The sequence below is a fragment of the Psittacula echo genome (assembly GCF_963264785.1).
Source record: "Psittacula echo genome assembly, chromosome: 4".
NCBI lineage: Eukaryota > Metazoa > Chordata > Aves > Psittaciformes > Psittacidae > Psittacula > Psittacula echo.
The window spans coordinates 32099395-32160342 of NC_137738.1; the positions used below are offsets into that span (position 1 = coordinate 32099395).

The following is a 60948-nucleotide window of genomic DNA, read 5'->3' on the forward strand; positions in this document are numbered from 1 at the left end:
TGTCATGACCTGTGCATGTGCCTCAGTGGGAATTTGGACTATAAGCTGCAAGATTGTTACCCTCAACTTTAGTGATCCCAAATGTGTAGGCACCATATGAACTAGTTTCTCCAAATCCATGCAATTTTTGCACTCTCAGTGTACAAGCAGCTCTTAGTCACATGCAGAAAGCTGCACACATGACAAGTGAGCTTCCACTAGAACACAGGGAGCAGAGGAAGGTGACAGAGACACAGATGCAGCCCCTAGCCCTCTGGCCACGTTTCCTGAGTGTGGGCATGGGCCCACTGCCCACCTTTCCCTCTGCAGAAGGTTGTGCCTTCTGGCCTTTTCTCTGCACTTGTGTGGAAGGAAAAAACCCATTGCCTTGCTTCCTACAGGCCATTCACATAAGGGAAATTCAGGAGCTTTGCATTAGTCGGGACTTGCCAGCATTTGAGTCAATAGCAAACCTGATCTATTTTTTCTCCCAGTAGGTAAGAATGTGCTTCTGTGTAGAGCAACAGAAGACATCCTCCACCACCCCCTCCTTGCTGCCTATTTTTTTTCTCCCAGTTAAGTCTGTGAGGAAATCCTCTTGGTAAAGCCAGTTAATAAGATTAGATAAATGTCTTTGAAAGCAAAATGCTGATATAAAAATCCCAACAACAGAGCACCAGCTGGCTTTTCTTTTGCTCATTCAAATGCAGCTGGAACACCACAGCCAGTAATGTGCAAACTGGGAGTGATAATCAATAAGCAGTGAAACAAGAGCAAGATGCCTCTGGAGGAATTTTCCCTTGGTGAGAAAGATGGATTAACTCTAATTCTCAAGGCAACAGAACAAAAAGCATTTGCTTAAATTCAGACATAATTTAAATACTGTTCCAGAGAAATGTGACAGCCTGAAATAGCAGTGAAACAAGATCCTCCAGTCACAGCCAATGATGTTATTTAATGTTGGCAATAGCCTTTTACTTTTAATGTTGGTACTAGACTTTTTTTAAGGGTAGCACCTACAAGCTACAAGGCAGTGGCTGTGTACAATAAGGAACACATATTAACGATGTATAATGATTAAAGGCTGTTTAGTTAAGGGCACCAGGTGAGAGGATGATATTGCTGACTATTATAGCTCTGTGCATACAGAGGCACACAGTTCTGGGCAGCTTATCCAGCAGGGTGTTGTGTACACAGCAAGCTGAAGACAGAAACATTAACTAAATCACAAGATTTCGGACCATTTATCTTATCATCACACAGGGGAAGAGTTTAACTTTCAAGCAGGCACACCTGCTCTCCCTGTAAAACTTCAGTCACACCATTACAGAGCATGTTCTTGTTTCTTGTTCAAACATGCCGCTGCAGGAGCAGCATGGAGCCAAAGGTGGGTGCCCATTCCTCTTTGAGTTATCACCCAGCCTTGCATCTGCACATCCTCACTCACATGGGAACACCTGCCTTGGCTTGGGGCACCAGCACATGGCAGCAGCAGCAAACAAGCTCCATTACCTATTCACATTTACATTACATTCTCACAAGAAGGGTACTGGGCTAAAACTGAAGATGCTTTAGAGGCTTTTAAAGAAGCAACACAAATTTGTTTGTACTTCTGTCCAATGGGATAAAGTGATGAGAATTAAATTTGGGAATTTAAACAAATTTGAGAATGTAGTGGGATGTGCTTGTGTAGTGAACTGAGTTGAAAATCTCATTGACCTGAATTTCCAAAGAAACCTGAACTGTCTTCAAGACAAAATTTATACGAAATGTCAAACCTCTGACCAAAGGGATCACTCTGTGCAGCGTCAAACCCATGTGGATGAATGCTCACCTTGAGAAGAGTACCAAGTTAAGCAAAAATCACATAAATGCCGGAAATTCGGATTAGGCTCTGAAGAAGACACATGAGAGATGAAAGTGTGCCATCAAAGTTGAAATTATTCCAGTTTATCTCATCTCAACCTTACCCAACAAAGCAAAGTAAAAAATAAAGATTAAAAATCAGGCAATAAATATCATGAAAACCACAGACAATGAGGCTCTTCGGAAGTTAGAGACATCACAGATATTCTAGCATGATCTTAAATCTAGATGAAGGCTTCACCATCAGGCATTGTGGGGAAGGGCAATGTAAAAGGTGGAAGCAAAGGTAGGATGGATAATGGGAAGGAAGCTGTGGAGACAGAAGCCACTGCATCCTAAAAACCTGCAAACTAAGAAAGGGACTGAGTAGGAGCCTAAAAAAAGAAAAAAGCATCATGGGAAGCTGTAAGATCAGTGGCAACATTTTAAACAAGTATTTCAAATGAGGAAGAAGCAAGGAAGATCTTAATAAGTGCATGGCATTTTTTCCAGAACAAAAAAACAAACCCTGCATGCTTATTTAAGGAAAACAAAGAGGAAAAAGACCTTTATTTGTTAGATTATCATAGAACAACCAGGACACATCAACAAGAGATGCTGCAAAGGCAGATGTGGTCCTAGTATGTAGCACATGAAGTAAAGCCATTGCGGACAGGCAGGAGGGTATTTCTCCTGTTATGTTAGATGGCAGTGCAATCACCTCTGCAAGACTGGTCCCATGGATGAGGAACTGAAACCAGAACAGGTGCAGGGAAAGGCTACTGGGTATATCCAGGAAATAACAAACCTACTTTATGAGTGGACACTAAAAAATCTGAACTTGTTCAGCCTAAAAGTATAAAGACTGAGAAACTATATGGTTCCTTATTATAAATACATCGAAGTGATGTGTAAACAACAGATAGAAAGAAGAGCTACCCAAATAGGGGACAATGCTGGCATAAGAACAAATGAACATAAATAGGCCGTGAAAAAACCTGGATACTAGAAGAGGGTTTCTAAGCAACCTGAACAAGGTTCTGATGTAGCATTACAGTAAATAGGAGAGTAGGAGACAAATTATTTCTGGTATTTGATATGGCTGAAAAGATAGTGTGCAATCTGGTTGCCTGTAACAAGAGCATACAGCACCTAGGAGGCCCCTTCTAGTCCCATCCTTGACATTTCTAAACGCTTTTCACTAATTGGAGGGGAAACTACATATACAAAGGTCAAACTCAGGATCTTCAGAAAATTTGTATAAAAACACCTGAATAAATAGAACTTACATTAGGCCAGTTTGTAAAAGTCAAAAGGAAACGACAGCTTCCTCTTGATTGCTAACAGCTGCAATCCTTGCCATCCAGCAAGGGTGTTAGCAAGTGAATCCCCACCGTCACAGACCCACCAACCTACACGGCCAATGCACTCATGCTCACACCGTGTTTGCTATGAGTTTGCAGAAGCCACAGCTATAGATCATCCTGTTGCAGATGCAGGGATGCAGGGCTCCCTCCATCCTGTCTTTCCCACAGACAGGACTGCACCTTGCTTGAATGTTAAAAAAATATGTTAATCAAAACATCCATGGCATAGATTTGACACAATCCATAATAAATTAATCTCAGTGAATCAAGTAGATGTATTTGCAGAGATGGTTGTTCACTCCTGATCTGTACACAGCATCACACACTGATGAAATCACACATCACACAAACTGAGAGATCTAGTTCAGTTCAGATGATTTATAACCTCACTTAGGACATCTAATCACAGCCACAGTGCAAATAATAAACAAAATGTAGTTGTAATGCAGAGGAAAGGTCCCTTTCCTGAGATCAGTAGTCTCTCTTGCTCCAGTACTTTATCCTGGTTTAAAGTAAAGGATGCTAAGAATTTCTATTGGGCATTATTTCATATTACCTGGTACAGATAGTCAACCAAAAAAACACCAACTCAGCAATAAGCCCCCCTGGATTTATACACATGCAAATCACATGGGAGACTTCATCCAAAAAAAAAAAAAAGGACAAAAAAGGGAAAAAAAATAAAATAAGAAGGACGATTACAGATCAGGTTAAATTGGCCAGTATTTATAGCATGAATAATAGGCTGTAAATAAATAACCAACAATGGTGCGTGGTAAAGCTTTAAAGCTCACAATGTGATTCCTCATGTCAAGCAACTGCTGATTAATTTGAATAGAAATTAACAGCAAACTGGAAGATAATTGTGTAGCAGCTCTGTCTACCCTGGATCCAGAGCGCAGGTGCTGGGCCACATCTGCCCCCGAGGGTAGCACAGAGACCATTATTCTTACCCAGAAAACACCCTGTCCCATTTTACAGCAGAAGACTCAGGAGGACATAGAAATGTTATCAATTTGATGGCCATCAGTTCAGTAATCATCCCGTAGCTATCTCCCCAGAGATGTATTTAGCATCAGATGCATTTTTCAACCAAATAAATATTCCAGACTTCAGTGTTAATACACCATTAAAATGACACCGTCGTGCTACATGGAATACGATAAATTAGACCTCGAATATAACAGGCGAGACAGAAATAGCTATTACCCTCTCCCCTGCCCTACTTTCTCCATCCTCATCTACCCTCCCAAAGAAAAATATTTGTAAATGAAGCCGAAAAAATGCCTCCTTGTAACAAAGCCTGTGTTTTCGAGGTAGATACTCTTTCTCTGCTGATGCAGGTCACGAAATATCAAGAAATGAGTGCTGAGAGGACATTTTCAGTTCAGTGTGGTGTCGAAGAGGTGAGCTGGGTTTGCTTTATCTTCCTCCTGCCTCTTTTTCCCCTCCCTCTTTGCTTACCTCATTTCTCCCTACCCCTTCCCTTTGGTGCTATATAAACCAGAGGGCAGGGCATTCAGCTGCTTCCACTGCAGAACAATGTTTGGGCAGAGTCCATGTTGACACAAGTGCATTATATCCTGAAGGGTCAACTGCAGCTTTTCATTTATTTATCTATCTATTTTTGAGGTTACTTTTTCTTTACCAATTGTGTAGAATTAACCTTCCACTCTTGCACTGATGCCATTGGTCCAAAATTCATGAGCTCATTATTGTCACAATGATTGCTCCTATCATTGTACTGTCCTGCTGGTTAAAGAGTATTATTTTTTCCCATTAAAACAATTAAAACCCCTTCCCTTTCTTAACATTTAATAGAAGTTACACCTAGAAGGTGTACCTAGGACTCGTTAGACAGCCAAGACCCCCCTTCTCCCATCTTGGGCTTTTTTGAGCAAGGATTATCTAAGCTAAAGGCCGAACACAAAACCACAGTATACCAGCCTGTGGTCCAAATGCTGGCTAGCTCAACACCACGGTATCTACACCTTCGTGAGGTGAGAGCTGTCCAAGGGCATGGTATGCTGTTCATGACCCCTCTCCACAGCACATGATGCTACTCAGTCCTGTGGTCCTTAGGAATGGTAAACTTCACATGTGAAAGCCTATAGAGTACAGCCTGTTTGAGAAGTACCTTGGTAAACGCACCATCTGACAGCTCTGAAGGGGTTTCAGTCACCCAGAGGCAACAGCCCATCCAAGACATTCTGCTTGACTGCTATTTCTGGGAAGTAAAAACATTCCTTGCCTTTATCAGAAAACACCTCCCTCCAGAAAGGGCGCTTAAGGTAGAGTTTAGCTAGTGGAATTGCTTGCAGAGAGATGTATCAGACACAATTCCACCTATTAGACAAGGAAGTAGCATTACCAGTAAAGGTCTTCCCAAATTAGAGACTGACATTTTCAGGACAAGAGGCCCATGATTCTTCTAGTGATTCTAGGCACATTTTCCCCACACCTTACATTTTTCTCCTCATGACAATATACTCCACAGTCTATTAAAAAATGGACTATGTGATGGTGCTTGAATTTTCCAGCTTTAATGGGTTCTCTACTAAAATCAGCAAAAGGAACTTTAGAAACATACCCCTAGCCCCCCCACTTCCAAATATTGACTGCATGTCAATAGGTCAGTGTGCAGATATTTCAGAGACAGAAAAAAATCAAACCAATTAAAGGAAAGATTTTTGGCTTTAAAAGAAACTTCCAGCATTCATTTTTCCAGGCAGTGTCTTTGTGTGTTCACTCTTCCAAAACACAATGCTGTGGTATCTCAGAGTTTCTGAAGTGGCAGTGTAGGCACTGTACTCTTATGTCTCATTGAGTGCTCGTTCAAAACAGCTGTATGTTCTATATAAAACATGTTTACATAGTAAATGTACTTCCTGTAGACACAAAGAAATGTTAATGAATAACCGTTCCTGCATTTCAAATTTTGCAGGGCTGTGGGAAGGATCAGTGCATGACAAAATAGTTAATGTTCACCCACTTTCTGGCACATGAAATCTGTTACTACAACTAATCCCTTACACAGAAAAGAAAACATGGAAAACAAACTGGCACTGGCTGGTTCTGCTATGCTTTTCTTTTTTCTTTTTTTTTACAGAAACTGTGAGATGCATATACATGGGAGAGAAACAGAGGAGGTATTCAGTGGAGAATGCCAGAAGGCATGGACTCCTTTTGGTAGGCTTTAATTGTATATATTGTCTTGGATTCTCACCTTCAGAAAAAATGCCAGCTTGATCTCACGCAGTATTCACTACCCATATTTACATCCTATTGCCTGGGGCCCAGGGAAGGCAAACAACGGGCATTTTCATTTCAGTCAATTTCTACCTGAAAACCTATATGACTTAAAAGGCTTCTTAAATAACAGATCTTTATCCTTAAAGATTTTTAAAAAGCAAAAATCAGGTGACTTAACCTACAGTATTGCCCCTGAAAAAGCCTCAAAAAGAAAACTGATTTCTACTCTAGGTGAAGTTCTTTCTGAAACACAGAAATATTTAAGCATCAAGTATTTGGTATAGACCTGTTAAGTCCCACACATGATCCTCAGTTCCCTGTGAAGTAAGCCAGTAAATTAATTAGGCTTTGCTATACAGCAATTTTATCTGAAATACGTAGCTCTTTCTTCCAGTTCCCTGAAAATACGCAAGCCTGAAAAAGCAGCACAGATAGGAACCAATCCACTTCAAGGGAAATCCAAACAGCATGGGGCAGATCCTTAGTGGAGTAAAGGATCTGCACTGATGAAGATGGGAAAGGAATAGTTTATGCCAGCCAGCAATCTGCTCTGCATCTGCAGACCAATTTATGAAAAAAAGGTGAGACACCATACATGGACCAGATGCATTATTGCAGTATAAAGCAAAAACAAGCTCTGCTGGGGATGTTCCAACATTCCTACACAAGATTTCACAGTGTATAAAAGTTACTTAATGTGAAAGAAAATCTTTTTTAACTGCAACCCCTCTGCATGGTTTGAAAGTGCTACCGTGGACAAGGTTTTCAAAGGCCACCCAACAAGCAATGCTCAACTAATATCTTCTTCATAGGGTGGCATATGAATAGCACATTTCAGTTTTAACAGACTGAAAAATCATTAACACAGCAATAAGGCTGAGACCTCAGAGCAATTTTCTCAATAAACACATTCCTTGACAATTATTATTTTTGCTCAAAGATGCATTTTGCTTTTGAGATAAGATTTTTCATGGTATCACAGCAATTAGCAAACGACAATCTCGAGTTATCAGTATCTTCATATGTTTTGTAATAAACAGGAATGCATAAAAATAAGCTTATTTATGAAATCCATTCTCTCCTCTATGAGGAAAGGGGCAGTTGATGAATTTCTGGAAAAGCTGAAAACTCCTCAGCAAATAATGCAGTGAACGTGATGAACCTCTATCTAATTATAAAAATGCTGTTTGCAAAACATTTTTTTCAGAGGTGTTCGATTTCAAGGGATCTGAAACAAATGAGGAGAGAAAGCACCAGAAGCAGTGGCCACAATTAAAGACACATATAACAAAGCTGATGAAATCAGATGAAAACTTGACTTCTTCACACACGTTCTAAGAGGTAAGAAAGATGTCAGGATGCAATGCTATTTTTGAATTACCAAACACTGCCACCATGCGCTCATTTCAAAGACTACCAGGCTGCTTGAAAAGAGGTATATTATAGAGGTACAAAAGATATTAAAAGATAAAGCAGATCAAATTTGTTGCTCTATTACATGTTTCTGTATAACGCAATAGTGATGACAACCTCAGAAAAGCTTGCAAGTACTTCTAGCTATTTGTGTTACACCTCTATAAGAACACATGGTTCTGTTTGTAACCCCTCCTATCATCATGATGGAGAGCACCAAGTAGAGAATGACAGTGGGAGAATCATGGACAAGCCAGATGCCTACCATAATTGATGTTTCATTGTATTTGTGCAGTGCCCATCTCAGTAAACTTCTAGTTCATCTTTAGGATTCGTAGAAGGTATCAAAACTCACAAATGTTCCCACAACTGCAACATAATTATTTCAGAGATTGACTTTTATTCAAATGTTTATGCATATAAACAAACCCATTCATATAATGATGGAGACAAAAGACTCAGTGAACTTCTTATAACATTAATTTTCACTCATTCTTATGTAAGCAGCAAAGGCTCTCTACTCTTACTTGAAAACTATATCCATTCCAACTTGAATTAAGAGCATTCTATTTATTATTATTTCATACAATCTCTCACCTGAAAACTCCCCTTGAGGTGTAAGGCAGGCAGAAGTGCACCTCCCTACTGAAAACTAGTATGATTACAGATGTTCCTCTTCTCATTTAACCGGGATATTCAAGAAGAAACAAAGGAATTCCAATGATTTAGTAAAAAAGATGGATACTTGATTTTTCTTGACACTTTTCTAAAACTTCTGTCACAAATTCTTTGAGTTGGGATGTCTAACATTAGCTGGTAAGATCATGAAGTATGAGGAACAAATATCAGCTATTTTTAATTAATACATATGGACACACATATAAATTGATTAATTGAATTCAGAAGAAACAACTGAAGAATCTTTACTCCTTCATCAGCATTATCTGGGTAAACAAAATATTTCAACAACCTTCCTTGGAGGATGCTGTACATTCTACATCTATGTGGAAGGCCAACAACTAAAACAACTGCAAGTAACACTTAGATGAAAGAACACCTTCTAAGAAAACATTCTTTGGTACAATTCTAGGTATTTGAAATTAGAATCACAGAACCATATAATGATTTGGGTTGGAAAGGACCTTAAGATCATCTTGTTCAAACCCCTCTGCCATGGGCAGGGAAAACTGCAGGAAAGATTGTATTTTGAAAAAAACCCGAAGAGTTACTTGAATGGCTAATGGATGACTAAGCAGTTTTGGACAGCTCAGCTTCAGAATTTATTCTGATTTGGACAAAAAGAAGTCAGAGCACTTTCATTTAAACATGATGTGTTTTGTCAGCATTACTCTTGCATGTACCCACTGGATGCTTTTGCTTATTCCAAGCTTCTTTTGCTCTTAGGAATACTGAGTGTTCACAGTCAAGATTCTTGCTAGTATCTTAAAACTCAAATTGACTGCAAACAGATGAAAAAGATTACCTGTCATGGTTTACACTGAAGAAGTCAGTTCAAGTAACTGATAAAGGCCAAACCCTATGACCTTTATCATGTCTCTTGCAATTTGCTCTTCCATGTGCTTTGTAGAATATACACTTACTCTGCAGCTCTATTCTGCAAGTCTTTTAACACCAGGGAGAAACTATAAGCCCTGCCTGTAGCTCTATTGGCAAATGACAGCATTAAGTCAGAATAAATTGGATTGTCTCACCCTGTTTCAGATTTGTTCAATAGATGGTAGAAGCATTCCCATCAGAGAGTTTCAGAGGTAGGAAAACAAACTGGAAAAACATCACTGACAAAATTGCCAGGAGTCCATCATGTTTCTTACTGCAGATTTAAAGCAGCAAATCCCATCCATGGCACTAATTAATAAAAGAGAAACTATCAATGTACTCCATCCTCAGTAAAAGCATACGAAGAGAACAACATGCAAGATCATTTTAGCAAAGTTTACATATAGGATAACTTATATTGCTGAAAATATACATCTATAGTCTATAAGGTGCTTTTCAGTACATGAACATACTTTCAAAAGGAGAGAGCAGGTCAGGTGTTAATGTACTTTTAAACCATGACTCTGTGTTTGGATTTCTTGATCTCTTTCCTACAGTAAATATGTAAAGCTTAAATAAATTTTTTGCTTACAACATTTACCACCATCAAAGCAAGTGTCATCATAAATGTCCCTACCAACCTACGCTTAGCAGATGTTAACATGTCTGAGCAGTCAATGGGTATAAAAAAAGCTTTCAAAAATATAATTAGGATTTGCCAACTCAAACTTTAAAAAGAGCCGAAATTTCAGACTGTGGCTCATACGCTGCATTTAATTCATTACTCTCTATTCCTAGTTTTTATCTTTCTTAGCTAGTTCACACTTCTTCACATCATGTATTTCCATAGTAACAAAAAAAACCCCATGGAAAGTGACATAGTTGTATTCCAAACACACACAATATGTTGCAAAAGTAACATAAAGGAAGCAATATGATATTCTTCATCCTCCACACCAAAAAAACCAAACTAGTAATTCTCTCACTGTCATTTCCAGTCAAGAAACACTGCAAAGAATCTTATTAAAAAGTAACTTGAATCTGTGATCCTTTGTAGAGCCAAACATTCTCCAGACATTACCCTCTGGTTTTAGTCTCCTCAGGAGAAAGCAAATGGATAGAGACTGGTGGTCTTCTGTGAATCTGTTCTTCAACTGCTGCATTCCTTTGAAATTCTACTCTTTGGAGATGAAAAAGGGGAAGAATTTATTTTGAAAAAACAAGTTATTAAAATTGATGTTGTGTGCAACAAGACGGTAACTTTTTGAACCATAATACATTTGTGACTGACTACATGCGAGTGCTCATTTATTCTGAAGGAGATTAACTTACTAACTAGATATTTATTGGGAATGAGCAGATGAAATTAAAGAAACACATATTGTGCAAAAGTTATTCCACCCTGTCTCCTTTAAATCCTAGTATATCGATAGCTGGTTACTGTGTTATCAGCTCTATCTCAGTGCAAGATCTGATTCTGTTTTGAACTAACAAGCACAGCTGCCAATGAGCACTACTTTCTGCTAAACGTTCATCATTTCTTAATCTGTTGATCAGTGTGTAACATGATTTCCAGTATATTTTAAAGTGAAAAATTACTTTTTGCATTTAAAATTTTCCAGAGCTTTTATTCATACCCTTTTCTTCAATATTTTCAGTAGAAAAATACAATAATAACAATAGAAAATTACAAAACACCAACCAAACAACAAAAAATCCAAGCTACAAAACACATAAACTTAAAGTAGAACCTGCATCATCCTGATTTAGCTCAGTAAATCTTTTTCACTGGATTTAGCAGTCTGTTCTTCAGAAGCTTGATCATAAGAACTCCCGTCTCAACAGTCACCTTCAAATAAAAAGAATAAATTTTGCATCCAAACTTTGACAGCGACTCATGATGTCTGACTTTGAATTAGACTCATCAAACTTGAGGACCCCGTAATTTTTAAGATATAACAATGTCCAAATGACCTTAAAGCCATTATGTAGTTAGCTGCATTAACATTAGCTTTCTTTCACTGATTCTCTTGATTTTTATCAAAGTCTTGTTTGTAAGCTCCAGGGTTTCATCCCACTTGTTTTTCTCAGGGCTGGTGTATGTCACCAAGTTCTCAGTATACTGCAAGACTGACTTCAAAAACCTACAAGAAATAAAACAAAAGAAGAAAAACTCAAGAAAGGATTTAAAAGGAAAAATAAAATAAAGAAAAATATCTCAATGCCTAATGGAAAGCGGCTAATGTCTCCAAATTTCCCAATCTCCCTCAGGATGGTCAATATATTAAAGATTTCTTCTACTTCTGGAAGAGAACCACTCCCTCATTCCCACAGTACCAAGTCATAATTTTCAGAACTGCAATTAAACACTTCCATAGAAAGAATGCAGTGATAAAATGTGTAATAGAATTTTCCCCAAATGGCTTCCTTTCCTTTCTCAGCAAACGATTCACAATGCCTAAGGTATCCAACCAGCTGTGAATGGACACACAAGGACTAAACAATTTTAAATATGGCTTTTATATATTAATATTTTTTTGAGTGATTGTTCTCTATCTATACTAAAGAAGAGTCTAGTAAAAATTAAAAATGTGAACAACTGGACCATATATTTTCAGTTAAGTAATTTTAGTTCTTGAGTGAACATTGTCTGAGGTATGATGATGATTATAATAAGAAGGATGACAATGTACTAAAAGTCATGCTGTTCCTTTTATTTTCTTTCTCTACATAATTTGTATTACAGATCAAAAAGGAATGTGTAAAATTTCCTGTTTTCAGAAAGTAAACTTATATACTCACTTTAGATACTGCTGATAATCTGAAGGATTCTTCTTACAAGCCAAATGAATGTTGACTAGTTCCACAGTCATCAACACTAAGATGAGCCGCAACATTGGAGACAAAAATTTAATGCTAGAAATAAGAAAAAATAATTTAAAATAAACAAACTAACCCCAAACTAAATACAAATCATTACTGTAATAAATTCTTCTGCATCCATCCTAAATAGCTGGATATTGTGGGAGACAAGGGGGGAGACGACTATGAAAAGTCCTTCAGCAAGGAGCAGAGCAAATATCAGTACTATAAATAAAGACTATAAATGATGAAGCCTCAAAAAGAGGAAAAAAAAAGAGTAACACATATAGTTAAGATTCCAAAGGAAACCTCATCAGCACCCATTAATCCATAGATAACAAAGTGGAATTAAACTGATTTGCAAGTATGTACCATGAGTTGTTAGTTTAAGCTATGTTTCTTAAATAAGATGGTTAACATTTTTAGGAACATAACTTGACCAAGAATACAATATTAACAATTTTCCCAGTTTTTAAAGTAGATTCATAAATCCCTGAAAAATACTTCTGAATAGGAACAAAATTAATGGAATACTAAAAAAATCTCTCTTCTATCTATAAAGATGCTGACCCAGGTATAATGATAAAAAGCAGAAATAAAGTAGGCACAGTCTTGAAAGCAGTTTAATCTATTACATTCAGATAAAATTTGAATGGCATTTATATGCTTAAATAGGAAAAATTAGCAACTAAAGAATTACACTGTAGCATTTATACTTTTATTTGAAAACTTGTAATTTACAGTGAAATAATCTAGCAACGCTAAAAATACCCACGAATTATTCTCCAATTTGAGATTTTGTTGTCATCTCAGTATTACTACAAAACAGACATCTGGGTTGACATTTTACTCTGAAATGGTTAACAAGAGCACATAACCACTGTTGGCGCTAAACTTCTAAGACAAAGCACTGAAAGCTAGCAACAGCAGCACATAGCCACTTTCTCATAAACCTAACCACGAAGTAAAGAAAAACCATCAGCCAACCTGCTCAGCATTTGTAGATAGTTATGTCTCTGGCGAGAACGTAGAGTCTTGTTCATCCACTGTTTGTATCTCAACTCGGTGCTGGCAATAACTTGTTCAGACACTTGATGGCACTGTGTGCTTATTTTACGGAGTACCACCAGTATTTCCAGAACACGTCTTGGAGAATAAAGTGTGCAAATACGTGTATCACACAGTTCAATCAACAGCCTTCAAAAAAGGAAGGAATTGTTAATTTTAATCTTTTGTTAGCTGGATTTAACATGAGATACATTTCAGATTTGGTGTGGTTTGATTAATCATGTTTTAACTCTGAAAACCTGGAAACAGGTTACTGCTACCTCCTGACTGAAAAACACAAGTATCTGTATCTATTTAGTAGGGGTGGTGATTGTGTTCTCTATCACTTTATAGAATATAAATACACAACTGCTGGTGATAAATATGTTTCCCATTTCAGATCAAAGAAATATGACCACAGTAAAGAAAACTGCCTGGCTGAAATGATATACTGAACACATCAAATCACAGCAGGGTTGTGGTTGAAGCCTCCCACCATAGTTCAATTCACAATGAATTAACATCTACCATAATAAAACTCATTCAAACAAATGGCATTAATTAGTCCTTCCATTAGTGTGTGGTCTTTCTTCTGTGAAGAACAAGAAGCAGATTTCACATTTCCCAAAATGCAGGTGGTGGAGCTATTGTTTTAATCAACACCACAACAGAATATGCTTTGTTGAAGCACTCAAATATCTTTCTGCTGTCATATTCTGATCTGCTAAACTAATGCGTCACACATCACTTTAAATACTTTGTTCTTAAAGAAATGTCTCTTAATCTCCCTCATGATCAAATTACCTCTGAGACAGCAAAACATTAATGACTAGAAGTTATAAAGGCAGAAAACTCTACAAATGGTTTAATACTTTAGTAATTGGGCTTCTTTTTCATAAATAAGTGCAGAATGGTAGATAGAAAACAGAAGGCACACATGCTATGTTAAGTAAAGCAACAGATAAAGTTTTCCTTGCACTATCCTATCCATGCCTAACAGGTGTGATTATGAGAGTTTTGTTCCGATCTATTTATTCAGTCACAGGACTCTTAAAACTTCTGTAAGAGTGACAACTAAAAGTGTTTTGATCATTATTCCAAGTCAGATATAATTGGAACTACCATACCTCCAAGCCTGACAAGAGTGCAACAAGATATCTTCTATTTCAGAATCTGATACTAAAGCATGTAAGAATAGAATTATGTAGCTACGTATTATTTTAAATGCCACACACAGCTGTGACACCAAGCACATTAAAATCAATTTCCAATGCAGTTTTAGCACACAAAACAGAGTAAAACAAACTAAATATAGCCAGTATATAAATATTTAAAGCATATTGCTTCCCCAGTCTGCAAGAACAATGGTAAATTTTCTCATGCAGATTTCCAAGTAAGATCTCTACTGTAATGATGTCCCAAATCTACAATTTTCATTTTGAAGATGATGCTCAGCTGCATTCTTAAAACATTTAGATTAAATCAGCAGCAATATCAGAAAAGTGCATGCAATATTTCAAGCATTGCTCTAAAATAAGATCAATGAGTAACTCAGGTTTGAGAGTGCTCGTGTTGGGATGTGTGGAGAAGCTGACAGTGGGAATCAGCAGGATGTGAAACTTACCTCTCTGTTAGGACATTATTGATTGGATCATCTGAACTACAGCAATTCTGGGGCATGTATTGTTGCAACTGAGACAGAATTTCAGATATCATAAAAATTAAAGTACTAGCTTCTGTATTTCCTTCCAATCTTAAAAACAAAAGAAAAAAAATAATTTGAGATTATAAAACTGTGTAGTACTCATTATTTCTCAAATAGCATAGATCAAAATGCAGATTCTGAGGGCAGAGTTATATTCAGTGTCCACTCTCTGATATTATGATTCTTTTCCCTCTACCTTATGAGCCTGATTTTGTTTCTCCAAATATACCTAACTTTTTTTTAGTCTCAGCATTCTTTTGAAGCCCTCAGCCCTCTTAACACTCCATTCATCAAAATCCTGCAGCATATTGAGTATGTGGTAGATACACTGAATTCTCTTCTCTCAGCTATAAACAAGTATAATTTCCTCCAGTGATATTACTCTTGACTTCCTCCTTTTCAAATAACAAGAGAACATTACATTCTTTTTATGAGTAATACCTCATGTAAAGTCTTCCACTGATTAGCTTACCAAGCCCTGTTCAGAATCAGCAATTGTTTTCTGTTTTATATCTGGCACATCTTTTTTTTAAAATTGTGAAACTCTTAAACTTTAGTTTAACTTCCTCAGAAACTCTTCAGCATCTTTTCAGAAATAGAATATGGAGTCACTAACACCTTTGTGTGTTTCAGATGTCTTCTCATTCCCTTTAAGTTAGCATACTGTTGATTGTATAGTATCTGTACTGATGCATATAGCACAGATTAAGCTAAAAAGAGCAAAGGGGTCTTCTCACAACCCCTGTGGTATCTATTACCTTCCTAGTAAAGTATTTGAAGAGACATTTCACCATCTCAAATCCCATTCTTCATCACTACCTTGAGAATTACTTTTTTTTTTGTTTTTTCATATACATACCCTTTTATTGTTTGAACATGCTCCTCAGGCACTGTTGGCAATTCAGGCCATAAATGAATGCTCTTCATACATTCCACTACCTCAAAAATACACCATGAAAAATGTTATGTAAAGTATAGCCTTTGACAGCCAGGACAATATATTTTATTTTCCTTAGTGGCATTTTTAGAAAAAAACTGCAACAGGCAGTAAGGTACTTGTTCAGTAGTCATAACTGTGCAAGCTGACATCAATTGTTAAGGATCATGTAAGGTCAAAATGTCTTGATGTACACTTTTATGCTAAAACATCATTTGAATAAACTGATTTACTACTGTTTCGTCCCTTTTTTTAATATAAAACCATGAATTTTGTAACATTCAGTTTGAATGCTGTCAAAAATTAAAAGCACAAAGTATGCTTACTGCAATCTCAATTCACTAGAGGAACATATTCAAGCAGTTCAATAATTCAGAGTGATCAGCAGAGAACCGTCACAGCACTTGAAAGCAGATTTTGCTTCAGTGACAGAATCTTAATCAGCTGGCTTTCATACGCCAAAAACCTTAGTCATAGCATAATCGAAGATGACCAGCAACATGATGACACCAAACACAGTGTTCTTGACATAAGAAAGCACAAGGAGACTAAGAAAACTACAGAACAGCAAATATTCAGGCAAGAATAAAACTATTCAGTGATCTATAGCACAAACACAGCATCAATTGCATCAACAGTAGCGTGCTTAATTACATCTCATTTTAGCAACTGTAAATTCTGAAAGATAAAAATAAAAAGATTACAAAAAAAATGTAAGATTCTAACTTTTTGATACAATCAAAGCGTGAAGACAACAATTGGACCATTCTTAGAGATTAGGAATTTTAAGGAGTGAAATGCTTTCACAGTTGGAAGTACATACCTGTTTCTTGAGTCGGGAAATTGGATGAAATCGAGAGCAGTAGCAACTTGCACAGTTCATCAGTGCTTTTATGACCATGTGTTCCTGATTTACAAAATCACACACAATACACAACGGTTTCTTTAAATTGTCCTAATCATATACAGACCTAGATCTATACTTAATTTTATGCAAGCCACCTATAGTACTGAAGTCAATAAAGACTTCCAAATGTCTGAGGGCTGAAAGCAGTAATCAGCACAGTGAGTGTTTAAAGCTTAATTTCTTTGACACATTTTAACTATGAAACCTGACAGCAGCTGACAGAAAAGCAACCAAGTACTCCCCTAATGCAGCAGCATGCAATATATCTTGTTACACTAACAAGAGCTGCAACTAATAAATGGAAGATTTATCTCACAGGTTGGTGTATGACATTGAAATAAGTAATCCCCAATATTAAGAGGAAACTGGGGTGAACATATATAGTAATTGCTAATGTTGAGAAACATGCACTGCTAGACAAAAGGTGTTCACAAATTCAGAGCATGTAGTTAGATACAAATAACACCTCCATTAATGAGCCACCATTATATAGTGTCTCTGAGACAAAAAATCTCAAACATTACATACCTCAGTGGCTGAGCTACAGCTGTTCTACAAACCTTTCACATAATTCAGCATATGAAAAGGCTAGGTATTGATACAATTCGACAAACAAAATAAAGTGGAATCACTAAAACTTTTGGATCAACCATATGAATCAGAAGTGTTTAAGTAAACAAATTAAGGTACAGTGAGAAAGGGTCACCTTTAGGAAAACTGCCTGTATTTATTTCACTACAAAACTCCAAAAAATTGTACTTTCATAATCTTTATGTGGAGGAATACCTCATTTCCATGAAAAACTGCTGTCAGAAAAGATTCAGTCCTAAGACATTCTGAAATCGACTTGGCATCCAAAGCAAATGAAAAAAAATCTTCTGAGAACATACTGATCCTACCTTAAAAGCAAACATGTCCTCATCTGAGAATCTGCAGAGAAGAGTAATTGCAAATGCAACTATCTGATTAGCTACTTCTCTGGGAAATGCTTCTAGATTGATCTCTCCATGGCTTAAACGATCTCTTATACGTGGACCCTCCTGGTGGTTCAACAAATCCCAAAGAAATTCCTGCAGAAACACCAAGCATATAGAACTTTATTCCATGTATATTCCTGCTGAATAGAATACATTCAGTATACAAAATACCTCTGAAAGGTAAGTATGTGATCATGTCTATAGGAAAGGAGCATTTAGATAGTCAGAAAAAACAATGCAAGCTATACTTGTATCAAAAAAAAAAAAAAAAAGGGGGGCGGGTGGATGACAAAAGAAAAAAACCCAACAAAACCAAACAAAAAAACCCCAAACAGACAACCAATAAAAAAAAAAAAAACAAAACCAAAACCCTGACCAAACAACAAAGAAACAAACCATAAACTTTTAAAACACTTGCCATGGCCGGCTCCTCAAGAACTGCGGGGAGCTGGTTGACTTCTTCATTATCCAAATGCTTTGCTAGCATCTAGAGAAAAAGTAATTTGAATAGAAGCCTATTATTGAAAGCCAAACACTCAAAGAAAAAACACCAAATTCACTGGTTTCCCTAATTTTAAGGAATTATTTCCACCACACAAGAACCAAGTTGCCTAATTATTAGTGACAGATAATTTGAGATAAATCAAGATAGTTGTAAAATTGAATATTTCCACTTGCAGTGTTTATTTACATTTATTTTGAGTAACTGAATTTAGGAAAAATGACAATGTTTCTGCAAGATGAAGAAATTAAAGATAAAAATATTTAGAAGAAATTAAACTCTGCTCATTAAAATTTCTATTATTTGTTATATTATCTGGGAATTCCAGATTTTCCATGTTTTCTGGCCACCATCTTCTGTTTGGAAAAAAAATTAGAAATAATGTCTTATTCAACACAAGAAAGTTCTTTCTGCTCTCCAGTAATGGGAAACATGCATGTGCTTGAATTCTGACACTGATCCATATTAAAAAAAAAATTCAAAAAACCCACACATACCTCATCGAAAGTGGTGTAGAGCGCAGAAGACTAGAATAAAAGACAGTATTATTTGATTTTCAAATGAAAACAATTAACTAGACATGTACACCGAGCTTACATTAATTCATTTGCATGAGATACCAAAAGTGCATGAATTGCAAATAAACTAAACGACAAAAGGGACTTCCAGATTTTGTGCCAAGTTTCTTAAAATATATATAACATGATCTACTTTCCACCCTAAATTACTGTTTCTGAACACTAACCTGCAAGTGCTTTTTCAGACCTCTTTTACTGGCAGGTATTTTTACAAAAACCATAAGAGGCATTCATGAACTCCACTGGAAATTTGTAAATAATGTTCCACAACTGACTGAAAAAATTTTTGGGGGAGAATCTGTAAATATTTAGACATTATACTTCTAGAATAACTATTTTGCAAATATTTTTAAGCACTAAACCAAAATTGACTTTAGACAGAAATTTTACCTCAGCTGTTAGCAATCGATTTGGACATTTATTGGTTGTAGTGAAAAGCAATCTAAGTCCAACTTCCAGCTGAGGAAGTAAGAGAATCACACAGTCAGCATACCTGAAAAAATAACAGACATAGACAAAGAGGTTTTCCTCCCTTATAAATACAATCCTAATGGAAATTAAAGCCATCTCAGGCTTATACTCTCAGGCCAAAGAACCCAGACCAAAATTCCTCTGTAATGTACTTTATAAACAAACAATAAATGACAAGCTGTGCCCAAGAGAAGCTGACCACCAAATTCAAACCAGCTCAGAGATGAGAATAACTTACAAAAAAGTGGAGCATAAGTGAGGAAAACAAAATGTTAATAATTGAAGATTTGTTTCCACTTGTTTTGTAAAACTGCACGTTTTGCTACACCTCCTGCAGTTCTTTTTAGGTTTCAAATATAGTTTATAATCCTAATTGGCATAAAATAAAGTCTACAAACTCTCTGAGACCACCACAACAATGCATAACTAGATATTGTTTGCAATCTAAAAATGCTGCTATTATTCTTTAAATATAAATATATTATTTTTACATTCTACTAAAAAAAACCCCCAAACCAACTAAAATTGTTACCTGCTTTGCTTGAAAGCTGTTAAAGCAGCCATCCAAAATGGTATCATTGTTTTTAATACAAAACTGGACAGGTTTACTAGCTCTTCAGCTATGGAAACTACTTCATGATTAAGATCTGCAAGTTAGCAAACCAGCATTGAAAAATGACATACAATCTATGGTTTACTAATTAGTTCTTAATATTTCACTGAAAATGTAAGATTATTTCAGCATTTGTAAAGGGAGACTTGAAAGCTATCCAGTTTATTTTAACTATGCAAGTACAATGGTAGTCACATTTCACATGAGGAATTGAGTATATAAGATTGCATTTTTATCGATAATGTAAAATTACAGAGTAAAACCAGTTAAAAAGTCACGGCTGCTTTTTACTGAGATTAAAAGACTACACAGCAACCGGACGCAGCTTGTGTCAAATTACTTGTTCTCTACCTACTTCAGATACTTCAAAAAAGTGTAATACGTATTAATCATTTTAATTCAGTAAGAATCAGTACAGTAGTATGAACATTTGAACAAGAACATTGTTCCTACTTTATCAATTTTCTATGCTGACATACAGCATAACAAATTCACACTTCACACTTCAATATAATGTAATATAATGAAACTCACACTTATGAATTCACATTTTAAATATCCAAAAGAAAGCTTAAAATGGCAATTGAACTTTATTACAGTAGGTGCTGTTTCAAAGCATATCAACAGCTATAGGACTTATCCTACATGATGATTGGAACGTCATCAGATCGATCTGGTTCCCAAAAGCCCTATCTCAGTTGTGTGAGCAGATACGCCACTGGCAGATTGATGACATAGCACAAACTACATCATGACCACCACTGACACCAAGATTCCTCCTGTGCTGTTACTGCTTTAAAAAGAGTAGGAATAACTCAAAAAAGGTCTGTAGCCAGAGAGATGAGAAGATCTTAATCTGACACTCCAGTTCCTTCCCTGAAAAAAGCATCAGTGTACTGAAGAGTACAGTGTACTGTTCTTTACTCTGTTTCACCACTATCTTCCCAGTAAGATGCAGGGCACTCCTACTGGGACCCTTGCAGCTAGAACCCACTGATTTTGGAAAGAATTAGATTTTCTAAAGGCAAATCAGATGACTGTTACATGAAAAAAACTCTCATCATCAAAAACCTGGAATATACAGTTTAAGTCTTTTAAAAGCAGTAACGCTACACATTTCAAATTGTTACAATTATTTTAGAATGTAGTATTTTTTGATTCAATAGTCAGTGGAACTGCGTACGTATTAAAAAAGTTTCACAGAATCATAGAATAGTTAGGGCTGGAAAGGACCTTAAGATCATCTAGTTCCAAACTCCCTGCCATGGGCAGAGACACCTCACATTAAACCATGTCACTCAAGGCTATGTCCAACCTCGCCTTGAACACCACCAGGAATGGAGCATTCACAACTTCCTTGGGCAACCCATTCCAGTGCCTCACCACCCTTACAGTAAAGAACTTCTTCCTTATATCCAATCTAAACTTAATCTGTTTTAAGTTTGAATCCATTACCCCCTTGCCCTATCACTACAGTCCCTAATGAAGAGTCCCTCTCCAGCATCTTTATAGTCCCCCTTCAGATACTGGAAGGCTGCTATGAGGTCTCCACACAGCCTTCTCTTCTCCAGGCTGAACAGCCCCAACTTTCTCAGCCTATCTTCATACGGGAGGTGCTCCAGTCCCCTGATCATCCTCGTGGCCCTCCTCTGGACTTGTTCCAACAGTTCTATGTCCTTTTTATGCTGAGGACACCAGAACTGTGCACAATACTCTAAGCGAGGTCTCAAGACAGCAGAGTACTACTTGTATGACTGATTCATCTAATGCCAGTGTATACAGGTAGAGGTATCTTTAAGATTCAATCAACAGTACTTTTGGACAATGAAAGAATAGCAAATATAGTATGACAAAAACTTGCTAATGGTTCAGTACTTGCCTGGAAATATATCAAGCTCCTCTAAGCTAACGAAGATCACGTAAGGTCGATGTACTAAAATGCATTTATTTTGTAGAAGATACGTTTGTAACAACTGACCCAATCCTGCAGTTAAAAAAAGCAGCATAGCACAATATCTAGGGAGAATACCATAATATGTTAGAAAGGCCTATATAACTAAATCTTTTATAAAGAATCAACATTTCTGGGTTGAGAATAAAGTTTGGGGTTTTCTTTTTATCTTTCAAAGGCCATCCAAAACCTGGGTTCCCTATCTCTTTTGAGTAGGGGCCGTTAATACAATTGCATTCACAAGCATGAAAAAACTATGCAGAATAAGGAAAAAAGCATCACTGTATTCTATACTGGCTGACTGTAGCTCCTCCTCTCCCATTCCTCTGCCTTTCATTCTGAGTTATGCCTGACTGCTCCGACAGACAATGAACTAGGTTTCAGAAAAAGATTTTCAGCTTTCTTGTTTTTCCTGCTAATAAAAAATACACTGGACCTAAAACTGACCAAATTTATAATGACTGAAGTATTCTATGGAAATCTCTTCCCAAATGAAGCAGCAGCAGCAGCAAGGAAAAGTGTCACGATACTGCTGGAGGCCTTAGGACTTTTTTTTCTTTTTTTTTTTAGTACAAGCAGTAAGTTTTACTAATGGCTTTTTAAGCATTCTCAAGTCTGACTTACTTTGCAGGAATTTCTTTTGGGGATGCAAACCCATGCCACAAAACATTACGAAGATTCAGACCATATGGAGATCCAATGAATACCCTCAGTACATTCATCTGATTAAAAAAGCAAAGTGGTTACTACATGAAGAAATCAATTATTTATCACCTGTCTCATTCCCTGACAGAAAATTTCAGATGTTATCGAGAAACTACAATGTCTACTGTCAAGATAACTGGCCACAGCTTGTCACAGTAACAGCAACTCTTTATTTGCAATTCCCAGTGTTCTCTGAAAGACAATCTTTCAGCATAATTGTACATGCTCTAGAATACAATACAGGAAGAACAAAACTAATTATTAGACATTCCAAACAGTTATTGCACACAAACAAGTAAGATTAAGATTAGGTCTTACTTCTTGTAGTGTAAATTCACTACAATTTCACACAAATTAACAAAAATACAGAATTTGTGTTCAAAGCTGCATCCTCAGATCATTATCAATCAAAAAGGGAAACTTTGTTTTTATTTTCTAACTGTAAGAATTGAGCTATTCCACATTCTATCAAAATTTAATAAATAATCCTTATACCAATAATAGAGTGGCTAACAATACAAGCTTCTACAGTTCACATTCAGTATTTTGTCGTAACAAAGAATTTACGTTTGCAAACTGTATGCAAAAGATCACCTACTCTGCTTACACAGATTGCAAATTTAATATTTTATTCTTCTTATTATGCTTTTGCACATGAGGATGAACAAACTAGTTTCCTCTATTTTGAAAAATTTTAGTGTCATAAACCTTACTACAGTGATGGTGAAGGGGAACACAGTTTGTCAGAAACAGTGCCAGATGTGCATTTTCAAGCTATGCAACTCAGAAAGAGGCAGACAACTCTGCAGTATGCTCACCTCCTTGAGAGATATGTGATATTTTACACACACAGGGTTTTTTCATGTAGAAAAGCAATCCTGCCTTTAAAATATTTCAAATTACAATAGTCACTATTTTTCCCATATATCCCCAGCCTGTAATATGTATAAAATTAAAGTTTTTCCAATATATTACAGAATTTGTAAACTCATCTTCAGTGAAAGCAAAGGCTGTGCTTGGAAATCTGCCATTTGGCAAGAAGAAAACCAGTTCAACACTTATTACTCATTTCAAAACTATGCACTTACTACAGCTTGTCCAAAGACAACTGCAAGCTGCTCAGAAGCAAGCAAGTCTCTTAGAAGGAAAGGGCAATCTTTACCAATCAGTAAATACACCTATTAAAACAAACAAACAAAAGCAAACCAGATAACATAAGTAATTCAGTATACTTCTCTGTATTTCAAACATACAACTTGACTATTTCACCCATGCTGCATGCTCCTGCCCTGCCTCACAGAAGTTACTACACCATCAGATCTTTCGTGAAAGGTATGCTGCTCCCTGTTTCAGTTAAGTAAGTCAGAGCAATAAGGACCTACCATATGTACACTGATTGAGCAAATTTTGCTCTTTTTAAATCAAACTCACACAAGCAACTCTAACAGCACAGGTGAAGGAGTCCCAGATGTTTCCATCAGCAAAACTGGATACAGAAAATAACGTGTGTCCAACTTAAAATGCAGCTGAGCTACTACTGTACTACTATAGTATAGTGTCACCTCACTTTCTCACCATGCAAGTAAATGTAAGAGCTTATTCTCATCTCGTAAACCCAAATCTGGAATAGGCCTCTCGTGCTGGCACTTACATCACCCAAGGCTCGTTCCAGGCATGATGTTAGCTTCATTAATCCAAGAGCAACTTCTGTAGTTTGTGTATATTGTAGAACATCAAATATTTCAAGAAATAACTGTATGATGGGGGAGAGGAAGAATGCTGTGTTAAAACAGAGGGAACAATCAAACAGTCAAAAGCACAGAAAAAATTAAATATTCCTCTGTGATAGTTGCTATACAAATATAGAAAGAAAACCATGCCAACAACATGAAAATGTAGATGCCTGGAAAGAAAACGTCCTAGAGCACTTCTTGTATTTTTGGTCACAATGTATCTAGTGCTTTACATCTATATAAATTAACAATAACTTTACATGGTAAAAATTGGTACTAAGCACAGATCATTAGAAAAACAAAATGCCACCATCTTAGGTTAGAATAGGCCCAGAACCTCATGTTTTCTGATTTAAAACCTAATTAGAAAGTCAGGAAAATTAGAAGCAACTATGTATAAAGAATGACAATCAGTTACAAATTCTAAGTATTTTCGTACATTGATATCTCTTCTGTGTTCTGAAATTAAACTTCCCCAAAGGGTTCATATACTAAAATACAAATTGTCAACAGAAATCTCCATACCTCTGTGCAGTTGGTCCAGTGGAACCACAATGCATACTGAATTAAAAATTGCTCCTTGGTCAGAGATTTGAAGTGCAAATAAACAGATTCACATACAGGTCCTAATGATCGTATACTTTTGATATAATCCACACTTTGATCTTAAATTGAAAAATAGAAGATGATTAGAGTACCAAACCTGCCAAAGATCCAATATTTTAAAACTCACAGGGAGTAAAACCTTGTGTGCATATTTATGACAAAGAATTTTACCTAAACTATTTTAGCACAATTAATACAGTACAATTTACTATCCAAAATAGATAAGATACAGAAAAGTAAAAGCGTAGTGTGAAACCAGGTAACATCCAAGTACCTTCTCCAAAACACAACAAACCAAAACCAAACAAACCAACCAAAATCAAAACCACCACCAAAACCAACCAACCAAAAGCAAACAAAAAAACACCTCACCACAACAAAACAAAAAACCCCAAAACTTAATGGAAGCAAAGAGGATTATTACATTCTGATTTTGCTGAAATGGGAAGAACCTACTAGTGCACATAAATTCCACATCAAGACGGAAGCTAGTGCAGGCTCAGAGGGATCACCACCTATACCCTTTAAAGAATGCAGATGGATACAGATACCACCTTACAGAGTGGTATCAACTGCTCCTCTTTGGTGGGACACTGTCATAGGAAAAGAAATTCTTCTGATTTACTGAAAGATATTGCTTGAAGCAGAAGCATGTATCATTTCTGGAAATTAATAATAGAGATTGTATGATGCAATTTAGCAAATTAAAATTCAATTAGTTCATCAGGGCATAAATACTTTGTTTTGATTAAAGCAATTAACAAAATAATTATAAACTGTTCTACAAACAGAAGGGGAACCAAACAGTACTTCTGTACAAGCTAAAGCTGGGGAAACAAAAAAAAGCCTAAGCAACAGCAGGAATACTGATGGCACTAGCATGTTTTAGATTTACTGAAAAAAAGAAAAAAAAAAGATATAAAGAACACAGAAGAAAGCAATCATGAGGTAGGAGAGAAGCAGAACTGAACCCTTTATGAACTGAACCCTTTATGTACAGGCACAGGAAGCTGAGAACCAAGACGAGAGAGAAAGCAAAGGAGCAGCTACTTATGTAGCACAGATTACATGAATCTTAGGAGCCAGCAATAACTAAATACCAAATGTGGAGGAAAAATTTAAAGCTGCTTGTAGATATGAACTGTATGTATTCTAATCTGCAGCAAAACTAATGCTGTACTGTGATAAAATATTATAACCAAGCTAGGACTGCTATGAACTGTACTGAGATTCTGCATTAATGTATCACCAACCTGATTCAAGGTAACACACATGCTCTGTAACAGCTTGCCAACATACTTCGCCATTTTCAGATAAAATATTATTAATATCATAGGTGTCTTTCTTCTCAAATCCAACTTTGCAAATCAGATAATGCACAGGTAGAGAAAGACAAGTAGTGACCGAGTCTGACAATGCCATCTACAACACACACACAGAAAAATAAAGAGTCTTTGTATTAAGAAAGTATACGAAACAAAATTATCATTAAAGCACACCCATAAGCACAGACATATAGATCACACAGCATCTGTATGCAAGTTGTTAAGGTTAACAATGCAACCTTCATCTATGCATATAACGAAAGGAACTCCGAGCAGAACCACCTTGTGGAAAACTGAGGGGAAGAATTGCTCTACTTGCATAACGCCAGGATGGTATATTTCTGAATGTTAGATCTAGTGAACTGATGTCAAGATAAACTGGGATCTTTTGCTTCAGTCCATCTATACCTGTTCGGTGTAATTTCTGAGTCCGCAGAGAAAATGATGCTACTTCAAGTAAAACCAAGGCCTTCAGTCCTTATGAACAGCAAAATCGGTGGCAGGAAAAGAGGGAAGGGGGAGAGGAAAATGACATGTGAATTCTGTATTAACTGGTAGAACAATCTAAACATAAATGTTATTTGCACATTAGTCTAAACAGAAAGATGGACGGATACAGAAGCACACATTTAAATTAAAGAATTTGGAAAGATAGAAATACTTATGCTAAAAGGAGGAAAATCCTTCTGATTTGGTAAAAAAAAAACAAAACCAAAAACAAAAACTCATTAATTAAACTCATTAATGAAACAGAAAAAATAGAAATGGTTTGAAAATGAAGTATCACAATGAATATAAAAAGACTCCATTAAACATTTTTTTTCCTCTTTAATTAGGTGGTGGATTTGACCCTCACAGTACACGATTTCTGAATTCAAGGCGTCAAGGAGGAATTATACGTATACATGGGTAACAGCACACAGCAGGTATGGCAGTTCGTACCAGGAACCGACATTAGCTGCCTTCAGGAGTATCCTATCTACCAAAAAAAAAAAAAAAAAAACCAAAAAAACAAAAAACACCAACAACAAAAACCACAAAACAAACAAACAAAAAACTATAACGTTCACACAACATATAATTCAGCCCTCTGCCTTACTTTGCGTCCTGCTTCCCATTTCACTGTCAGAGACAGGAGGTAAAACATGATCACCGCCGCCCTTTACTGCCTAGAACAGACCCGATACGGAGCAGGCAGCTGCCGTTTTCAGGGAGCGTGACCAAGCGCCGGGTTCCACTTGTGGCTGACACCCCCCTCCCGCAGCACCAGCACATTCCCCAGGCCGGCAGCAATCCAGGGCCTAAAGCCCCCGATCTGCCCTTTCTCGCTGACAGCACTCACCCCGCCATAGATCTGTACTGCTATTACCTCCGCTACGGCTGGACGCACCCGCTCTACGTCACGACGCCGGGCGTGACGCCTGGCTCGCGCAGGAAGAGCCCCGCCTTGGCAGAGGGCTGGTTCACGCCGCGGTGGGTGAAGGTGCAGTTGGTCCGCGGCACTTCGGCGGGAGCGGCAGAGGAGAAGAAGAGAGGAAAGGCGAGGCGATCTAGATCTTCACTTCCCCTCCCCTCGGGGAAAGCGGCGCTGTTTGCCGCAAACCCCAGAGATGTGCTCCAAGGCGCAGAAGTTCGACGTTCCGGTGCTGCAGGGCTTGGTGGATAAAGGCAGCATGAGCGGCCGCCTGGCAGCCCCGCCGGGTTAAGCCGCTGGCGGCTGCGGCATTCCAGCTGTGTGGGAAGGGAACGGGTGTGAGGGCAGCGGTAACGGCCGCAACGGCCGCACCGCCCGCCCGTCAGGTAGCCCGAGCGCGGGCTGGTTAGGGTGCGGTGGGCCGTGTCCTCCCGCTCCGTTGTGGTCGCCTGAGGCAGGAGCGCTGGCTCGGCCTGTAGCGCTTCAGCTGCTGATGGAAGGAGGGAGTGATGGGGCTTGGGCCCTTAGGAGGGCCGATGAAGTGGGAGAATGCGGGGCTCGGTGTGTGCTTAAAAGGTGAGTGTGATCTTGTGCAAACTTGTACCAGAAGTGCTGCTGCCATCTGGTTTATACTAGGTTTGAGATAGCTTGTCCCCTTTCCACTTGGTCAAATGGCATGTTCATATCAACCTTGCAGTTGGTATGCTGCCTCACGCGTTCGGAGGCAAAGTTGTTACAAGCTTGTGAAAGTAAAAAGAAGGCAAGAGTGGGGCTCCTTTTAGTGGTGCAGTCTTTCCAGCTTGGGGTGCTACTTTAGGTTCTCTAGGTTAGGAAGTGTGTCCTCTTTTGAAGAAATAACCAAGAACTAATTCTTTCATTATAAAACAAATATTGTTAAACAGACTTACCACCAAACGGCATTTCTTTCAAATAGCAAAAGCTTTCTTCTCTCAATATGCTTATTTCTGTGTGTCCAAGGTTAAGCCTATCTAAGAGTGTACAGTTATGTAAGAACAGGATTTTGTACAGTCACAGAATCATAGAATAGTTAGGGTTGGAAAGGGCCTTAAGATCATCTAGTTCCAACCCACCTGCCATGGGCAGGGACACCTCACACTAAACCATGCCACCCAAGGCCGCATCCAACCTGGCCTTGAACACCACCAGGAATGGAGCATTCAGAATTTCCTTGGGCAATCCATTCCAGTGCCTCACCACCCTTACAGTAAAGAACTTCTTCCTTATATCCAGTCTAAACTTAACCTGTTTAAGTTTTAACCCGTTACCCCTTGTCCTATCACTACAGTCCCTAATGAAGACTCCCTCCCCAGCATCCTTATACACCCCTTTCAGATACTGGAAGGCTGCTATGAGGTCTCCATGCAGCCTTCTCTTCTCCAGGCTGAACAGCCCTAACTTTCTTAGCCTGTCTTCATACAGGAAGTGCTCCAGTCCCCTGATCATCCTCGTGGCCCTCCTCTGGACTTGTTCCAACAGTTCCATGTCCTTTTCATGTTGAGGACACCAGAACTGCACACAATAATCCAAATGTGGTCTCAAGTGAGCAGAGTAGAGGGGTAGGATCACCTCCTTCAGCCTGCTGGTCACGCTTCTTTTGATGCAGCCCAGGATATGGTTGGCTTTCTGGGCTGCGAGTGCACACTTCCAGCTCATGTTCAGTTTCTCATTGACCAACACCTCGAAGTCTTTCTCTGCAGGGCTGCTCTGAATCTCTTCTCTGCCCAACCTGTAGCTGTGCCTAGGATTGCTCCAACCCAGGTGTAGGACCTTGCATTTGGTTTGGTTAAACTTCATGAGGTTGGCATCAGCCCACCTCACAAGAATGTTAAGGTCCCTCTGGATGGCATTCCTTCCCTTCAGTGTATTAACTGGACCACACAGCTTGGTGTTATTGGCAAACTTGCTGAGGGCGCACTCAATCCCACTGTCCATGTCGCCAACATAGCTGTTGAGCAAGACCGATCCCAACACCGATCCCTGAGGGACACCACCCGTTACTGGTCTCCAGGCGGACATTGAGCCATTGACCACAACTCTTTGATTGTGGCCATCCAGCCAGTTCTTTATCCACCGAGTGGTCCACCCATCAAATTGATGTCTCTCCAATTTAGAGACAAGGATGTCATGCAGGACAGTGTTGAACGCTTTGCACAAGTCCAGGTAGATGACGTCAACTGCTTTGCCCCTATCCAGCGGTTCTGTAGCCCCATCATAGAAAGCCACCAAGTTGGTCAGGCAGGATTTCCCCTTAGTGAAGCCATGCTGGCTGTCACCAACCACCTCCTTGTTTTTCCTGTGCCTTAGCATGCCTTCCAGGAGAATCTGCTCCAAGATTTTGCCAGGCACAGAGATGAGACTGACTGGTCTGTAATTCCCCGGGTCATCCATTTTCCCCTTCTTGAAAATGGGGGTTATATTTCTCTTTTTCCAGTCATCGGGAATGTCACCTGACTGCCATGATTTTTTAAATAGGATGGACATAAAATTTTACATCAAATGTAAATCTTTTCACAAGGGATGCAAATATATAGAAAGGTAATTGTTATGTTGTGCTAAAACTTAGAATTACCATATTTGTATTGTGAAATAAAGAGGTAGGTTTATTTACAAGCCATTTGTGTAGAAGTATCAGTAATGTTTTTGGTTATCTCTAATAAATTGCTTCTTGCACATGAGCAAATGACAATGAAGACTTCTGTCACTAATAGCGGTTAAACTTGTAAGTAACAGCATTGTTAGAAGTAATGCACTAGAGACATGAATTTTCTGCTGTCTGTACTGGTACAGACTGAAGGTGTGACTTACGCTGAACCATGTTAGCAAAGAATTGCTGTTTGCATTGAGACCTTTTTCACGGGTTCATTTCCAATGACATGGATTGGGATGCTCATTAGAGCAGCTCAGCTGGCAAACTTGAGGTTCTTTTAGGAGACCTGTGATGAGCAAGTTGGCGTTGTAGTCTTTGTAGATCTGAGTTTCAGTTAGAGGATAGGAAGTATGCACAACCTAAGTGCAAATGTGTTTGTTCCTTGCATTTTTAGTGTAGTGTAAGTACTATTTGAAGTTTGCATTGTTTGCATGGTATCAACAAACACCTGTAGCCAGTTTGGCAGCCCTAGTGCAACATCACTAGTTTTCAATAGCTATCTAATGATAAGGAACTAAAAGAGAGATGTAGGTAATGTCCACAGTGTTGACAGGTTACGTGATAGCATGTATGGGATCTCATAGAGAAGAAACTGCATTGCTTCCCTTATTCACAAACTCTTCTGACTGAAGGGCTTGTGAGCCCCTGAGCATGCATCTTTTCATCAGACTCTTATATTATCCATAAGTGCATGATTGTTTTATTATACTTCTTAGTGTAAGCATTACACTGTGGTGTTATATCACCTTTGTGCTGTTTTCTGCTCTTCTGAAAAGGAACTGATGATTTTCTCTTACCTAAGTTCCAGCTGTATCAGGTAATGGAGCAAGACACTGAAGAGTTAGCAGAACTTGAAAGCAGTTGGTTAGGAAGCAGATGGTATGGAAGACCACGGTCTGTAGCATTTGTTGTGATCTCATGGTTTCCGTGTGCTTTCCTCTCTCTTGTTTTGTTATCCTTTTACAGTTCTGTTTTAAGCCAGCTGTGGAGGACAGCAGGTGACACCTTTTGTGTGCGTCAACAGACCTGCAGCTTGCATTCACAGAGGGCCAAATTTTATTATGCTTGTTGAAAAGAATGATCATATGCAAGCTGGATGGGAAGAAAACATGGATCTTCAGAGTTCTGATGACAAATAAAAAGAACTGCTCTGGTTTTAAGTTCCAAGGAAAATTACGAAGCTCACAAATTGGAGCATAATTCCCTACCCCCTTTTTTTTTATTAAGGAGAAATTAAATCATTAATACAGGATGCATTTGTTTGGTAGCTTCATAAGGAATGAGGACAAGAATGAAATTACATAGTAAATTAATCGAGCATATATTTTGTGTAGGCTGTTTGAATGAAAATCTAGAAGTTGTGGTTTACAGTTTTGGACACATGTTAATGTCTATGTGGTTTTACCTGGGAAGTGGAGCGGATTCAGAGTGCTAGTATGGTGTGTCTGGTTGAGTTTAAATGCAAACTTCATTTGGGTTTTGGTTGAAAAGAAGTCAAATTTAGGCAGAAATTAACTACTGTTCTCTTTTTTTTTCAGTCAAAACAGTAGTGTCAAAACAGCCAGAAGATGGCACCCATTTTCTAGCTTTTCTGCTTTTTTTGTAACATGTTACTAGACAAATTGTGGTGCTTTTTTCATCTTAACTGTAAATCATAAAGTATTATTTAAACTGTTAAATGCTAAAATATTGACACGTGAAGTAGTTTTTTTTATTATTTTTCACAGATGAAAGGAAAAAGGGCACAGTCTTATGAAGTTTCAGGTCTGGCTCCAGTGGAAGAAGAGCAAGCTAGTGATCCAGCAAAAACTAAGCTAGCATCCAAAGCTAATAAGGCAAAGATAAGATACGCTAATACTTACAGGCTGGAGCCGTACAACAGAGTTCAGGACTACTTAATAAGAAACAAAGCTCAAGCAATACTAACGGTATAGTATTTATTTAAATTGTCTGATTTTATTGCAAAAGTAGGGTGTTTTGCAAAGATTATATTAATGGAACAGTGTAAGTTGCATAAACTTAGACGTATGATAAATCTGCAGACTTTGGCTTTGTAGAATGAATGCACTCTGGTTTGGGAAGTGCAGGTGGCCCTCTGCAAGGTCACCACGGTGTGAGCACATGCTATTAAGATGGAACTAAAGCTTTTTAAACTCTTAGCCATTTCTAAGTTAAATTGAGCTATAGCAAAATTCAGAGTACGCTAATCTGCATCCAGTTATCAAAAGATCCTCACCTTGAATTTGTGGGATTGTACTCCTTCTATTAGTTATACTCCTATCACATGACCACAAAATATACATGGTGTCCTTGACACTCTGACTGCCACGCACAAAAATTAAGCAACAATGAAGGAGAACAATCTGTTACAGCATCATAGAATGGTTTGGGTTGAAAGGGACCTTAAAGATCATCCAGTCCCAACTCCCCTGCCCTGGGCAGGGATACTTTCCACTAGACCAGGCTGCCACATCCAGCCTGCCCTTGAACACTTCTAGTGATGGGGCATCCACGTCTTCTCTGGAAAACCTCTTCCCGTGTCAAACCTCCCACCCTCATTGTAAAAAGTTTATTCCTTATATCCAATCTCATTCTACCCTCTTTCAGGTTAAAACCATCGTTCCTTGTCCAGTCACTGCAGGTGCAGGTGCTAAAAGTCTTCTCTATCCTCCCTATAAGGCCCATTTATATATTGAAAGGGTACATTAAGAGTGGCCTGAGCAAGGTCTGTGAACAGTTTTGTTTTGAGCAGGAGTACCTCCAGGGAACCCTTCCACCCTAAGTCCTTCTAGGAGTCTACAGAAATTGCTGTGAAATTCTGTTTAGCTTCAGTCTTCTGCCTTTTCATGAGTAAAAGAGAAAAACAGAAATGTGGCCAACACAAGGATGTTCCTCCTTGCTGAAGCTCCAGGTTGTCCTTGGTTGTTCACCACACTGGTGGCAGAAGACAACATAATATCTTGAGATATGTAGCTGTTAGTGATACCTTGAATAGATAAACCCAACTCTTGTAATTCTGCTGTCTGGAAGACACACCTTGGATATTTAAAATAGGTATTTGTAGTGCTGTTTTCCAGTGAAGCAAGTTCAAATGATGGAGAATACGCTCCTGTTTGATAAATGGAAATTGGCTGGCTGTGTTTGTCACTTTCAAAAAATAGATAAAACATTTAACAGTAAAAATAGTGCAGCCTTTGCTGTTTGAGAGCACTGTCTATATTGATTGTTGTACTCATTAGTTCTAATGCTCTTGTAAGAGAAATGTTCTCAGCAAAAGTTCTTCAGCAAAAGACTACCAGGATGAAAAACTTAAGATTTTTCAAAATTGTTTTTGATAGAGTCAACTTCAACAAGACGAATATGATGGAGCTTCTAGTCTCTCCTTGTGTGCTTTGATCTCAGAAGAAATATTAAAGGCTGTGAAGGAATTGAACTTTGATCGCTATAAGTATGTGGTATCAGTACTAATTGTGGAAAAGGCAAATCAGGCAATGGAAGTGAGCAAACATATTACTCATACTATCCCTTGCAAACTGAAAATAATTTTTAGAATTGTTGTTATCTCCTAGGCATTCATCCACATTCAGCAGCTTTACTAGTTCGAGGTGGTCTTGAAGCCTTTGGGTTCTTTATGTGGAGCAGTAGGCCGGGGGACAGTTGAAGGTGCTGCTGCAATTCTGTCTAACCCTTGTGGAGGTTGTAATCTGAGACTGGCAACAGTGGTAAGCAGCTCATGCTGCTCTTCACCATCAATTGGTTATTTCCACTGTGTGCTGTGCCAGTGCAATTGCACAACTGCAGCGAATTTCTTTTTCCAGTGTGTTTTGATCTCCACTTGGGTTGTCACATTCAGCACAAAATGCTGCGTGGCTGCAGCTTGGGGTGATATGGAAAGGAAGAGGTGACAAAGAAAGGGATGAGAACTGTTTCAACTGTAGCTGCCACCAGACATGCTCCTGGAACTACAAATTAACATTAGTGATCTGAACTTGGCACACCCAAAAGAAAAGTGTACTAGATATTCCTATGTTTGTATATAAATGTACATTTATTGCAAGCTCCTGCTGGCATTCGGAACACCTTTAGGTATCTTGCCGGGTTTCAGAGCACTTTTATTTAGGACTGTTTCGGCATCAGTTCTTGAACCTGATGAGACTATATGTGGGTTTAGTGGGTAACATGAAACAGTCTCCGAAGGGTTGTCATCTTCAGTACCAGAGCCAGTCTGGGAGGGGCCTGCGTTTTCAACAAGCCAACAGCATTAGGACGAGTGGACCTACCCACTTTTCTGATACTGTCTCATGGCATGCTGCCCTGAAGTTGTTGTTTGACTGAGGAGCTGTAGGGTAGAGCAGGTTACTGAAATGGTCCAAGTTGTTTTGTTTATTGTTTGTTGTTTTGTTGTTTTTTTTTTTCCTGAGGAATTCGAGAAGCCAATTCACACCTTTTAGCTTTGAAAACAGTTTTATCAAAAAAGCTGAGAGCCCAGTGAATGGTCTGAGATGGACTGGAGAAAGCTGGAGGTAGAGGAGTGGGAGAAGGGACTTCTTTGTTACCTGTTCTGCAAACTGACGTCTATTTACCTGGCTTTTGAAGGGGTGCTGTTATTGTACGCTAAAGTGGCAACAAGAGAACATGAGAGAATTGAAGTTTTGGTGTAGAGATTTTTAGATCTGTTGGCGTGTGAGCAAGAATGTGTATTTTAAGGTTGAATAGGACCTGTTTAATTCTCGCTGTGATTTTGCAGTTGTTACTATTTGTAAGTCTTGTAATGCAATTGCATCAGCATTTATATAATGCTGTCTGTTCTATAGAGACATACAAAATCTGTGCTGTATAGAGATTTACAAATAGCTTTTTCTTTTCTTTCCCTTAGGTTGCCAGCAGATGGGTCTGGGATGTTCAGAGAGACACTTGGGTTTCAGCTGAATATGAAACTAACACATTTTTTGCACTGGCTTTGGTAGTGGCTTGTTACTACGAGTAATACTCTAAAAGCCACACCTGGTTTTGGTATATTAAAAAAATTCCAGAATGTCATTATTTTAGCACTAATTTTTGTCATGCTCTTGGTTTGTTGAAATTGACATACAGTTGAGATAATTTTGCTCATTTTTCTGTGTTTAAAAAAAACCAAAAAAACACCAACAAACAAAAGAAAAAGATAGTTTTGAAATGCGTATGATTCTGTGCATATGAGCTTCAACTGCCGGAATGCTCTGCTGTGGAAGTTGAAGCAGCTTGGTAGGAGACCACACTTTGCCAGATTTTGAATGTTGCTTGTCTGTTGCATGCCTAGGGTTGATAATGAAAGTTTACAATAAATGGCAGGTATCGCTATTCTTAAAAACATTCTCTTTGTAAAAGAAGGCTGGTGTTCAGTCTTTTCTTAGTTGTACCTACGGTAAAATGCCAGTCTGTGTAGAAACCTGGCTGGGGGGGCAGCTGTGCTTCAAACACCTAAAAATTTGTGGACATTTCCAGTCGTTTGCCTCGCATGAAGTGTGAGTTCAGTCATCAGCTTCCCTGGAGCCTGAAACTCATGTCGAGTGTCAGCTGCGTTGGGGCTGGTGGCTGAGTGCTTAATCAGGCAAGTTTGATCATTTTGGCTTAAGTGGCTTCTGATCGTGATGTCAGGATGGTGGGGTCAGTGTCAAGGTTATTGATAACTGGGCCTTAATGGGCAACGACAGCAGTGACCATCTTTTGAAAAATAAGACTTTGGCAGATCTGTTTGGTGTGCAGACATCTGCTTTGGAACGGCCGTGCGTGGAAGCAGAGCGCCAATGCCTTTTCCACACCCCTTGTATTGTGGAGAGCTGCAATCGAGCGTGTTCGAGCACCAGTGGGCTGTGGTGCTTCTGAGTGCCCCTTGGCCTGCTCGGGTTTGGCCGCATATCGGCAGAAAGCGATAGGAGGGGGACCGGCCCGAGGTGCGGGCGGCGGGCCGCCTGATGGGCGAAGCGAGCCCGTGGGGCGGCGGCTGGGGAGCGGCTTGGCGCTTTGTTCGCCGGAGCGGGGGCCCGTGCGCGGCCACGGCGGCCGGCGCGTGCGCGCGCAATAGGCGGCGGCGGCAGGACGGGGGTCTTTGCTGCCGGGGGTGGGGGGTGTCCGTGCTCCGCCTTCGCCCCGCCACTGCGGCGGGAGCGGGACGAGGCACCGCCCGGCGCGCAGCTGGTTCGGCGCTTCCGCGCAGCGGCGGGGCCGGCTGCTAGCGCCCTCCTCGCAGGGGCGAGCGTGCCCCCCGCCCCCCGTGCCCCCCTCCTGCGGGGGCTGATGGTTCACAAACGTAGCTCGTCCCCGGCTGACGTTCCCGGAGACGGGAGCCTGGCGGCGGAGCAGCCCAGCCCTGCCGCGTGCCACCTCCCGCGCCGGTCAGCGGCGGCGCCTGGCGCTCATCACCGCGGGGGGATGCTGCCCCTCCGCCCCGCGCTGCTGCCCAAGCGATACCGGGGCGGCTCGGCTCCGCGCTCGCGGCCGGGCCGCGCGGCCGCCCGAGCAGCGGCGGCGGCAGGAGGAGGAGGAGGGCGCGGCAGCAGCAGCGGCGGCAGCAGCAGCACCACCATCACCATCACGGGCGGCAGCGCCCCGGCGCTGGGCCCGCGAGGCGGCGTTGGCCCTGGCCGGCTGCCGGTCCGGCGGCGCGGGCCGGGGTCGCCGCGGGCTGCCCGGAGGGGGGCGGAGCAGGAGATGCGCGAGCCGCCGCGCTCGTGCGCGAGCTGGCCGGTAGGGGCCGTTGCCACCCCCCGCAGGGGAAGGGGGGGCGGAGCCGGGCGCGGCGCGAGGCCGGGTCGCGGGGCGGCGGCGCTTCTCCTTGCTCAGCCGCCGGCGGGCCCCGCGGCGGTCATGGCGGCCGTCTTGTCCCCGCGCCTTTGCGACAGCGACCCGGCTACGCCAGGCGCACAGTCCCTCAAGGTGAGAGCGGGTGGCGGCCGCGGGTCTGCGGGCTCGGCGCGGAGGCCTGGGGCTGCGGTGCAACAGCCACTTCGGCGGGAGGCCTCGGCTGCTCCCTATTACCCCCGCGCGAAGTCCGTGACCCCCTCCTTGGGTTTACCTCACGCCTCCCAGGGGATCCGGGCGGCGGGTAGGCGGCCTCCCTTCCGAACTTGCGCTGTGGGTCCAGGCTGGTGGGGGGGAAGGCCCCGCTGGGTGCCCGGAGCCGCGCTCAAAGTCCTGAGGCGCCTTCCCGGGTGCGGTGCACAGCAAAGTTTGTGTCTAGTGGCAGGCTACCGTGTGCAGGCCCGCGGAATCGCACCCGCGCTGCCCAGACAGCGCTTGGGTTTGCGGCGCCGAGCACTTGCTACTCGGGTGCGAATGGGCAGATACTTTTTGAAAGACATCTTGGTCATTCAGGCTTTCCCATTGCATAATAAGGCATCGTTACGTAGATCTTGTAGTTGATAGGCGTACCAGGAATGCGTAATGTAACCTTGTTTTGTAAGGACTAACAGAAACATGCGCTTTCAGGGGAAGAAGAGGCCTTTTCTGGCAATGTTTGACTTTCGATGTGAAGAGAGTCACAGACCGTCCGTAATTACTAATCTTGTTTACAGTAGCAGCGGTTGAAGTACAGTGTGTCTTTCTTAGACCGCAGTGCAGACGTTTTCACTTCTTTCTGCAAAGTCCTCTGCAAGAAGCTGCCTCATTTCCTGGAGCGTTTTAATTCGTGAGTCTGTGACAGAGTTTGCTGACGTTTTCAGCAAATGAGAAACCGAAAGTGGAAATGGAGGACATTGCTCTTCCCTGTGGTGGAGATGCGCACATTTTTAGCAGTACTGGATTTAATAAAATTTCAAAGCAAAAGCAGAAACTGATGTGAGGCGCTTCCTCTTAATTGTCAAGTTGAGATCTGTCTTTTAAAGATGTTTTGAAGTTTCCTGGTAGCTTTGGTATAGCAAAGCTTGGCTTTGGCCCTGCTCAAGTTTTTCTCTATCAGTTGAAAAAGTTTGGCATGCGTTCGTGTTGTGTGAGAAGCAGGGGTGAACTACTGATGAGGCATAGCTGTGTCACAAGTTATCCTGGTGCTATACTGTTTTAACTGGAGATGGCTGCTTGGTTTGTCTAGTTGGGTTTATACAAGGTATTCTCAGCAATAGTAGGAAATAATACTAGTAGTCATACTGGTGGAGATGCTACTTACCTGATTATTTAAGTATAGCTTCATTAAATTTGTGTTTGAGTTTTTCTTATTGTATGAAAGATACTTCTGAAATGCATTATTGCTAGTCCACAAGAAAGAAAGAAAAAAAAGTGAAAAACACTAAATAAAGTAAAAATACAGGAAACAAACGCCTGGGGCCTGTCTTGGTTATAGTACTTTGAAATGTTCGTTATCAAAAGTAATATATTCTCATGTGCTGTAATATTTTTAAATTGTATTTCAAGTAATATGTAAAACACACTAGAATGAAGACATTAGCTAAGGTAGACCTAGTAATTGTTTTTGTTATTTAATAAATAAGTATAGTTTGGCTTCATCCATTTATTTCTGGCAGGTTAATTCTTTCTTAAAGTTTTCTCAGGAGTTACAAAATGTGACGCTTTCATAGTGCTCCACTTCAGAGTTTCGATTACCTAAAGAGCTATCTTGTTCTTGGCTCTACTACTGGTTACAACCAGTGATTCACTTGAACACTTCTGCCTTCTGTTTCTCAATTATAGTTACTAAATGCTTTGAGAGTTAATGATGTAGGTAGGAGTTGTATAGCATTATTGGATAACAAAGCAGTAAAAACCACAGAATCCTCAACTGAATCCTGGTCTGCTTGATTTTACAGAACTCCTTTTTTTGTTCTGTTGTCATTTTATTCTCTTTCTTTATATAGAGCTCATGAAATCTGAATAGTGACATCTGTAAGTTAAATTCTAAATGTTTGCTTGTAATAGCTTTGTTCTCTTCTATATCTGTTGCAATGCAACTTTTTTTTTTTGTTATTTATAGTTTCCCCACAAAAGACAAGTCTTTGCTGCTTGCTGTAATCATATCTTTTTGTGAACGGCATACTAGCCCTTTAATTTTAACTGTGTGTCCATAATATTTTCCTTGATTTTGTGAGTATCAGCTCTCAGCAAACGCTTAGTGGTTTTGCTCTGCCCTTGCTTTTGCGAGCTAGTCTGATTAGGTGAATTAGTCTTGTCTCTGACAATCATCAGTGAGCGAAGTATGCTGTGTCTACAGCTGTCTGGCCGTGCTAATGCCAAGGTAGTTTACATCAAGAACAGTGAACTTAGTGATCAGAGCTACAGCTCTGTCTATTCAGTGCTCCACCTACGCCACAGGTGAGAAACTACCTAATCCTCTTTCTGTGCCACTGCATGTGATACAGCTAGTTCATAGCAAAGAATAATTTGCTACATAAACTGTCCTATGAGTTGTTAGTGAAGAGCGTTATTCAATAGCTTGGTAGTTCAGGTATATTTAAAATCTGGATTGCCTTACAATTTTTTCTGATGTTTTACATTATCTGCTGATTACTCTGAATTCCTTTAATATTCATCTTTATTTTCATTTTAGGATGACACAGAAGAAAATTCCAATGATGGCAGCCAGCCATCCAAAAGACGACGCATGGGCTCAGGGGACAGTTCTCGGAGCTGTGAAACTTCTAGCCAAGACCTTGGGTAATAGCTTTTTTTTTTTTTTTTTTTTTTAATTTTTGTTGCCAGTCTTCCTGTATTGTTTGATATGCATAAGTATTAGCTCTCCCTTCTTTGCTTGTCTTTGTTCTTCATACATCTTTCTGAAGTGAGGCAGTGTACTGTGAGTAGCCAGCTGTCTTTTACTCCCAGCATATTTTAAGAAATTTTATTGTAAAACAGCACAAAATGTGCTGCATCTAATTTACAATCAGAGGCACAGCTTACATGTTTTAAAACATTACATAATTTTTAAACTTAATTTTGACACTTGAGTGGCTTCTTTTCCTGGTGTCCTGTCTGCTATCATGGATATCCCTTCGTGTTCTGTCCCTCAGCCTATTGATGAATGCTGGTTTGGAAAAATATATGAAAAGTGGGGTGTAACAAAGTGACTTTGAAATGGGTGAACAGGATGCAGTGTTCTAAGGTGCTTATCCAACTTCATATAAATAGAAATGACATATAAATAGAAATGACAGAATTTCTAGAAATATAAGTGTCCCTCTTAAGGATTCTTTGATTTGTTCTAACATTGTTCTTAGATACAGCTATTTTCCTGCTGAAAACTTGATAGAGTACAAGTGGCCACCAGATGAAACAGGAGAATACTATATGCTTCAGGAGCAAGTCAGTGAATATTTGGGTGTGACTTCCTTTAAAAGAAAATACCCAGGTATTTACTTTTGAAGTTTTTCTTCTAAAAAATCTTTATATGTTTTATATGTAATCTGTGTCTCTTTGACTATATAGCGTGAACCAACTGATTAAAAAGACCCTGAATTATTTATATTTGTATTTTTATTTTATAATATGTTACTGGCATATTGAAAATGTATCCCGTGTTTTCCAAATGGTTTAAAACTTCTTGGTATTGCTACCAAAAATCTCTAAACAAGTCGGATTTGGGGGTTAAATCAGCAAGGGTCTTTTGAAAACTGACCTCAGTTTCATTTTTTAAGTATTCTGTTGGTGATTTCTTACTATATAGCTATATCTCTATATCCTGTTTTCTGAGTTGTGGCAAGAATTAGATGGGGACATTCTAGGATTTGAGCCTTCATCATTCAGAGTTGTCAAAGCTGGTTCTTCTGTCATGGAGCTTATTTCTAAGAGGCTTATTAAAAGACAAAAAAAATACCATCAGTACTTGATAACGTTTTTCATGTCTGAGCTCATGTGTCAAGTGTCCTTGGTATTTCTTGAAATCATAACAACAGGGCAGGGTACTCAGAAAAATTGACCATGTCCCTACAGTACATGCTTAATTTAAAATCAACGTGTAAGATTAACATGTGTGTAGAAATAGTAGTATAATGCAGACTTTCACGGCCTGGAAATAAAATTGTCAAAATACTTTGACCCTGCTTATGGGTGAGTTTGAGTAACTGCATACATTTTTACTGTTCCCTTTTGTTTTCTTTGGAGATTTAGAAAGACGAGATCTATCTCACAAGGAGAAACTCTACCTCAGAGAACTAAATGTTATCACAGAGACTCAGTGCACACTAGGTAAGAAAACAAATTGTTAGATTCCTTCTTAGTGTATTAGACACACTAAAAAGTGATTCAGTTTGGTAAAGAATTGCGTCTAAACTGAAAACAAATTTTGAAATGAAAATTATTATTAATTTGCATGAATTTGCCACAAGGTATCAGGGTTCCAAATTTATCATAAGAAATAAGTTTTGGATCTATTTTAATTACTTATCAAAATCCCTTCTGTGTTGGAAATTAACTTTTAGAACCTTATTCTCTTTCTAGAAAAGAGAACACCATAATTTTTCAAATTGAGAAGTGCATCAGTCTTGTTTTACTGAGTTAGTTGGAACCCAGCAAATATTAGTGTATCTTACATGGTTCAATTTATATGTTTGAAGTTAGAAGGGTATGTATTAAAGCACTTTAATGTACTTGAAATTGAATGATCCCATTGATTTGGCTTATATTGAAAGAGCTTGAAGTATTTTTTTCTTCCTCTGCTAATACATATGCCTTGGAGCATGTTAGAGATTGAATGATGCCTGTCAACATCTTTTTTCTGTAAATCATGGGTCTGTGTAAATGCAGTGCCATTTTATATACTAACAGCCTTTGGAATACCACCTTTATGTCTCACGTGCCAGCCCTCTTGATTTTTTTTTTTTTTTTTCTTAAACATGTGGGAAAGAATAGTGTCTGACCTTTATCAATAGAAGTAAAATGCTGTATGTATCCTGCCTCATATATTCAGTAGAGATGTGTGCTGAGTTAACTATTGCTATTTTTTTAAGGTTATATTTATAATTGGTGGTAGTAACGTAAGTCATCCTCCATTCTATAGTTAAGGATTAGAGAATAGTTGTGTTGTAACCTTAAAAGGAGTTCTGCATTGTAGCTGCAAACTGAGGCATTTTGCCTTCCAAACTTCAAATGATTTACTTTGGAGTCAGAAGTCTGTGTGTGGTTTGCTGCTCTGAATTGCCCTCACACTGATTCTTCCTTGATTTGTATGCAGAGGTTATCTAAACCTCTTAATTTCAGTTAAGGTTCTGCAAGTTAATGAAACTTAACACTTCACCAATATTGGAAATGAAAACTACGTTCCATTTTACCAGGTCCTGCTTAGAGCTAAGGTTCTGCCTCACACGGGAGTTCAATAGCTGGCTGAGTCAATGTTCAGGGGTCTGTAGCTGTAAGAAAGAAATGAGTCTTGACTCACTGGGTAGAAGCAAGCCCCTAATCAGCCTTGAGAGCTGAATGGCACAAGTTCAGTCCTATTTTAGAGAGAGAGAGGCACTGTGCACAGCAGGTTGTTGTTTCTAGCTGCTCAAAAAGTTAAGCTGATCATTGTGGGATATAAATAACCGACAGATAGTTTTGCCAGATAGCATCATTATTGCTTTTATCTATTTTAGGTCTAACAGCTTTGCGTAGTGATGAAGTAATTGATCTTATGATTAAAGAATATCCTGCCAAACATGCTGAGTATTCTGTTATACTGCAAGAGAAAGAGCGTCAGCGAATAACAGATCATTATAAAGAGTACTCTGTAAGTAGCTAGCATATAAGTGAACTAGATCTGTAACATGTGCATTATAAGAAAAGGCTGTTCTCAGGCTGATAGTGAAATATATGTGAATTGATAAAATTGCTTTTATTCCAGCAAATGCAGCAGCAGAACACACAGAAAGTAGAAGCCAGCAAAGTTCCAGAATACATTAAAAAAGCTGCCAAGAAAGCTGCAGAATTCAACAGCAATTTAAACCGGGAGCGGATGGAAGAACGAAGAGCCTATTTTGATTTACAGACACACGTAGGCAGATTTAAATTTCTTATCTCAATAGTATCTCCTTGCTTGTTTAAGGTTAAGTTGGTTTTCATACCATTTTTAACTATTACTGTCAAGAGTTTTAATTAGTCTTACTTTCGGTCATGTAGGGACTTAAACAGCTTTGCTGTTAAATCAGTAATACTGCTAAAAGCGATAATTTCAAGTACATTTAATGTGAAGTTTTTATCTTTTTCTTTTAACCTGAAAACATTTGTCTTGGGAAGCTTTAAAAGTTTCAGTGTAACTTTGTTGTCATCTGCTGGTAGTACAAAACTAAGAGGGAGGCTTAGGTAACTAAGAAGCTTCTGTTACTATTTTATCTATTCCTATGAATGGCTAATTCTGTTTTGGAATACCTTAAAAATTTTGCCTAAACAGTACCTAGGAAAAAAAGTAAACTATTTATGCCCTAAGAGTCTGTCAGTGTTATGTCTTTGGTTTTGTTAGGTGCTATGTAATTTTTGTATTAGATAGATTAAATGTTTCAGTGCCGGATTTAAAAAAAAAATTAGCTGCCATTTCGAAGCAGGACTGTCCTGGTCATGTGAAAACAGTAAAAATCTTCTCAGTGCAAATTGTTGCATGGCAGTCCATTATGTTTTTTTGGTACTGACCCATGTTAGAGACAAGATAGTGGATAGTTAGTTTTATTTCTTTCTAAGGGAAAGAAGACATCTGTGTAGGCTTTTCCTTTCCATATATTTTTATTATTAGTGATATTTTTTTAATGCTACGATCTGTTTTCAGAATTAGATGGATGTGTTTTTGCTGCATGCTGCCAGTATGGACCAACAATGTTAATTCATGCTAAAGATGCCAGTCACAAAAGTAATGTTTACAGTTTCAATTGTTAGATTTTAATTTTCAAAGTATTTTATGTAATATATTATTAGAAGTAGTCTTAACTAATAATTGTTCAGTTCACTAGATACTCAGTGATTGGATTTAATCTGTAATACTATTTTGTGAGTGGGATCTCTTACCATTTTAATGAATTAATTTCCCATGGGAGAGCTTGGGTAGCTGTTCCAATTCAGTAAAACTGACTAGTTAAAAAATGTTTGAAGGGAAGATGGTGAGGAAGGCTCAAAAGTTTGTGTGTGAAACAAAAATGTCTTTGTTTTGTCTTAAACAATACAGATTATTCAGGTGCCTCAAGGAAAATACAAAATCTTACCTACAGAGAGAACAAAGGTTAGTCCTTATCCAGTGGCTCTCATACCCGGCCAGTTCCAGGAGTACTACAAAAGGTATTTTAAAAGCATCCTAACTGGTGATTCTATGCACTCATCTACTTTCTCTGCATCTAGCAGATGGAAAACATTTCAGTGTATTTCCTGTAAGGTCTTGAATTTTTATGTTTGAGACACTTGTTAGTCTAAGAGATGCAAGAACTGTCAACAGAACAGTGCTAATTGCAAGGGGGATGTCCCACTGATGTGTTGTAGTGTCTGAGATGTGGCCTGCTCAGATTTTACTGTGGTAGAAGGAGACACTGATTTCGTTCTTGCCACCCTCATGTGTTTACTGATCAGCTGCATCTGCATGAGTGCTAAGATTAATGTTACTATATCAGAATTTTGTAACACTGGCTTGTGATCATGTTTTCTGTGTGACAGTCTTGCTGTCCTTCTTTAGAAAGTTCTTAATAAAAAAAAACCACCCTGATTTTTCTTGTGGGCTAAGTTTAATGTTGAATTTGTAAGTGAGTGAGAAAGGTGTCACTAGTTGGATCTTTGTATTTCGTGAAAAATGTGTACCTGACTGTCTACACAAATTTAAGACTTTCCAGTGGTATGATCGCATTTGAGAAATACACACTGATTTGAAAATTGTTGCCTAAGTCTTACCATCCGTACAACAGAGACAGTACTCATCCTGTACCTGCATGGTTTTCTTGAGAGAAACTCTTTATCTGTAAGTGCCTTGCTTATTCCAGTGTGTGTGCATACAGACCACGCCAAATCTGCATGTTACAGGACATTCTTGAAGGACTTACATTTTATGAAATCAATTGAATTAAAGATTTTGAATTTAATTTTGAATTAAAGATTAAATATCTTACTCACTTCGCACTTACAAGCTGCAAGTGGAACTGCTTATCCTTGTTAATGAAGGACACAACTTTTCAAAATATGCATTAAAATAATATCCTATTCCTTACAATGTCTGTCCTTAATAGTGAGAGGACTTTCAATTTTTTCTTAGTATTTCAGGTTAAAAAAAGAAGTATATTACACCTGTTAATCTGTATCTGGTTATAAGCAATGTGATTAGGTCTTCAGTCTTCTGAAATTGTATTTTTATATGCACTTTTTGTTCTCCTTCAGTCATCAAGGAACTTGGATATACTTGGATAAGCTGTATTCTTTACATACTTTGCTTTGGACCCTAGCTGTTCATGTGCCCTGTGCTGGAACTGTTGGGCATATGCTATGTGGACACTGTACATTTATAAATAAAGTGTATCATTGGGCATAGAAATATGGATTGGTTAAAAATTTTTAGGTCTTCTGTGGCCTTTTATGATTATGTAGGTTTGGAATATTGCAGAGATACTCTTCCTGCATTCCACAAATATCTGCTATACAAAGAAGGCAAGTACTATATGGTACCACATTTGGAATGAGAAATTAATGTTTCCTGTGTTTTCAGAATTGCACGTTTTTACATGCGTCCCTGCAAAAAAGGGAGCTTTTCTTGCTCATTTTCATTGAAGTCCTTGTGTGCTGTGTGACATAACATTGATGTGTAAAGTACACATGAATTAAATTTATTCATCTATTAACTTTAGATACTCTCCAGATGAACTTCGTTACTTGCCATTAAACACAGCTCTTTACGAACCTCCTTTGGATCCAGAGCTGCCTGCATTAGACAGTGATGGAGATTCAGATGATGCAGAAGAAGGACGAGGGGATGAGAAACGGAAAACCAAAGGCAATTCGGTGAGACAAATTGAAAGTATTCTTCAACAGAAAAATCCTTTCCCTTCACTTTTGTTAGGTTCAGTAGTTTCTCAGTAGAACCTTTAACATTTGCAAGATGAAGGAGAATCGTAAGCTAAAAGTGTACTCCCTGTTCTAGTACTTCTTTTTATTTTTATAACATTGCTCTCCAGCTTTCTGTTTTGATCCATTTTAGAGTAAATTGAACAGGTACTTGAAATTTCAGGCCATTTCTCCCTTCTTTTTAAAGAAATCTTGAAGAGCCTTCCCAACTCCGGCTCTGGTATGCCTTTTTTCTCAACGGGAAGTTGCTGGCATTTCTGAGGGGAATGAGCCTTGTAGTTCAGGCTGCAGTATATTTTGCTATTCAGGTCCCACAGAATCTGTCACTAAAGCCAAGGTGTTGATAGCCTGATAAATTTTTCTTCTTGTGAAGTAGAAGCAAGAAGTATTCAATACAGGAACAGATACTTTATTCCAATTCAAAAACAAGGTGAAAAGCACTAATTTTTTTGCTTTACAACACGTCTTTAGAAAGATGCTTGTATTCTCTCTGTGTGTGCAAATGCCAAATTAACTGTTGCTGGAAGTTAAGGGAAACTTTCACATGCATACCTTGGCACTATTTTAAATGCTTAAGAGCAGCTGAGTTTCAGATAAGCTGTCTGAGTACAACTGAACCATTGGTCTGTCGGTACATTAGTATGTTGGTGAAAACCATTTTCCAGAAAGTTAACCCTAGTTTTAAGAGAAATAGAACATAAAATCACTGGTGCATTGAACAGTTTCTGGTTCAGTTCACAAACATTTTAGATGGTGGGTGTATTTAGTGCTAAATTTTGCCATATAAACATTTATTTTGTTTGAATATTCATAAGATACTCGTAACTGAAGAAGAAAAGAAAGGGTCATCTTGTAGGCTAACAAAGGAGAGATCAGTGTTAATACACCCTTTCTGCTTGCATTTTTTGGAGAAAGAATCATATAAACTTAGCAAGCTAAATGTCAATTCAAAATTTTTATTCTATTACATTCCAGCTTTTTTGCAGTTGGTCTTTAACCATTTCTTCCCAGTTCCCTTTTTCTTTAACTTCCATTCCCCTTAGTGGTAAAGAAAAGTAGCTGGACCACACAGACTGTGTTCTCATTTTTCAAAGAAGTTCATAGTTTTTGGTGACAGAACACAGAAGGGAAAATGTGCTTGTGTTGAAAAAGCATAGGGAAAATTTGAAATGAGATTCCTGTGGAGTGCAGTTTGACTATGGGAGCAGGGGTTCTTTGCTAGTCACTGGGGCATACTGTTTGAGAGAAATATCTGTTGAACACAGAAGTGGGCAGCTGTCAGGCCTCAGTTTTGGGCTACCTACCATTCGTCAGATCTCCCTGGTGAGTCCTACAATATGCTTTATGCTTTTTCCTCTTTCACCCTCCCCATTGTTGGAGTCAGGTGGCAGTTTGCCTGTTCTGTAGTGTTTTAACGGGCCTGTCATAAATAACCCCTAAAATAATGATGAAACATACCATTTCTTCCTGCCACGTAGTTTGCTTGCTTTTGTATTATACTCCTCCCTTTGCCTTTGTGTCTCTTTTGTCTGTTTTGATTTTAAGCTCTGGGACATAGGCTGACTACTGTTAGGTTTGTACAGAGTGCCTTTTACTGTAGGGCACCATTGTTATTTGGCCTCTTGGTTTTTATTGTAATCAGTGTTATTAATTATACTGCTTTCTTCTGGAGCTTCTTGGAGGCCTTTGTTAACGCTTTTCTGAGAAAAATCTTGTGCTGCTGCTATTAATTATGCTTACATTGATCTTTTACCTTCTTTGAACCTCTTTCAAGCCCCTCTTTCTTGCCTCCTCATTCCTCAAAACAACAACAAAAAAGCTTTAACTGCAGCATATATTCATAAATTCTATTGTTTGGTTCTGAATTAAATATTGAATTGTGTTTTGCCTTTGGCATTCTTCTGCTGCAATCCAAATTAAATATTTAGATTGCTCCTGGTGAAAATAGTAGATGAGGGTGGCAGAAAAAACCTTCACATGTTTAATTCAAAGCAGTGCTATTTTGTAGTACACTTAAATGCATGGCAAGGGCACTTAACTTTTTGCTGGCCCTTTGCATTGAAAACAGTATCTCACATATAGTTGTTTTCTTGCTGACTTTTAAAGGAAAATGGTTCAAAGAACTATACTGATGTCCTCCCACTCTGGTATCAAGACCAACTGGAAAACATGACTGGTACTGCTGATGCTAGTCTCTCAGCATAAGAAAAAATAGATAATGAAGGTTATAAGCAAAGGTGTTCTAGATTGTAATGTACCCTGTGCTTTTGCAGAAGGAAAGATGTCTCCTTCTCTTACCTTAGTTGTCTCTAAGGGGCATAGGAAAGACTTGTCTGTCTATCCAAAAAATAAAAAAAATAGCTATGGTATTTTTATTATAGGACAATTCGTCTGGCAATGTATCTGAAGGTGATTGCGCCACAGAGAACCAGGAGGATTCTTTTCAGGGAAGACAAAAAACAAGAGACAAAAGTGCTACTCCAAGAAAAGATGGTTCCAAACGATCTGTATTATCCAAATCAGTTCCTGGGTACAAGGTGGAAGAAAAAAGCCCCTGATGGAACTTCTTTACTGACCAGCCTCTCCCTGAAATACACGTTTTTAAAATAATATGGAACTTCTGCTTGCTGTACTTCACTAGCTGCTCTCTTGTGTGCTCCACCTGTTTGCTTCCTTACTTCCTTTTTGCTTTTATTTCATGTGGGGCTTTCCTTTACCCTAGCTATACAGTGGTCTCTGTTTCTGTGAACTTCTCAGATTCCCAGGCAGTAACATCAAAAAAATCCATTGCAGTTTTATCACTGGAACTCTGCATCTTTCTGTCTGCCTTAACATAACAGTCAAAATTACTTGCCAGTTCAAAAGTAGCATTCAGTATCCATTATATTTCTTTCTACTATTTAGTATGGCAGCATACCAAGAGATCAGTGCTGTAAAGTACAGCTGTGTGGCTGAACATATTGTTATGATGTTCATTTTAAATACAACCTTTCATCCTGAGATGTTGCTATGTATAGCATGGAAGGCAAGAAGCTTACTACAGTTGTATAGGCAACACTACATAACCACTTAAACAGTATATGGAATATAGCTTTTTATGTAGTTTACACTATGTAGAAACGTTTGTGGGCAATATGCTTATATCCAAGCTAAAGACTTGGTGAGGATGTTAAGACATTTCAGCTGTCAAGAGGTGGTTGCCAAACCTAGGGCCCAAATCTTCAGTATTACTGTATAATAATTTCAAAAATTAAGATAAAATAATAATTTTCAGAGGAAATGGGAATTGACATGCATTATTTATGTGTTGTTTTTCTGCGTATTAAGGGAGGACCTGAATATATGTAATGTATGAAGATAATGTAACACTTTCAAAGCACATTAGTGCCTAGTTTGGTTCCACTGAAAGGAATGAGAATTTTCTGTTGACTTATGTGAGAGCATGAATAAACTTGTAAAGAGGTAAAACACTACATTAAGGTAGGGTTTAGTATTTAGCAATCAGGAGTGCTTGTTAAGAGAGGTTATGGGAAAAGGAACACCTTTGTCAGGGACAGGATCATGCATATGGAGAAACTGTCTTAGCAAAAGAAAGCTGGTGATGGCTTGCATTTGATGTTTGTAAATATTTACTATCTGTATTTACCAAGTTGATAGTAATTAAGCTATCGCTTATGTTAAGAAGCTGATTTCCAGCAAGAATTGGTCAGCTCTGATAAATTTTCTCCAGATAGGATATCTGTACAAGGGAAAGCACCAGCTGTGTTTTTTCTTTCCCAGAACTTACTCAGAAATATGTGAAAATGGAGATTTAGACATATGTATATTTTTCTATATGTGACTTTGCAAATTGTTGTAGGCACAGAGTGCATACCAATATTCCCATGAACATGAAATCCAAAGATGGAGCTTGGAATTATTTTTTAGCTTTGTTTAACTTAACATTAGAGATTGTGTGCCACTGGTTTATTACAGAAGTTTCACTTAGCTGTGAGATGTCAGAGTGCTTGATTAGTCCAGTGTATTTAATTGACATGAGGCAGGCATAGAGAGAGAACTGGTGGAGCAGAACTTCCTGTAAGGTTCTGAACTTCTAGTTGTGGAAAAGCAATGGCAGCATACAGCATTGTATTTTGAAAATGGGATCTGGTAGCAGTTGCTTATTGGTTTAAAATCAGTGGCTGTGTTACTGTTACAGTAGCAAGGTGTTACTGTAAATGTACAGTGCCGCATCTTGCACTGTGGCATGCTCAGCCTGCAGCAGCCATCAGGCTGCTGGTAAGTCAGAGGTGGTGATGTTGTGTTGGGAGGGTGAGAGGATTGGCTTTCTTGTTTGTGGGAACGTTTGAATGCCTTCAGTAATCCCAATCACATGAGCTGTTTTAACTGGTAAGACAGAAAGATTCTTGTTTGTTAGTCATAAAAACACCAGATACTGATACACCAGATGTGCCTAAATGTTAAGGCACTTTGAGCTGAAGGCTTAACTCATTTAAAATGTCATCCCTATGAACTCTAAATCTTTGTAATACTTCTGTATTGTTCTCTAATATTTGACTATTTTTGTAGGACTAATTTTTCATTACATGTAGTTAAAATTGAAGGATAATTGCTATAGCATCAACATGCAAATGTATAGTTATAGCCACGAGTATTATAGGATTCACACATTTCCACTGAGTTATTTTTGAGTGAAAGAATAATGTATTTTATACAGAGGCATTTTTATTGTCAGTTCTTTAACAAAGAACGGCTAGCATGTTTTACATTTTATCATGTTACAGGTAGCGAGTCTTTGTTGCTGCAGTACTTGCTACTACAATTGCACACACAGGGTACTGTTGAAAGTACAGGAGATTTTTTGCACATAAAACTGAAATGTATTGAGAAACTATATTTTACAACACTTCTGTTTCAGGTCACTATATATGAAAATGGAACGCTTTGCATTCTGAATAGGACCTCCTAAAAGTGGTGTAGTTGGAATGCTTACTTTGAGAGCTGCAGCACAGTAGCATGGAAGCAAAAACTTACAGAGCAGGCAGTGGTCACTTCGACTCTGCATTCATTCATCTCATCCCAATGAGATGAGGATGTAGAAAGCAAAGTTTAATCAGATGGGATATTGTAACTTCCCATTTGGATTTTATAGCCTTTGTTCATAGTGTTTCTAAAAGCCATTTATGGTGGGTAGAACTTGAACTGGTTTGAAATGTGAATAGGCTTGCATTCTTTTAAAGTTTTTTAATTTTTGTAAAAATACTTCCATTCTGTTGGAACTTTATTATTAATAGGCTGTGATTCTCACCCCCCCAACATGCACGATTTCTAATGAACACAATTTAGTGAAGTAAGACTAGATGGAAGCACTGTTGGTAAATGCATCTATATTAGTGTCTAACTTGGGAGTTCTGTGTATCAGAGTGTTAACTCCACATACACTAATGCAGGTTAACAGTGACCGAAAAGCAACTCACTTTAGCTTTCCTGAATTACCAGGGAGTACGCTGCTGTGTATTAAAGGCAGTCAGATATAAATCCATTACAAACTAGAAGTCTGATTAGAAAAGTGCACTTGCTGTTCTAGAAAGGCTTGGTTTACTTAGAAATAGATAAAACCACAATAAAATTAGAATGTAGCCTAATCAATGGAAGGGTAAATGCTGCAACACTGATGAGGTTTAAGCATGTGCCACTTTTGTTGGGAGGAGCCAGGGTATAAAGGTATACATGTAGGACACATAGTAAACCGTAAAGGAGTTTGTGTGGTATTGCTTTCGTTATATTTATTATTTTGTAGAGACATTTGTGAATGTTAGACTTTTCATATTGTTTTATTATATTTATGTATAAAACAGGTTGACTCTGCTTTTTTAAAATAAATAAGCAAAAAAAGTCTGCATGAATGCCTCTGTCATCTTTTGAGGGAAGTCACCTATAAACATATGGTGTGGTGGTCTGTTTTTGTAAATAAACTGCTTCAGACAATTTGAAGCAGACTGTAGCCATATTTTAACTTCAAAAGCAGAATGAGAACTTCAGAGAACTCAAAGCAATGCATCCTGACTGCTCTAAAAATGAGTCAAGATACACTAATTATCTTGCTAGGTGCTAGAAAAACTTCCTGGGGATATAGACACACTTACAGATAAATTGTATTGCAGAAGATCTCACTGATTTTATATATGTATCTAAATATAGATAGATAGATATGCACACATATATATCGGGTTTTGCTTCTAAAATTTATTTTAAAATTAAACCTCATTCATCTCCCCACACATGGTTAGTAGTTGACTGGAATTCTTCTTGCTTACTGACAAGCTGTTTAGCTCCTTTGAGAACAGGTTGTGCCTTGAACTCCTCTGTTAGCTACATCTTTGCAGCAACATTGGATTTTAGAACTCTGGCAGCTAGTCTGTTTAACACCAGTGAGTACAGTGTTAATTTTAAACCACATTTCTCGCTGATTTCATTATGCAGTAGGCAGAACTGAACAACAGAACTACTGAAACATTTCAGAAACTTGCAATGACTTACTCCTCCCTTGTCCTCATTGGAGTTTTAAACTCCCATCGCTGTATCTCTTGGGTTAGCACACAGACTATGTACACAGTTGTTACTCACTGTAGCAGCCTGCTATTTCTCTCTTACCTTCTAAATGGATCTCAGGAACCCAGATACACTCCAAGTGATAATTTAGACAGATGGTGAGTGTAAAACTAGTTAAATGAAAGGCTGTGTTTCTTACCACAGTTATGGCTGGATACAAGATAGAACGGTAAAACAGCCAGCTGTGTGCAGCACAGCTAACCAGGTATTTTGAAATTAAAGATAGAAAAATAAAGTTTACTGATTTTGTAATTAATTTTCTATATTCAGGGACAGATGTACTGCAAATGGAAAATTTTATTTCCTCCATAAATGAGAAATCTGCAGGAGTATCCTATATTGGAAAAAAATGACTGACAATTTCATCCTCTGTCACAGTTAATGTACACTGAGGAGGATGTTAGCTGATGAATTCATAGGAAGAAGCAGGTACATGCTTTTGCTCCAATCTGATCTACATATAACTTGCCACATGTGCCAAATGCAAAATCTTACGTAGTTAACCTACAGTTTTTTTCAGTGCCACTGCTTGTCAATGCGTGTCCTGTTTTAAGGTTCACACATCCTAACAGATAGTTAATTAATTTTAAGAGTTAAGGAGTTCTATGACATTTCCTGTTAAATCTGTCAATTCTTGTGGAATGAATTTATAGCCCTCTTCTACCCTTCCAGCCAAAGGTCATTCCAAATGCTATATGTGGGATTTGTCTGAAGGGTAAGGAGTCCAACAAGAAAGGAAAAGCTGAAGCTCTTATACATTGCTCCCAGTGTGACAACAGCGGTAAGTATCTGCATACACTAAGCGGATTCCTAAGGGAGTCTGTTTGTCAGATCTGTTTGTGGAAATGCTTAGTGTACTAGGCTTGTGTGCCAATGGTTCAGCTGCCTTTTCTATCCTTCGTTAAGACTTCATCTCTAGTTAACATTACATGCACCAGCACGTTTGGTGTGCTACGGGATCTCACCAGGAGGTGAGCCAAGATTCAGCTTCTGTAAAAGCAAACATTCTAACTAATTTTAAATTTCATTTCAGACATAGAATAATAATACTGGTTTTAATCTAGGCCACCCTTCTTGCCTTGATATGACCCCGGAGCTTGTTGCTATGATTAAGACTTACCCTTGGCAATGTATGGAGTGTAAAACATGCATTATATGCGGGCAGCCTCACCATGAAGAAGAAATGATGTTCTGTGATGTATGTGACCGTGGTTACCACACTTTCTGTGTGGGACTTGATGCCATCCCTTCAGGTAATAAGAGTTAATTGTTCCCACCTTCTTGGAGTTCTGGGCTTTCTCTGTCAGAGTTAATACACACTTTGCTTTTGAAAGAATGGTTTAAAACAAGCGTGAAGGGTAGGAGTGAGAAATGCTGTAGGAAAGCACACCATAGGACACATTTTTTTTTAATAAGCTTTATTTCAGTATATTTGGTTGTGCACAGTTTAACCTGGCCATTCCTGTATAGGAAATAGAATTGTCTTTTACAACAGAATCCAAACAGACTCGCTCAGAACTAGGGTTTTTTTTCCCCCAAATCCACAGAATACTGAGAATAATTACCTCTCTTCATAAAAGAAACCTGTAAAAAGGCTGTATTGCTGCATATTGCTGGAGTATACCTTTCACATTAACAAAGTGTTTGTGCTATCAGGTCAGTTTCTAAATTAAAAAGTACGCTCAATTTAGTATTTGTAAACACCTTTTTAAACCCATTCCTTCCTTTTCTCTTAAACACCAAAGCTGGAATGCAGTAGCTGGATGTCAGGCAGCCTGTACCTTTAAATTACTTGGTCATTTGTTATCAGCTGGCCAGCTCAAGGCAGTGTAAAGAAAATAACTGGTGGTACTGTTGCTTTTTGTGTAATACTAAATCCATGGTAAGTAAATTCATAAGTGCACAGTGGCTGTGAGTTGTGCAGCAACAGAATCCCCCGTAAGTACAGTATTCCAAATATGTGGTACATTCCCATTTTGGGAAGCACTGGCACTAGGTGTCACCTTAGTACAGGTTCTGTGGCCCATTTCGGGCTGACCTAAGGACAGAATCTAAACAAAACAGATTATACGCCTGCTAGACAATGAAATTACCAAAGCAGCCCTTATGATTCCAGCTGCTGTAATACAGTTAAAATGCTTCTGCTCTTTACTCAACACTTTTTTGAGGGTCAGTAATTTTCAGGACAAGGTCTATTGATGAGGCCCTGCCAGCAGTTGTCTGTGCTGCCTGACTGCACTCAAATAACAGGCATTAGTTTCAGGAACAGGACCCCTGTACCTGCAGCAGGACAGCAATGTTCCCCAGCTGCTGTTCGTTCAGCCTGGGCCATGGTCATTCACGTCAAAACAGAATTTGCAAACTCAAGCATCATTCGTCAGATTCTTTCCTAATGATCCACCTCCTTAGCAGTGCTGGTGCTTCCTGAGGTCCACAGATCGGTGTAGCCAGTAGTTACACATCAGTAATCCACAAGGGAGGGCACACTGGACAACACTGCTTTCGGCACCTTCTCCAAAGGTGTTAATGTTTCAAAGCAAAGCACTGGCTGTTTACATTGAAGGAAGGACTGCAAACAGATGAGCACTGATTAAGAGTGGTGAAAGGTGCATAACTAGGTGGGTGAGTAACAAAGTTTCCCAATAATTGATAACTTTCTTTTCTTAGGTCGCTGGATTTGTGATTGTTGTCAGAAAGACTCTCCCGTACCAAGAAGAGGAGGACGAAGGGGGAAAACCAGCAAGGAGGGCTAAAACCCCCAAAAACTTGCTGTCCAAAACAGCACAAACTGAAGTGATACTTTGGTGCTATTTAACCAACCACTCTAACAGGAACAATACCACTTCTTTTTGATTTTTTTTTTCCTTTTTACCAAATAAACTCTTAATTTTATCTATATAATGACTTTTTTTTGTGATACAAATCACTAATCCTGTCCTGTCAGATGTCTGGATAGAGACAGACAAACCAAATTCCCACTCAAAAAGAAAAGGCTTTTGGTAATGAAATTTAAATTGTACATGCACCATTTGCATAAAGTTATACTAATGTACTTGTTTATCTCAGTGCACTCATAAGTAAGCTCTGTGAAAAGAAAATTACAGAGCAACTGCAATACCCACTATTTGCATAGCAACTGGTTATTCTGAAAGACTCAACCAAAGCAAAAACTATTCCTGGCAAAACCAATTCTCAGCAAAGAGTGGGCACAGCCTGACCTTCTTACACCTGACTGCACACTCAGCAGAAATTTTCTTTGCAAGCCCATATTGTGTGCAGTTCTGGTGTCCTCAACATAAAAAGGACATGGAAGTGTTGGAACAAGTCCAGAGGAGGGCCACGAGGATGATCAGGGGACTGGAGCACCTCCTGTATGAAGACAGGCTGAGAAAGTTGGGGCTGTTCAGCCTGGAGAAGAGAAGGCTGTGTGGAGACCTCATAGCAGCCTTCCAGTATCTGAAGGGGGCCTGTAAGGATGCTGGGGATGGACTCTTCATTAGGGACTGTAGTGACAGGACAAGGGGTAACGGGTTCAAACTTAAACAGGGGAAGTTTAGATTGGATCTAAGGAAGAAGTTCTTTACTGTTAGGGTGGTGAGGCACTGGAATGGGTTGCCCAGGGAGGCTGTGAATGCTCCATCCTTGGTGGTGTTCAAGGCCAGGTTGGATGAGGCCCTGGGTGACATGGTTTAGTGTGGGGTGTCCCTGCCCATGGCAGGGGGGTTGGAACTAGATGATCTCAAGGTCCTTTCCAACCCTAACTATTGTATGATTCTATGTTCTACTAAAAAAAGAAAACCAAACAATCAATCACAACAAGCTATCAGGGGAGGTATAAGAAAACACCTCCTAAGTTCAAGATACCTTATAGTGCATCGCTTTTAAGGAGGAACAAAACCACCCTACTGACAAGTAACAACAGCTGACAGCTCACAGTGACAGCAGAGAAGTGACACACACTCAATTTGGGTGGTGTCTTTGCAAGAGGTGATGAGTGACTGGACAGATTTCTGCTTGGCATGACGTAGAGCACAAGCAGGCAAAATATAGATCTATCCCCCCTAGACGACTGAGAGGTTTTTCCTTCCTTCGCCCTCAGCTCCTCAGCTTCAATACGCTCAAGCCCCATTGTAATTAGTTTTACTGGAGATCCTTGCTCAGAAAAGAAGTAGATTTTATTTCTAACCATGTGCTAGATTGAGAGTGGCCCTGAAGTGCAGCACTTGATTTCACTTTTCTTTATAAAAAACAATAAAAAATACTGAATCAGAGTTGATTTTCCTAAGCACCTGTTTAAAGTTAATCTAATGAGATCCCAACTGTACATTCATTTTTAAGCCCTGGTCTCTGAAGAACACTGCAAATACTGTGCTCACTGCTCATTTTACGTATAGGGGAGGATTTACAATATAAAATTCAATATGGCTTTTTCCCCCACTGCCTTTATGGTTTAGGAAAAGTAACCTGAATACCTCTTCAGGAACCATAACAAAGTGTATTAAATATCACAGCAAGTCATTCGTGTTCAATTTCGCAGGCTGACTTAGTGACTTAGCGCAGTGTGCATCGATTTAAAAAAGAATTTCAAGTATTAATTTCAGGATTCCAATCAGTATAGTCCAGAAAACAGACTCCTCGTCCTGAGACTCATCTTCTGTAGACTGCGAGTATTTCTGGTTTGCCTCCATCTCCTCAGGGTTGTAAGAAGCCTCACCAAACGGGTACTGTACAACTGTCCGATCATAGTACACTTTCATTTCAAACTCACTCTCCAAGTGAGAGGGGTGGCCGTAAATCCCTATTCCCACTGGTCGGCGGAAGTGCGCCGGTACGTGGACAACATCCTGGCCACAGGTTACAGACTGTAACTCGTACTCGTCAAAGCTGGGGTGAAGTGTCATGTCAGAAACATACAAGTCTGCATCACCTTTTAAACTCCGCATCTGAAGTACGATCTTTCCCTCGTGATTTAGTCTCAAATAGCTGTAGTTGCCTGCTCCAATCTGACCTTGAACAACATGGAGAAGGACCCATTCTTCAGGTACATCCTCTTCCTCGAAGGCATTTACCACAACGAGTACTTGAGCTGCTACAAAAATGATCAGGATTCTTCTCCAGCATGCCGCCATGGTCTGGAGCTATATTCAGACTCTTCCTTTTTCCTGTTCTTGTCTCCTCCTTCTGAATACAAAACATAATTCAGATTTCAGTATATACCCTTCTTGGAAGGAATCAAATTTAACTTGGTAATTTTTATAAATTCTCTCTAGTCCACACACAGTTAAGCAACTTTAATTAAGTACGTTCATTAACTTTTCTGGTTTTAATAGTAAGAAAACCTCAATGCTAAGATTCAGAGCTCTGTCAGATTAAAGTGGCCTGAATTTCTTAATGAAGTTAAACAGGAATTAATCAAGCAGGTAGGTGTTTTATCATCCAGGACTGCCACAGAGCCATTATTCTACCTGCATAGCTGCTAAATTTGACTGAGATGAAACCCAGTAATGATTTTAGCCTCAGTTAAAAAAAAAAAAACAAAACAACAAACAAGCAGTTAAAAAGAATGCTGTTGTATGCTTGAAGAAGTTCAACGTTGCATCAGGTGTTTAGGGGATCCTAATTGTTCCCTCATCCACTCATCTTAATTTCCGAAGGCAGTAAAGGTGCAAACCTGGGCACACATAAGAAGCAGTATGCACTCTGACTTGCGCTGGGAATGGAATTAGAAATAAAAGCGAGTTATCTAGTGAATTAACACAGTCATATATGATTCTACTGTGTGATTGTTTCTAGGACTAAACTTGGCATATTACCCGTGGAAAAAGGAATTTCCTAGAGATCCTGTTGCCGTACAAGCACTCAGCTTTTTGCAGCACAAACTTAATGCAACTGTTCACAAAGATGCAACCTGTGAACCCTGCTGACAGCTTCCAAAGTACACAGTTGACTGTGTACTTGACTGTGGCATGCCGTCACATTCAAGTACGACAGCCACACGTAAGACATACAAACTTCCAGGTTTAAGAGGAAGCTTCTCATCCTTTCATTTCTTTCATTAGGCCACTACAATTGCCTCAAACATGAAAGCTACAAGCGGTTTTGTACCCTGCTGGCATCGAAACAAACTGCACTGCTTCCACTGCGATGTCACTTAAACCTTAAGAGGTTTTACAGCTAAACAGATCAAGGGAAAAAAGCGTAAGAGTGTTTCTCTAGCTCCAGATTTGCTGCCCCGGAGGCCTCTATACAAGGCCACAATTGAGCACAGACGGCATAAAAGAAGCGATTCTCACAGCATTCGCAGAACCTGCGCGGCCGACACAACACCCTCAACAGCGACATTAAAAACCATTCTTCTGCCTCTCCATATCGGAGGACCGACCCTCGGCCACTTTTAAACCGAAGAGACTATGAGACACCCGAGCTGGGGAGCCGCACGGCTCCGCTCCTGGGCAGCGAACGATGGAGTTACCGAGAGACACCCGGCGCCGTTCCGGAGTTGCAACAGCACCTGCGAGGGGCCGCGGTTTGAAGAGCTGCCCACCCCGCTGACCCCCGCCACCCTCCGCAGACCGAGAGCTGGGGCACGGCTCACCTGTGACCAGCCGAGGGGCTCCGGCTCGGCGAGGCCGCGCCGAGGCACAGCAGCGGGCTCCGCGGACGTGCGCCAGCGCAGCGCGGCCAAGGCGCCGCGGGAGAGCCCCTCCCCGGGGCGGGCTGGCACGGAGGCCGCCCCCGAGCAGCCGGCCGGACTACACACCCCGGAACCGAGCCCGGCCCCGCACGGGCGGCTGGCTGCCAGCGGAGGAGGCTGGTTGGAGGCGGGGCGGGGGGGGGGGGGGTTGGGCCTCCGCACGGCGTCACTCACAGCCAGTAACGCCAAGCGCTTCAGCCCCAAGCCGCCCTCCTCCCCGAAGGAGGGGGGGCAGCGTTCGCATCCCTCCCAGCTATCGCGAGAGCAGACGGCGGGGAGCGGGGGGCCGTCGCCGCGGCAACGCGGAGTACCCGACACACACCCCCCCACACCCCCTCACCCACCCACACCCACCCCCCCACACACCCTCCCCCCCCCCGGCGGGCCGTAGGGCAGCGCGTCCTGCGGCCCGGCCGATGGATGCGATTGCCCCTCCTCGGCGCGGAGCTGTGGCGGAGTGCGGCGGTCGGAAGGCTCTGCAGAGGGGTCTGGGCAGGCCTGGTCGGTGGGCTGTGGCAGGACTAAGGTAGTGAGCATCCGCCTCTACTTGGCGTTGGTGAGGCTGCACCTCAAATACTGTGTTCACCCTCACCACAAGACAGACATTGAGTTGGTGGAGCAGGTCCAGAGAAGGGCAATAAAGCTGGTGAAGGGCCTGGTGCACAAGTCTGACGAGGAACGGCTGAGGCACCTGGGGAGAACTGGAGAAGAGAAGGCTCAGGCAGGACCTTATTATTCTCTAGAGCTACCTGAAAGGAGGTGGTTGGTCTCTTTACCCAAGTAACCAGTGATAGAACAACTTTAAATAATGAGATTTATCAGCTTTAATATTTCAGTGTGTACTAAGCAGTTGATATATTTACAGTTTGAAATATGTACATTGATTTTAATAAAACTCAAATTTAACAATCCACATTTGGCAGGTTTATGCAGCCTGTTTGAGGTATGATTTGACAGAATGCGTTACATGGTGTTTATGAAGTTAGAGAGCTTTGAAGAATATTGAAACCAATAGAAATATGCTATTTGACACAAAAGCATGCTATGATAACGAACTGCTGTTTGGCTAAAATGCCCCTTTTTTTTCACATCTGTCAGTTCAATCTGAAATGGATGGATAGCCAAGCTGAAGGAACATGCAGGAGCCAAGATCTTTGAGCATCGTGTTGCACAGAAAAGGGAGGTGGCAGGAGATGTGTTTCATGGGCGTGTGATATAAATTTCTCACCGCACAATCACACTGTCACTAGTATCCGCATGCAGCTGTC

At 39.5% G+C, this 60948-nt stretch overlaps 4 protein-coding genes across 14 annotated transcripts; 2 read left to right on the forward strand and 2 right to left on the reverse strand.

Annotated features, from left to right (window-relative positions):
* Positions 1–8276: 8276 nt before the first annotated feature.
* Positions 8277–27905, reverse strand: ERMARD (ER membrane associated RNA degradation). 7 transcript variants are annotated; one of them, XR_013956756.1, is made up of 17 exons: positions 27432–27903; positions 26261–26429; positions 24927–25066; positions 24320–24421; positions 23757–23846; positions 22588–22685; positions 19319–19421; positions 18848–18877; positions 18267–18335; positions 17771–17941; positions 16788–16871; positions 15887–15966; positions 14947–15075; positions 13263–13472; positions 12216–12329; positions 11165–11557; positions 8277–10593 (listed from the first exon to the last, which is right to left on the reverse strand). XR_013956756.1 is itself a non-coding variant. In XM_080617049.1 (17 exons), the coding sequence occupies exons 1-16, from the start codon at positions 27477–27479 to the stop codon at positions 11398–11400; spliced, it is 1797 nt and encodes a 598-aa protein (XP_080473175.1). In that variant the 5' UTR covers positions 27480–27905; the 3' UTR covers positions 8277–11262; positions 11388–11397. The 7 variants fall into 7 exon arrangements, 6 of the variants coding, with proteins under 6 accessions (XP_080473175.1, XP_080473177.1, XP_080473176.1 ...); XM_080617049.1 differs by having other exon boundaries at positions 8277–11262; positions 11388–11557; positions 27432–27905; XM_080617051.1 differs by adding an exon at positions 26741–26809 and having other exon boundaries at positions 8277–11557; positions 27675–27903.
* Positions 27906–32141: 4236 nt separating this feature from the next.
* On the forward strand, positions 32142–35496 carry DYNLT2 (dynein light chain Tctex-type 2; the record flags this gene model as incomplete). Its single annotated transcript, XM_080615872.1, has 3 exons — positions 32142–32342; positions 33753–33911; positions 35291–35496. The coding sequence occupies 3 exons, from the start codon at positions 32142–32144 to the stop codon at positions 35399–35401; spliced, it is 471 nt and encodes a 156-aa protein (XP_080471998.1). The 3' UTR covers positions 35402–35496.
* Positions 35497–36690: 1194 nt separating this feature from the next.
* PHF10 (PHD finger protein 10) lies at positions 36691–55792 on the forward strand (the record flags this gene model as incomplete). 5 transcript variants are annotated; one of them, XM_080616446.1, is made up of 12 exons in its annotated part: positions 37178–37329; positions 39929–40035; positions 40596–40726; positions 41479–41562; positions 42948–43081; positions 43196–43345; positions 44504–44613; positions 46158–46311; positions 48756–48911; positions 53659–53767; positions 54051–54239; positions 55654–55792. In XM_080616446.1, the coding sequence occupies 12 exons, from the start codon at positions 37261–37263 to the stop codon at positions 55737–55739; spliced, it is 1479 nt and encodes a 492-aa protein (XP_080472572.1). In that variant the 3' UTR covers positions 55740–55792. The 5 variants fall into 5 exon arrangements, with proteins under 5 accessions (XP_080472569.1, XP_080472572.1, XP_080472573.1 ...); XM_080616447.1 differs by having other exon boundaries at positions 41485–41562; XM_080616443.1 differs by lacking the exon at positions 48756–48911 and having other exon boundaries at positions 36691–37329.
* A 1747-nt stretch (positions 55793–57539) lies between these two features.
* LOC308220449 (UPF0669 protein C6orf120 homolog) lies at positions 57540–59730 on the reverse strand. Its single transcript, XM_080616448.1, has 2 exons — positions 59582–59730; positions 57540–58167 (listed from the first exon to the last, which is right to left on the reverse strand). Exon 2 carries the CDS (start codon positions 58113–58115, stop codon positions 57558–57560), a length of 558 nt encoding a protein of 185 aa, XP_080472574.1. The 5' UTR covers positions 58116–58167; positions 59582–59730; the 3' UTR covers positions 57540–57557.
* Between the last annotated feature and the right edge of the window lie 1218 nt (positions 59731–60948).

Bases quoted from the DNA above. Each gene is read 5' to 3' on its own strand.
- ERMARD (XM_080617049.1), bottom strand. From the start codon at position 27,479: ATGTTTTACCTCCTGTCTCTGACAGTGAAATGGGAAGCAGGACGCAAA. The intron at 24,422-24,926 runs GTATGGAGATTT...CCCATCATACAG, and splicing joins ACTGGACCAACTGCACAGAG to TTATTTCTTGAAATATTTGA. The intron at 12,330-13,262 runs GTTGGCTGATGG...TCTTATTTCTAG, and splicing joins TATCTACAAATGCTGAGCAG to CATTAAATTTTTGTCTCCAA.
- LOC308220449 (XM_080616448.1), bottom strand. From the start codon at position 58,115: ATGGCGGCATGCTGGAGAAGAATCCTGATCATTTTTGTAGCAGCTCAA.